Source organism: Gordionus sp. m RMFG-2023, chromosome 1 (assembly GCF_954871325.1).
Source record: "Gordionus sp. m RMFG-2023 chromosome 1, tfGorSpeb1-WG-v2, whole genome shotgun sequence".
Lineage (NCBI taxonomy): Eukaryota > Metazoa > Nematomorpha > Gordioida > Chordodea > Parachordodidae > Gordionus > Gordionus sp. m RMFG-2023.
In genome coordinates, this window is record NC_088775.1 from 7,853,940 (window position 1) to 7,921,120 (window position 67,181).

Consider the following 67,181-nt stretch of genomic DNA (forward strand, 5'->3'; position numbering starts at 1 on the left):
ACAGTAGATAGATAAAAAATAGGAAATACAAAACGAAATAAGTTAAGATTATATTTTTTATATAAATGTTACTAGATAGAAAATCATTACCAATTTTATGTAATATTTTTTAATTTGTAGGATGATTAACACTCATGTAGTGAAGAAGAAGGTTGTGAAATTTAATTTATGTAAATAATTTCCCGTGAATCAAATTCCAATCTTAACATTTTATATGGAAATTATTTAAAAATAAAAGTTAAAAAAGACAATGAACGTGCTAGATGTAAAACCTTTATATACAAATATACAAAAAATAATAAAGGTTTAAACACAAATTTTGTTGAACAAGTATATTATTTATATGTGGTTAAAAGGGGCTAGTTTATCTAATAAGTTCGAGTTTACAATATTATTCGACCTTTATTAAAAGCTGCCCAAGATAGTATGGGCAAAAAATTTTAAGAAAATATTTTCCTATGATTTAAATATAATGAGGCTTTTTTGACATTAATATCACATCCATATTTTAAGAACTTATCGGTTGAGTCAGATGATAAAAAAAAATCCTTTCAAAATATATTAATAAAAGAAGCGTACCAGGTATATAATCAAGCTTAAACAATAACACCAATAGATTTAACATCTAATAAAGAAAATGGTGAAACAAATGTTGCAGAGTTCAATAATACAAATAACAGTGAACTGGAGATTTAAATTAAATTAAAGTAAGTCGAAATACATTATAAATGCTAAATTATTATCTTTCCATTAAGGGATTTTTTTTATAAATATAATAATGCAATACCTATTCAGCAATTGAAAGGTCAGGCGCGTAACCAATGGGGGGGAAAGGGGGAAATTTAAAAATTTTACCCTCCACCCCCCCCCCTAATCAAAATTTTACAAATATTTGAATAACATTTTTCCAACATAAATCTTATTTTTTATAAATATATTTTATTAAAATTTCCTTTCCTTGTGAGTACATTAACATTATTCAAAAATATTAATATAATGGAAAAATTTTAAGTCAAAGAGATTGAAATCAAATGGTAATTTAGTTTATTATTATATATAATTATTTTATTAAATTCAAAATTATTAGTAAGTTAGAATTAATAAGTATTTTTAATATTAATTATTAATAAATATCTATAATTTTTTAAATATTTTATTTTTATTTCGATTTTCTAGAACAGAAGAAATAGAAATACAAAAGTTAAATAAGGCTGAGCATGAAAAAAAGTAATGTGTCGTCAGAAGCGATATCATATTGAATTCAATTGATCAATCAGAGTTTATCATTGCTGCTAGTTGCATCAATAAATTATTTTCCTATAGCTCACTACTTTGTAGAAATTTACAAAAACCAAATTTAGATTTGGTTCAGGTTATTGATTTGGGGGAAAATATATATGAACAGGTTGATACAATAAGAATGAATGTAGATGAATATTTTCATAATATTTATATAGACGTTGAATCGAAGGCTAAATTTTATGATATAACACTAATTAAACCTCGTCTAGCACCTGGGCAATTATTGAGATGTAAAATAAATATTGGCTCAACTGAAGAATATTAAAAAATATCTACTTTCATCCCATTCTTAGATACTTTTTGCAAATAAAAGTACGGTTTTTAGATAAAAAACAAGTCTTTAGCAATCTTCAAGTTTTAATACCCAAAGATCCATTTTGGTTTTCTAATGCCACTATTGGTAAAATTAAATATTTAGCAAAATTTTATTCCTATGATATTGATACTGAAATAAATTTAATTAGTGAATTCGAATTGTGGTATAAATATTTACTACGTTTAGCTATTTTACCTGAGCATGCTATAGAGGCGCTCAATCGGTGTAGAGAAACCTTGGCTCAAATTCCTAATATTTTGAAGTTGTTTTATATTCTACCATGTTTGCCTCTTATAACAGGTACGAATGTAAGGACTTTCCAACTTAAGAAGGTTGAAAACATATTTATGAAGTACTACTTCCGAGTCTCGGCTAAATTGGTTAGCTCTGTTAAATATCCACAGAGATTTGGTTCCAACGACAAACTCTTGATGAATTTTGGCAACATTCTCACGAAAATTAAAAATCACATTATAATTATAGTATTTAATAGAAAACTTTGTATAATACTGTATTTGATAAGAAGTTTAAAAAAACTTGTTTTTTAAATTATTTTCTAGTCAATATTTTATAGTTTTGTTAAACGCCTCGTTTTGAACCGATTTTTAAAAACGGCTAACTCAATTATTTATCCAGGAAAATATTATGCAAGCCTGAAAATTTTGCTCATAGAAGAAGCAAAGGTCTAGATATATAGTATCGAAATTTCGAGGCTTAGTTAATATTTTTCTGACGAAAATATTGAGTTAGCCGTTTTTAAAAATCGGCTCAAAACGAGCCGTTTAACAACATCAATATTTTATACACACTACTATTAATATTTTCAATAAAAAAATTATATTATACTAATATTGTATGAGAATTTAAGTTCAGGGTAGCTTTAAAGCAAATTTTATAAAAAAAATGACATTAAAATTTATTTCAACTTTACATTTAAAATACTTTATTAAATATAATATACCTAACTAAAAATAATAAAAAAATAGGCTTGTAATATCCATTAGCACGAATTAGTAAATAATAGTTACAAATATAAATATAATTATTATTAATTTATGAATAATTTAATGGAATAGCTAAAACATAAGACCCGGCCGAAGGCCGGGGGAAAGTTGGCCGAAGGCCAGATAAGGGGGGTTTGGGGGCGAAGCCCCCAAAAAAAATTTTCCCACCCCATAAGAAAATCCTGGATACGCCACTGTGAAAGGTTATTTAGTTTTGACACAATATTAAGTACGCCGAAACGGCAAAGGACTAATGATAAATTATTTAACTATTTTAAATACTCTTTTGCAAATTAATATTTCAACTCCCCTTAAAAATACTAGTCTCCCTCCCTTCCCTATCTATGCTAAGAGCTATTGTATTAAAATGTAATAATTAAATTATCATTAAATATCTTATTAATTATTGTAAATATTCATTCTTATTATATACGTATGTGTTCTTCACAAATAAATAATAAAACTGTATTTAAACTATTCTAATTTATTTGGTAATGATAATTTAAAAGTATTTTGTATTTAAGTACTCTAATTAGGCAAAAGATACAAGTATCTTTTTATCTTGTATCTTTTTGATATTTTGAAAAAGATTCTAGTATCTGTATCTAATATTCATTTTTTCACAAAGAATCTGTATCTAGATTCTATTTCCGGAGGACCATCCCAATTCTGGACATGGTTATAAATCTTTATTTTGAAGTTATAGACGGGCCTAAAATTCACCTCTGCATAACCCTGTTTTATGAATTATATTTCTAGTCAAATAAATTGCAAATAAATATCAGTTGACAATATAATATAAAGATTTATAATAATAACTAACAGTGATAATATGATTCGCGTAGAATATTTCAAAGGATGTATAATTTGCTAATACGACCTTTTAGCTTTGTCAAATTAATGTATATTATTAAAAGTATATAATGTTGTTTCTTTAAATTATTAGATGAATGCCTAATTTTAGAATATATAAATTTGATTAGACCTTTAGTATATGCGTTTATTTAAATTTGGAAGAAAAAAATATAATAAAAATATATACAATAGTTCACAATTGATGTGCGCTATTTATCGACGGGTTGGGGAAATTTTACTTCAATTCTTAAACATCTGATTGAACAATAATAAAATACCAACGTTAGATAAGATAAGATAATACATGCTTTAAAAATTAATAATGAACAACGTTAAATCAATTTTTAACGAAGCTTTAGCCAATCTAGATTTGCTTGATGAACATAATTTGCCAGATGATCAACCTCATATTGAAGGCAAAGATAGTTTATTATCATTTAATGTTTCCCTAGACAATGATTTTTGTGATATATTGATGTATTCAAATATCACTAATAAATATTGTGAAGAATGTTCATATATGAATGATCTCATTCAGATTATAAATGAAGGTAAGGAATTTTGTGTTATGCTGTATACCTGGAGATGCTGTTCTAGGGCTATACCACAGGTTCAAAAATAATAAATAAATTTATCATTTAAAATAAATCACTGTAGCCAAAATCAAATGAACAGCCCAACAGGGTAGAAATTTACGAAAAAACTGTTGAAGTATTAGCACCAGAGGTCAATAAGTTGCTAAAATTTATGTATTTTTGTGTAAGCTCTAAAAAATTAATATGACACATTATACTTAATACATTAACAGAGAAAAGCAATAGAAAGTTTTGTTAATGAAATTAGAAGAGTGTGTTCATGTGAAAAGCGTAGACCCTTCTTAAATGATTCCTACCTTTTAACATTAGGAAAAATACTTGAGATGTTTATGAATCTTGATGAATTAAAGAATATGAAATCCAGTATAAAAAATGACTATTCAGCATATCGAAGGTTAATTTAATTATTTTACATGTTTTATATATAATTTTTAAAAACATATGAAAACAGAGCTGCACAATTTTTAAAAGTAATGCATAACTCAGAGGCTTTACAAGAATCACAAAATTTATCCATGTTTTTAGCCAATCAAAATAAAATAAGGATGACTTTAAAAGCTAACTTAGAAAGTGTTGACTATTTTGAAGATATTTTTTATGAAATTATAAAATCATGCTTAAATGCTTATGAAAAAGGCTTCTTTGTCACCCCAGCTGAAAAGCATCTTTTGATCAAAGTAAACAATTTTGAATCTTTTACAATATTATAGCCCAGGAATCAGAGTTGTTAAGGTCCAATACATTTTTAATATTCGTGATGATAATTTTAATATTCATCTTGAATGTATGAGTATTGAAGAATTCAATAACTTTTTGTATCGGTATCTATCCACCCATTTTGAATTTATATTAGTATCTTCCAGAGACCATCATGGACCTTAATTGATCAAGCCCCACCCAGGCCTAGGCCCATAGTAAATAAATATTTAGGCCCAGGCTCAACCCAGCCCATATTTAATATTTATAAAAAATTCCAAGCCCATAATAAGTTTTAAAAAATTTTTCCCAAGCCCATAATAAGTTTTAAAAAATATTTCCCAAGTCCATATCTAAAAATTTAATTTATTGTATTTAATGAAAATAAACAATATTTAAGTGTTTTTAGGCCATCATTTTGTTTTCATACACACAGGCCTGCTAGATAATATAATATTAGGCCAATACCCAGCCTGGTCCATAAAAGCTTCTGGTATTGGCTTAAATGCACTCCCTTTATAAAATATGGTACAAATCCAAAAACGCAGATGACAAGACAAGATACAAAAAATTCAAGAGATTAGCTACAAAAGCGGTTGCTAGAGCCAAATCTATAGCATACGATGACATGTACGAAGATCTACATACCAAAGAAGTGCAAAATAAAATATACAGATTAGCCAAACAGCGAGAAAAGAACTCTAGGGATATAAACGGAGCTTCGAAAGTAATCAAAAATAAAGATGGGAAATTGATAATAAAGAAAAGAAATAATGAATAGATGGAAAGAATATTTTCAGGAGCTTCTCAACTTTAATCCTCACATACTGCATCTAGACGAACACTCCCCTTGTCAAAACCTTGTACAACCTATAACACAACAAGAAATAATCACATGCCTCAAGCATATGAAAAACAACAAAGCTAGGGGTCCAGACGATATTCCAATAGAAAGCCTTAAAGCACTAGGAGATGATGGAATACATCTCCTCACAAATCTATACAATAAGATACTTGGAAATGAAGAGGTTTCCCAAAAATGGAGGTAGAGCTATCTAGTTCCTATCTTCAAAAATAAAGTGGATCCACATAATTGTCAAAATTACAGGGGCATAAAACTAATGTCACACTGTCTAAAACTATACGAAAAAATAATAGAAAAAAGATTAAGAGATATAATCGAAATAGGAGAGACTCAATTTGGCTTTATGCCTGGAAGATCAACAACCGATGCTATCCACGCAATTAGGCAAATGAGTGAAAAATACAGGGAAAAGAACAAAAAGCTACACATGGTCTTTCTCGATCTAGAAAAGGCCTTTGATAGAATCCCAAGAAAACTTATCTGGTGGGCGCTACGCCACAAAATCCTGAAAAATATATAAGAATAATACAGGATATGTATATGGGCCATACAACAATGGTCCGTAGCACAACAGGTACTTCAGCAGGCTTCACAATAGCCGAAGGAGTTCATCAAGGGTCGGCTCTCAGCCCACTTCTCTTCATTACAGTAATAGATGTATTAGCACACTCTATACCTCAAACAGTCCCGTGGAATATGATATTTGCAGATGATATTGTGATACTTGCCGAACCTAAGGATGAAATGAAAGAAAGACTAGTGAGTTGGATAAATATCCTAGAAACGCACGGATTAAAAGTAAATAGAGAAAAGACGGAGTATATGGTGATAGGAGGAGATGAAACAGAGAGTATTGATATAAATGAATGGCAGATATCGGCAATTGAAAGCTGCAAATATTTGGGCTCCACTATACAAACAAACGATAGAAAAAGAGATAAAGAGTAAGATTAATCAAGGGTGGCTAAAGTGGAGATCCTTATCTGGAGTGCTATTTGATAAAAGAATCCCACACAAATTAAAGGGAAAAATTTACAGTTTCATAATACAACTAACTATTCTTTATAGTTCGGAAACATGGCCAACCAAAGAATCAGACGAGAGAAGTCTACAAACCATGGAGATGAGAATGCTGAGGATGATTGCTGGGGTAACAAGAAAGGATAAGGTGCGCAGTACAAGAATACTAAGTAGTTTAAAGGTAGTGCCCATTAAGACTAAGTTAATGGTAAACAGACTTAGGTGGTATGGGCACACAATGAGAAGGCCTATGAACTACATAGGAAATAAAGTTAAGAGTTTGGAAGTAATGGGCAAACGTAAAAGAGGAAGGCCAAAACTTCAATGGGGCCATAAAGTGAGCCAATATAAAGAAGTATAAATTAGATAAAAGAGATTGTATTAATAACATAAAGTGGAGAGAGATGTTGAAGGAGCTTACCACCAGAAAAGGTGAAAGCTAAAGAGAAAAAAAAAGTATCGTTAATAAGTCTACCAATGATAAACATTTTAGAGCATATTATTGGAATAATTAAAAACAAGAATCACCATATTTAACTTTAAAGAATTTTTGTTACAAGAATTTTAATCTTTGGTTTTAATTTGAATAATTCAAGAAATAAGGATTTTATTTTTTATGTATTTTTTGACTCCATTATTGATTAATAAATATTTAAGTTTTAAAATACAACCCTACCCTGGATTTAATATCCTCTAAAAATATAATCTATTTGATTTCATATCCCAACCCTATAACATATCAAATATCTTCTCATAATCTATTGAAATAAAATTCTTATATTTTTTTTACAAGGTTATATCATTTTCCATAAACCTGTTAGACAGTGATCGTCACAACATTTATAATCCCAAGCATTCGGCTCATTCCAATAATCGTTTGGGTCACCTGAATCTAAACTCCCTTGACCTCTCCATTTCGAGCACTCTAAAATCTTCGAAAATGTTGAGCGGATCGCAGGCGCATACCACCAAATCTCGTAATGGCTCATCAACCCTCAACAGTCTCAGCCTGATAGACACCAGGTCGGGACCTGGTAAAAAGAAGAATGGTTATTAATTAATTTATTAACAAAAAATTTTTTTATCCCGATTCTCATTCATTTATATTATTTTTAATCAACATCAAACAAGTATCCTCTAGGAATCTAACCGTTTCTCTAACAAAGAATTCGAATCGTCCCTGATTACCTCTTTTATAAACCCCCCTTCCCTCCCCCACTCAAAAATGGAAAAATATATATCATTCAATTTTTTTAATTTGTGCCAACCATGATAGATCTGAAATCTTACAACTCTTCTTTCAGCGGAGGCTCGGCCCCGGCTCACCTAGCCCCTTTACCCTTCACCAAACTCGATAAAATACTGGGTTACGGACCGAAGTTCATGCCTATATACATAGCTGGTCAAGATGTTGGTAGTTTGCTCGTATCTGCCAAGTATATAACGCTAATATTTATATTCCCTAAATTAAAATTTGATTAAGCACAAAATTGATTAATTTTACATCAATTATCATTCATATCATGTTCATATGGCGGGGGGTGAGCTCGATTAGCTTATTAATACATTTCTTCTTTTAGGCCTTTTTGATTTACGAAGATATTTATAGGATTAAGGTAATAAACTTTATTGTGGTTCTTTAAATAATACGCGCCAACTTACTAGGTCTAAACGGTTTTTAGCAAAAAAAAGATAAAATTTCACAGATTAGTATAGCACTCTTTACCTTGTATATGAACTATACCTATTTCCTCATTCAAAGATTATGATAGCGGTCATTTTAATTGGTATAAAAATTAATGAGACTTTCTTTAAAAAAAAAGCTTTGTTATTAAAATAGCGATAGCGCTCTATTTTTTTTTGTTGTATTTCTTTAGTGATAGCGCGCCAATTTACTTCGCCTTACTTTTTAAATTAAATATGATAAGTATTTTTAAATTGAATAATTATTTATAATTACACTAGCTGCTAAACCGTTAAGAATGACGGGTGAATCAGACATTTTTTTTCTTCGTTTGATGATGGATAAATCCGAAATTTAATATTTCGTTCAAAATTTAGCTCACAAAGTTAAATCAAGACCATTCCTTAGAAAAAAACATACTAATTTAAATTTAACTATTGTTCCTTTTAAGATCCAATTATGATTTTCATAAAAAATTTTATATTATTTTTTGTTTTTACATTTTTTATAGATATTATATATAATAGCTTTAATAAATAAATTTGACTCCTCTAAAAAAAAAAGAATAATATAAGACCACGTCACAAAATATGACAAAAAATGCCATAAAAAACACACCTTTTAATATATAAGAGATATATTATTTTATAATTACATTTGTTAAGAAAATTACGACATTTAAAATTATCCTCTTAAGGATTTTTCATATTTGCAGATAATGTAGATGTTTTCTTAGGGGAAATATGACCGGAATATGATAATACTGTAGTCTCACTAAGATGATGACTTCTATAAATGATTTCTTTAAGAGGGATCATAGGAATATGAAATGAAATGAATCAGGTGTTGTTTTTATTGCCTAAAATATAATGATGTGACCTTTTCCTATTTTATAAAATTGAAATAATCACTACCTATATTTAATTGATCACTGCTCAAGAGACGTATGGATAAAAATATAGAAATGATTTTGAACTATTATTTTAAGCAAGTCGCTATTCATAATGAAAGAAAAAAATTAAAATATTTTACATCACAATATATATTATTTTTAAAAAAAAGTTATATCCGTTTTGCCACCGACATGCAAATATGTCCATTCACTTCCTACATCACCAAAACGCCCAACTACGATAGTTCAAAATGGCCTGTATCATCTTGTCCTACTCCGCAAGGGCCCACCTCGAGGTCGCCCATAGGAAGTCAGCCTAAGAATGATGGGATTGGGAGAAATCAAGAGCTCTTAGGGACAGTAGATATCGATAAGTAAATTTAAATATTTCCTTATTTTATACTTAATGATTGTAGCAAGAGGGAAGGGGGAAAATCAGGACTAAAGATATGTTTATTGTTAATACTAGTGATTCAGCGTACATTATACTAAATGATTCGTATTCCACATAAACGATGAAAGTATTACTGTATTTTTTTTCTTCAAAAAAAATGAAATCGCTTATATCCAGCACTACAGAACCTTCTCATCAATGCGAAACTTCTATGGGCCTCGCAAACGTGCATTGCGACATGGGGACCTCGATGGATAACACCTTGATGGATGGCAACAAGAGGAGTCGCAAAATCTCGAGACATCCACTCCTTTCTCAAATTCCTCAAAATTTGGCTTTGTTTAAAACATTATTATTATATACTAAAGTCTTGGCACGAATATTGAGTTGCCGGAAGTCTGGTCCGTTTACCCCGGACTTGTTTTTTTAAATATAAATTTGCCTACTGAACCGAACGGACCTCTTCATGTTAATTTTCGGAGCGGGCCAGACTTTATATATTTTTTAAAACTATTTGAACATTTAAAATTTTACTATTTTTATTTTCGGATGTTATCTCCTTATTTGAAATACAAGAACCTTTTTGTTTTTTTTAAAAAATAGTTTCCTTAAAATTTTTAGGAAAAATATGTAAAACACTATAATACTCAGTCGACGAAATACATTTCACCACAAGGAAAATTAAAATTTTTCTTCACAATTTAAAATTGCCAAAACACCTTATTGATTATTAATAAGCATTAACATATATTATGATATTTTTTTTTAGTATATAAAGGTTTTGAAAATAAAAATCATGCTTTAATAACAGAAATAATGCCACGAACGAAGCCTTGTCGGGAAGTGGTAACATCAGCAAAAAATGCGAAAATATAAGCGTGGGAAGCTTATTCAACGCTCTCAACTCTTTTTTTGTCTCGTCCAATCACAGCACTCACCGACAATTCTGCAAAACGCTTTTGACCGAATTGACCCTGGCCAGGGAAATGTATACTTCCTACGCTTACCAATTGTCCATCCACATCAACGAGGTTTGTCATTAATTTTTTTTTGTAAAAAAATCAATTTTATTTGTTGTAAGTTGTTAACTTAGTCTAGTGAAAAAATCTTAGTTCGTCTTATCAATCTTAACTGCCTATACCATTTGTATTCATCTAGTGTTGTTAAACGGTTCGATTTTTAAAAACGGCTAGCTGAATATTTTAATCAAAAAATATTATGCAAGTCTCGAGATTTCGTTAATAGATGTTCAAACCTTTCTTCTATATATGAACAAAATCTTCATACTTGCATAATATTTTTGCCTAATATTGGGTTAGCCGTTTTTAAAAATCAAGCCGTTTAACACTACTATTCATATCACTCTTTAAGAAAGAAAGAAAGCTAGATAGAGAGAAAACGAAGTTAGTCTTAAAATGATATTTTTAATTTTTAAAAGGAAAAAATATAAATATGAAATTTTAATTAAATATAAATTAGGCTTCGCTTTGTCAAAATCAAAGAAATTTGACCGATGCTCAAAACAAGGAAATCAAGGATTTAGCTTTGAAGGGTTTGCTTCTTTTGGCTCATTGGAACTGCGTTATCAGCGAAACGGTAAGCTAAATGCCCGAGTTATTTTATTATGAGTTAATTTAACCAATCTCTTTTTATGATAATTATGTTGATTTTATTTTAAAAAAATATTAAATTTCCTAATCTCTATAATTTGAATATCATTTTATTAAAAGGTAAAATATGAACCGAAATATTATTTAAAAAGTTACTTAGATTATACTATCAATTTTTTAACTGTCACTCAGTGATCGTGTTAGATCTTGTCTATCTAGCACAATTGACTACTTTTTATATCATAATATCTACACTTAGTGCCTCCAATATCATCTCTAACTCTACATAAATATGGCTACAACTTGTTATTAACTGGGCAAATTAAACGTAACCCTTGTAATTATTTCTATTTAAAGAAAAGCGTCTTTGATTGATTTACTTATATATATATATATATAATTACGATTTGGGCTAAAATGATTTGGTATATGAAATCTAATATACTTTAGTAAACGTGCTTAGAAAAAATAGGAATACTTTTTTTTAAAAATAATTAATTTTGTACATTTAAAAAAAAAATTGTATTCTATTTTATGCATTCAAGGAGTTGCGCTTTGATATTTTCAGGCCCGGCCCGTATTTTAAAAAAAAATATATTAAATTTATTTTTAATTTTTATAGTTAATAATGGCGATTTGAAATTTTTGATTGGCCTGGCCCGGGTATAATTTAAAAAAATAATTAAAATACGACCCGTGTACCCGAACCGCTCTTGCTGGTCTCTGAATAATATATTTGATGATTAACTATATCATTTTTTTTAAAAAAATACCGTTTTGTTGTACGTAAATCAAATCATCAAGTATTTTCCTTATCTCATTTGTTTATAAATAAAAGCCTATTGCGAAAAGAAGATTGCAATTATAGTTAGACATTATTTTTAGGTAGATAGAATAATTTGATATCATATGGTTCATTTTTAGTATGCTTGATCATGTGACCTTTTTAGGATTGACCACCGCCCTCACATAAATTGACGTTTTTTAGTCGTCATCTTTAATTTAAATATAATATAATTTTGATCAGTATAAATATTTTCTACATTTGTGTGTATTTCTCCATCTTGGTCCAATTCCGATAATGTGTAACTTTTTTAAAAAAAAAAATGGGTAGGAATTGAATATAGTGAATTGTTAAACGGCTGGATTTCGCCTATTTATTTTAGCCAAAAATAATATTACGCGAGTTACGAGATCTCGAAACCTTTCTGTCATCTGCGAGCAAAATCTCCAGACTTTGCGTAATATCCTTTTTAGGGCTAAGATATTATTGTACCAGTATTTGTAAACTTTACATTATTTTTTGTTATACCCGTCAATCAATAAGATTGCTTATTGTTGATTGGTCGGAGGAAAAATAATATTAAAACAGAGGGAAAAATTGTTTTTAATAAATTATTCGATTTTGTGAGATTTTGATTTTTTTTAAAAAAATATATATATATTTAGGATTTTGATATTTATTTATTGTGTGATATTTTATTTAAAAATTAAAAGAAATGTTAGAATTTAGAATATTTTTTTTTTTTAAGAATTGGAGTAAAAAGTGAGGACTAATAAAATTGGTCTAGCCCTTTTTTTTAAAATCGAAGCCGTTTAACAACACTAAACAGGGCACACCATAATTACATAATGTTTATATACTTCATGTTATTATTATTTTATTTTTTTTTCCTCAAAGCATTCATCCAAGTTGATGAACCCTACCGATTCCAATAAGAATAAGGACTGCCCGCCCAATGCCGAAGATTACGAAAGAGCGATAAAGTTCAATTACAGTTCAGACGAGAAATCCGCTTTGATTGAGGCGCGTTTTTGTTTTTGTTTATTTTTTTCTCTTTTAATAAGAATCAATACCAGTTCAGGATCTTTGGTAAGTGGTAGAGTAAAGTAAATGGAAAAGGACACTATCAAAATGGCGGCTCTCATACTAATATAACCCTAGCCTTCTCGAGACTGGCCCTATTCTTACTCCCCCCCCCGCACCACCTCAACCCCTTACCGTATTATTACAAACCTTAGTCAACATCAGGCGCCTGATAAATATAATTATAATCACGGTCCCCTTTCATCTTGTAAATATTTTATAAAAAAAATTTGTGGAGTGATTTAAGAAAAAAAAAATCCTGTAGGAAAGTGGGAAGTGAAAACGAAAAAAAAAATATGTACTAGAAACTGATGAAGAAAAAAAAGGAGAATAATGTTGTAAAATAGGGATGAGTTTCAAATGAATTGTAGCACATTAACATTTTTTTAAATAGAGAGGTGGCAACTTTGAATTCTGGAATTGAACCGAAAGTGCCTGGCGTTTTGCTGAAAATTATTTGAAAACCGATTACGTAGAATTAGAGTAACAAAGAATAAAAAATGTATAAAGTCTAGAACGGTAAGAAACTTTTTTTTTGATTCTCCAATTGGGAAAGACTTTAAGTTCTTCATTGTTTTACTGATTAACAAGATTCAAAGTTTGTAAACGTTAATAGAGAAAATGTGGCAGTTTGAAAAGTGGGAACCTTTACCTTAGAAATAATTTTATTTTCCAAATTTAGAAAAAAAATTTAATAATGACCCTAAATTATGTAATTAGATGATCACATTGGTCAAAAGTTTGCAATCATTGCTCTCCAAGGCGAATCCCCTCTTCCGAGAGAGCATAATGAGGAACGTGTACGCCGAGTTGCAAGACCTGGTTCAGCTTAACGTGCGGGAAGCTCTGAGGAAAGCGATCAAAAACAAGAAAGAGTCCATAAAAAAGTTTGTTTAGAATAATTTTCCTTCTTTTACATTTCTAAACTGTCCTTATTATTTAAAATTAGGGCCTGTCTCCAATTAACAATCCGATATTGAAAATATTTCCGAAAAGAAAAACTTAATTATAAAATTGAGGTTGGGTCGAGTGGTATACTATTTTTAACAATATAGCCGGATAACGGAATTAATAGACAGAAAGCGCGGAAGATTTTATGTTGGAATCAGATGTTCCTAAGGATGGTATTGGCGCCAAATTATTTTTTATTGAGATCTATAGCAAATACAACGGGCACCAATTCCAAGATCAAATTCTTGCCTATTCCCTTTCTTCCCAATTTATTATCATCATTTTCATTAATTATTCTTTTTTTTTCGGGGCGAAAAAGTATATTGTTAGCCGTGAGGGAGACCTGTATGGAAGTTCCGCTGAATTATGATTTTTCCGATGATCCCATGTATAAAGGTAAGAAAGATAATCATCAGGACTCGAATTTTGAAGTGACCGTACCCAGAAAAGCAATACCACCATCCCATACCCAGGTTTTTTTTAAAAAAAAACTTAGAAAATATTAAAATTGTTAAGCGGTAAACATTTGTAATCTCTTTCTAACTAATTTCTTATTTATAAGGAGAGGGTTTTAGCAAGCAAATAGTAAGCATAGAAAGCAAGTATCAAGAAAAGAAGGAAGGAAAGAAAGAAATAAATAAGGATAAAGTATTAGGATTGAAACAATACCTCTAATACGCCCAAACAAGTTTTTCACTGTATATACTTTTTTTTTCTTCTTTTTACAAATTTTATTGCTTTTCTTTTAAAAAAAATTTATTGTATTTTTTCTTCTTCTTTGTATTGATTATTTATTTCGTACCTTCATTTTAAAAAAAAAATATTAAAATTTATAATTTAAAAAAAATAATAAATAATAGCTGTACATAGTTCGCGCTCTTTTCGAGATGTTAGTCTCCGATAATTATCCACCCGGTACGAAGAAGTCACTCAAAAAGGATTTGGATTCCAACACGGTTAGCGCCGTTGAAAACTTCCTCAAAAATTCTTACTTCTGGGGACACCTCTTGAATTTTAACGGTAAATACGTTTAGATTTACACTTTTTGACTTGAAACGAAAGAAAAGAAAGAAAGAACTAGAAATACAAAATACGATTTCTTTTTTTTTTATTATATCATTTCATAATTATTCCCTCCCTGCCTAAATCTTTGAAACATTTACGATTTTATCGACCTCCAGACGTAATGGCGCAATGCTCTGACCTGGCCTATTTTTGGTATCGCGAATTCTACTTAGAAATGACGATGGGAAAACGCGTCCAGTTTCCCATTGATATGTCTGGCCCTTGGATATTGATCAACTGCATCTTGCGTTCCAAAAAGCCAGCTTCAATAGAGTTTTGTTTTTTTTTTCAATTTTTTATTTATTTTGTTTTTTAAAATGCCGAAACATTTTTGAATTCATTAATTTATTTTATAACATCATATTTGACATTGATCACCTTTACCACTTCCCCATGAAAAGTATCGTCAAGTTAGTTGGGAACTTTTTTTTACATTATCATATTTTAAAGTGCCAATTTTAGCTGATTATCACCAAAAATTTAGAGCGAATCTTCATTTTTTAAATATTATAATCATATAAGTTTTTTAAAGTATATATTGACTCGATTTGAACTGTTTTTTAACGGCATAACCCTCCCCCCTCCCTTCCAGTAATGCCATTATCAAATTGGACTTCTATTTTATCCGGAAAAATTTTAAGCAACCTGAAGATTTTGCTCATAGATGGCAAAAAGTCTTAGACATCTATTAGTGAAATCTCAAGATTTTTCTGGCTAAGTTTTTAAAAAATTGACTCAAATCGAACCGTTACACTATCATATCTTACATTTCTCTTTTTTTTAAAATATGAAATTCGGGTGAAAAATTTTCTTACAAAAAATCATTATTTTATAAAAATTAAATCTGAAATCAGATCTCTCTTTTACGTATTGGACTTGTATAATGATAGCGCCCAATTTAGCTTGGAACATCTGAAAAAACGCCATTTGTACGACGAGATTGAGGCGGAGGTAAAATAAGCGTCATTAAATAATACGCCTCCTAGCATTATAGCGATTGTGCCCGCTGCTTAATCATATTTTCAAAATTATCTAATATATTATTTATAGATAGATAATAAGACTTTAGTAATATATTAGACCAGATTTAAGCCTTAAAAACTTTTAAAGATATTATAAAGAGGAGTACCACAAATCTTGCCCCCTCCCCTTCCAAAAAAATCCTGTAGATCCCGGCCCCATTTTACAAACCTTCTTAGCCTCCCATGGCATGGAATCTGCCTGAGTGTCTGTATGCTAAATATTATATAATAAGTATAAGTGATAATAAATATAGAGATTAGCATGGTGATATCTTTTACAGATCCATTAAAGAGTCTTACATAATTATTTTTGAAATTGATTCAATAACTTATACTATATTTCTTTTTTGAATATCATTTTATAAACCCAGGTTAATCTTTGTTTCGATCAATTGGTTTATCAACTAAGCGAGCAAATATTTTCTTACCACAAGCAATTGGCCTCATGGTACGTTATTTTTTATTTAAGATTTTTAGAAACGGATAAATTTTCGATCAGTTTTAATTTGTTTTTGAATTAGAATATGGATTTCTGGCACATTTAAATATAATTGAACGCATATTTTAAAGAACAGTTTTAAATAGTTTCATATGAAATCTAATAGTGCTAGAGGCTGTTGTAACGAGCTATTTACCATAGCGCAAAAGGCGCTAGAGGACGCAGAGGCCACGCCGGGCTATCTTACAAACTTTATTAAGTTCTAAAACATACATAACAATCATATATAATAATACTGCGCGGATTGATATAACACTACACAGGATATATAATCTAAATGTAGATATACATATAAAGCGCGATCGATACCCGGTTATCACCGATATTCAAATAGAATAAGCGGGGGGGGGCAATTATTATATATGATTACAATATTTGGTTATTACCAGGGTGTTTGGCCAGGTATCCCCTCGGTGCGCAAAAGGCGTTCCATGTAGCTTATGCGCTAAGGAGGGACTTTTGCCTAGTCATCTGTATCAACCTAACCCTATCGGTGTCAAGTGTTAACCTCTCTAAGCTGCTAGGTTATCACCTGCTACTCATATTGGGCTGAGCCGTTAATGGGAAAAAATTTACAATAGTCTAGGTTATTCATATACGATTTATAAACAAATTAATTTTCGAAAAGATAATTGTTTTACATTGTGTACGCCTATATATAGACAAAGGACCTTATTTCTAACCGTGCTATCACAAATTTTTCCCTTATTTATCCCACCCCCGGCTCAGGACTAGACAAGAAACATTTATTGCAGGAAGCGAATATAATGGTTTATTAATATAAAAAGGCGCTATACAATAATGTGTAAATATATGCTGAAATAATGAGATTGATATAATGTTTGTCTGAAGTTCATGGGGCAGAATGTTCCTCGGGGCCAGGCTCCATTTGTTGTTCCATTGGGGGAGCCACCGGTTCGTTTGCATCATCACCGTTAATTATGAGGTCAAACATCACGTCCTATCGAAAAGACTGGGGCCAAATTGCTCCTCCATTTTCTCGAGTCCCTCGGTGGTAAGGCTCTCCACTTAGTCAGCGAGGCGAATGGGGGTTGAGGCTCTTATCCAGGAGATTGCGTCCTCGATTCTCGGTAGCTCATTCATATCGATGTTATGCAGTACGTTGTGGGCGACTTCTTCCCCCATCCATAAATGGCTGGGGGCATCTGCTAAGTTCTCTTCAGATGCTATCCAGGTGATGATCCTTGCCAGATGTACTAAGTCATGGAACCCAATAGTGAGCATGATTCGTGTCACCAGATGTTTGCAGGCTGGCGATCGCGTTTTAATTATTGTGTGGGCTACATGACTGTCCGTCACTATAGCTGGGATAGATTTATACTTGTTCATCCCATATTTACAGCCGGTGCAACGTATTATTTTTACTCCGTATTAAAATTACTCATTTATTTAGTGATATTGACATTTACGATTGGCGTGCATAAATTTAATAATATATTTTTAGTGATATTGACATTTTTGACTGACTTGTAAAAATTAAATATAATAAATTTAGTGACATTTTTGACTGACATGTTTTACTCCTTATAAAAATTACTCATTTAGTTAAGGAAATTGACATTTTTAACTGACATATTTTTCTCCTTATAACAATTACTCACTTATTTAATGATATTGACATTTTAAACTGACATGTTTTACTCCTTATAAAAATTACTCACTTAGTTAAGGAAATTGACATTTTTGACTACTTGTAAAGATTAAATATAATAAATATAGTGATATTGACATCATTATGAAAATTTCTCACTTATTTGACATTTATGACAATTTTTTATTCTCCTTAAAAGGTCAAAACTTATTAAAAAAAATATCCTGATATAAATAAGATATGCGATATAAATAAGATACGGGATTTAAATAAGATACGCGATATAATTAAGATACGCGATATAATTAAGATATATGATGTAAATAAGATAAAGGATATAAATAAGATACGCGATATAATTAAGATATATGTTGTAAATAAGATACGCGATATGAATACATATATATGATGTGAATAAAATACGCGATATAAATAAGATTAAATAAAATTTATTATGCGGTCAAAATGCTCGCTATAATTTCTTAAATATATAGTTACATTAAATTTTTTGATATTATGTAATATTTTAATTGGGGTATAATAAGCCCATTTATAAATAGTATGAATAATAATATTTGTCTGAAGCATAGTTGCCATTGCAACTATCTCCACCTCTGTTCCATAATTTGCATTTAGGGCCATGCCCGTTCTCTCCAAATATACATCAATGGGTTCTCCCAAAAACTCCTCCATCTGTTCAACAATATCCTTGCTTCTCATAAAGAGACAGCATTGCTGTCTCAGAAAATCATAATGGCATTCGCCATCACAAACTTCTTTGCTTATACATCTATAATAATGATAAACAATAATTTATTGTAAATAAAAACCTGAAGAGACAATTTCCATCACCAATAATCCGTTCGGTATAAAAATCATTTCCAATCACCCTTTATCATATTTTGGATATCTTTTCTTGATCGCAAAATGGAAGCGTTCAGAATGATAAATTTTTTCATTTCTGTTGGTGGGAAGAAAAAGATTTGCATCATCTTTCTTGGAAATTACAGTCTCTAATATAATTTCACCATCTAAAAAATATGTATTAATCTACTAATTATACAAATTTTTACCTTTCTTATTTTGCATGCCCACTTCGCAATCTACAATCTTCAAATTGTGAGGCGGGGCAACTATTAAATTAAAAAATTAATTTTATCAATTCTTAAAAATGTTACTATAAGGTCGATGGTCATCTGGCTATGCTTAACTGATTGTTTTAACTCCATCAGTTAAAAAATATGTATATTAAATTTTTTTTTATTATACCTTTTTGGTTTTGACAATTATAATCCTCTCCAACTATCGTATTTAGTAAATTCAAAACTAGACATTTTAAAAAAGATTTAATATTAAATATATGAAAATATTACCCTTCATATGATTTTCTTCCGTATTAAGCTTTACATTTTTAATTGCTAGTTCTTGAAAATTTTCTTCATCATCTAAAAAAAGGAATATTATTTAATAATTAAATCAACTGTAGTATACCTTTAATGGTAGAAGAATGAAACTTTTTACTTGGTAACCTGGGAACTGTTTAAAAGTTATTTAATAAATTTTTAAAAGTTTTAACCTTTTTTCTGTCCTGCTTTAATTGTGTCATCTTGATAAATATACAAATAAAAAATTAATTTATTTTTAAATTATACCTTTTCTTGTAAAATTATGTTTTATGTTACAAATATTTGCTCGGGTTTTTATCTGTTTCCCACAGGCACTCATTAGCTCTACATTGTTTAAATATTATAAATATTTTGTTGTTAAAATCATTATTTATACTTTTGTCAAACTCTTGTAAAAGAACCCAGCCAAGGCCGTGTCATTTTTCCACCCTTCCTATCAGCTCGACGGCTGTTTCAGATAAGCACCTTATCATTGATCTTATAGGGAGTATTTTTCCCAGTATTGCGGGTTCTATAATCCCTCTGCTGCTTGAGCTGGGCAAAATTAATATTGCGCAATATTATGTATGTCATGCATCTTGCAAACAATACTTTGAAAATGTTTTTCCCTAACTTTCTCCTCAACATTGTCGGGATCTATATCATAATCATCATCATCCTTAAATATAATTAAGTATAAAATATATAGTATATGATTTATAATAGGTTTATTATATCCCATAAGCTTGTATTTCTTTTCTACCATACATCAGCTCAAAGGGCGTGAATTTCGAAGATTCATGATTAGATGTGTTATAGGAAAATAATATGGCAGGCAAGGCATCTCTCGAAGCCAATTGATCATCTTTAATACACTTTAGAAGTGCATTTTGGATTATTCTATTCACCCTTTCAACCATGCCATTTGCTTGAGGGTGATAAGCACTTGTCACCCTCTGCATGGTCCCCACGAGTTTGTGATAATTTGTGCTAACTTCATTCACAAACTCCCGTCCTTGATCATAATTTGAATCTTAAAACTAAAATTAATATTTTATTATCAAATAAATCATACTTTTGCCCTGCCATATGTGCATAGTAATGAATAAAGGAATTTCGATACTGATTTAGCTGTTTTATCCTTTAAAGGCATGGCTACAACATATTTGCTTAAGTAATCAACAGCTACTGCAATATATTTATAGCCATCCTCACTTTCTGACAAAGTACACAAATCAACTCCTATTTGTGACCATACCTGTTATAAAAAAAACTTATTGTTATACTGGTTCTCCTTGTCTACAGCTGCCGTTTTTGCTGCAAAGTCAATGTCTATCCTAAGTACATGATTTTGTCCGTTGGGATAATAACTGATTTTGTATCATGCTATCAAGCCCCACGCTGAGACCATGTCTAGAAAAGCGATGGTATCTTGAAATAAGATATTCCTATTGACATGAAAAATGGTATACGGAATAATTCGCTTTCTTAACGGATTTCGCGCATAGATCTAATACAATGTTCTGCAGGATGAGGGCTGCACCCATCGGTAAAATTTTGTATCTAAATTTTGCCGATGATGTTGCAAACCCAAAAAATCTCTTTCTACTCTATGCCAGGAAAATAGAATAAAACGCTGACTTTAAGTCGATTTTAGTAGCCTTCGAGGCTGTGGCTAGTAATGGCACTATTCAACCTAAAGGGCTAATAAATGAATTTCCTTGATTCGTTAGAAAAATCGGATATAACTCGGGAGGTACCATCTTGTTTGGGTATTAGGAACAGTGGCGAACAGAACGTCGTGTCCGTCCTCTCGATAACGCTTCCATCCACTAGCTGGAATATGATTGGCATATATTTGACTGCTACCCTCACAAACCGGTTACGAAAGAAATCTCCGTTGTCGTTGATAGCTTGGCTATCGAATTTCAGGCAGAAACTCCTCAGCGCTATCCTCCTGGTGAATGGCGACTGGTCCGAGTGGGGTTTCAGCATCGAAGCCGCTAATCCTAAGGTAACCCTTAAGTTGACCTGCACGCTATCCTTGTGTCCACTCCCATGAGCCTTAGCAATCTATGGAAACATTCGATCGAGTTGTTGTCCACCGTCGGCGCAGACGGAGGCAAAATAGCAGCTGCGTGAGGCGTGATCCGATCTGCGAATATATTGCTCATGATGATCGGTTCCCCATTAAGATCGAACTATTCCGTTACTGGGAGGTCCGGGATAGTGTCATCGCTGGCTACCTTCGCCAGCACTTTTGGCGCCTCACATCTTTAACCCAGTAGAGAATCTCTGCTTGGCCCAGGTTATCGATGCAATTGTCCGCCCAAGGTGCCAGCGCCTTAGCTATTCCCAGATCTATAGTCGACGGAGGGAGGGATCTGAGAAAATCATGGATTGTTTGTGGGTTTCCTCCCTCTCCTGAGGAAACCATGTTTGATGACTCCATCACTAGTGGAGGGTTGGCTATGGTCATCGTCTCTAGTAGGAGATCTATTGCAGGAGGCTGCGTTCCCTGCCTTCCTTCCCGCGTGGTAAACCGGGGGGGGGGGTCGAAAGGGCTCCTGTTGCATGGGTGGGGTCCTCCTAAAAACTTATACATCTTAGTTTGGGCTTCCCAACTTATCTGATCCTAACCCCATGCTACAGATTTTGCGGAGACTTAAATTTACAGTAAAATACACCATTCTTTGTGATCATATCCTTAGAGGAAGATAAATAAAAACAAAAAATTACTATTTTTTTGCACTATTATTAAACAAAGATAAAGGCTTATTTTATTTTTCTATAGGACAACAATTTAAGATTTATCTTCATTTTAAGCAAATTACTGAAATCGAAGAGGTAAAAGAAGGCGATGAAAATTTATGACTAATTCTTTCTAAATGAACCAAACATCATCCCCATCCCTTTATTTAGTGATATATGTAATTTTAATAATCTAAGAATAGTTGTATATCGTATCCTCTTATAAAATTATAGGCTATTACTTAAAAATCAACGAAACCGCCTCGTGCTCAGATCGCCAATTTATAGTTTTAGTTTTAACTGGTGCTCTTTAGCTTATTTTATTTAGTTTAAAACTGATTTTATTTTTAAAAAAGAATTGTCCTTTAAACTATATTTTCACTTCCGATCTATCGGGTAGCTGCATATATATGTAAAAGTATTTTAATTCAAGTCGTGCTATAAAATTATATTATAATATATAAGGTAAAATAAAATTGAATGATTAAATCATACAATTTGATCCTGACGAACAATTATTAGTATGGATTTTTTTAAATATGTTTTAGCAACACTCAAGCTAATTATCCTATTATATCCTTATTTAGTATAGTACATGGTTTATTATTGTAAATTATTATTATTAACATGGATTTCCTTACATCTTATTTCTCTTATTATTATGAATTTTTCTTTGTCCTAGTCTAATAATTTATATCAGAGACCTGCAGAGGTACCATTTGTACTGATCGGCCCAGATTTTTTTAGAATAAAATGTTTCAGCCCTGCTCGAATTATACTGCCGGGCAGCCCGGGCCTGCAGGTATCTGATTTATATTTAAATAATTTATTTTACTATTGATATATCAAATTATTCATTTATACTTTATATATATAATTAAATTTAATTATTATACAAACCAAGATTGATAAACAACATATTATTTAAATTAGATAAAATATACACCAAAACTAGATACGGGCCAAGCTTTGGAGATTTTGAATTTGGAATATAAATTGGGAAGAATTTTAGAAATATCTACGGGGGAAGGATGTACTCTATCATGGGGTACAAAATTTTCTAATCACCCCTCACCCCCCCCCCCCTGTTGTAAGAACCCATACAACTAATTATTCGCCACGCCTTTATAAGACGAAACATTACTACACACTATATTCAGATTAATGACATATGCTACCTACCTAGTCTGACAATTCATTCATTAAATTACATTTTCAGTTGTTGAACGTAAATCAAATGTTGACCATTTTGGATTTCCATATGTTAATTTTTAAAAAAATGACCGAAGTTTATAAGATTTTAATATAAATAATTTACACGGGAATCAAAAATGGCGTGTCACCAGTTGATTTGTATTAATAAACATTTAAATGAATCATCAGTCAAGTAACGTGTAAAGAGTTGATTATTGATAGACATTTAAATGAATTATCAGTCAAGTGAGGTGTCGAGAGTTGATTTGTATTGGACTATTCTGGAAAAATAGCAAAATTTTTATTTATTCATCTCTTTTGTGAAAAGGAGGGACAACAATTTCTTCTCGAAATTATTATTTATTATTTCAATCGATAAACTTTCAACCGACCGTTATTATTTTCTTTTTATAGTTCTTATTTTAATTTATTTGAACAAAACAAAAAAAATAAATAATATAAATAGCATATTATTGGATAAGCGATTCAACGAAGAATTTTCCGCTTACGGAAACAGAATCACCTTTCCGCCCTCTCATAGATACCACGTTTTATTGAAGCAAAGGCATATACAGGTAATTTTTTTTTATTTCTTGAAATTTACACAAATTGTCCCTGTTCCCGATCGCTAAAAACACAGAAAAAATTGGGAATATTTCGCTTATATCTCCTAGAAAAAGAAAGAAAGGAAAGATAGGATTAATTTGAAATTAATATTAATAAAGGGCACGGAAGTAAACACTTGTATTTAAATTGTTTTTATTTCCCATTGTCCCCGCGTGTAAATTTTTTTTGATTTCAGAAATTATAGAGCTGGTCTATTTCCTAGGAATTCCATTCTTATAATATTTCATATTTTTTTAAAAAATATATTTCCCTGTATAATGCTATATAAATATGACGAATATTTTTTAAGCTGCTGGGAAGATGGGTAGACTTGAACAGGCTTCTGAATCAGAGGATTTACTTGTGCTTCAAGAAATCCCTAAGAATCGCAATCTCGACTCTAGAATCGAACGACATAACCGGCATTATCGTAAAATAATAAATGAATTATATTAAAAAAAAGATATTATTCGAGTTGTAATTTGAGGCTGTTCCAATTTGAGCTATTTCTGATTTTCTAAGGGTAAAAAAAGAACCCCCCTCTACCTCCTTAATAAAAACTTGCACCAATTAAATTGGCTTTAAACCTTTTTTCCATTTTTCTTGCCTTGGGGCGCATTCACAGTAGAGAGCGACAGCGACACTACAAATACGACACGACATTAAACGACAGAGCAGCTGATGTGTCGTAAGCGACATAGCATTCATAGAAGTTGCGACAAGCATATTTTTATTTAAAAAAAAAACAAGATATCTATACAACTTAAAATTATTCCTATTATATCCTTATATGAATAGGAGAAAAAATTATCTGAATGTTAAAAAGAGAGGAAGGAGAGTTCTCAGTACTATTCCCAAAACTTATAAACAATCCTGAAAAATTTTACAATTATATGAGATTAACCAAATAATATATTTCATTGTAAAATATAAATTGAAATTTTGTATTTAGAAAACCTTTTATTATATTTTAACTCATATTAAATCAAAACTAATGGTAAATAAAACAAATTTTATTAAAAATTCAACATCAGTAGAAGAAAACTTGATGATCACACTAAGTTTTATATATATTTTATTTTATATAATCAAAATTGCTTAGATATTTGGGAACATGATGTAACTATCCAAGTTTAGCCTATTCATATAAAATGGGAATATCGACAATTCAAAAAATAATTATAACAACATGTACTGGCAAGTACATTGAGATTAAAAATCCTTCTAAATCTGCGAGCATATATTACAATTATAAACAATTTTTCTCCATGATATTACAAGCATTAGTAGATGGTAAAGGTAGATTTATGGTAATTACTGTAGGCAGTTATGACAGTGAATCAGATGGAGGTGTGTACTCAAATTCTTTATTATCAAAAATGATTGAGAATGGAGACTTAGATATTCCACCACCTAAAAACTTACCAAATAGAAATAAATTATCATGGACATTATAACATAATTTAGTAAATTTTAAAAATATTATTCTATTTTTTTATATTGATTTGTAATTATTTAATAAAAAGAAAGTTTATAAAAGCCCTCCAATGAAATAATAACAATGCAAAATAATATTTTTTATTATTCTTGATCACTGTCAAAATTGAAGAGTATATCAAAAATATTTTTAATAAGATTTTTCTTTCCCCTTTCTGATCTTTTTGCAAGGGTTTGCTCAAGCATGACATTGATCCAAGAATTTGTATATAATCTTCTTTCTTTCATTTTTTCTATTTCAAGTATTTGCTCAAATAGATCTAGTTTAAAATAATAAAATTATTTACAAATGCAAATTACCTTGATCAATATCCTTCTTTTTAATTAATTTTTTGCAAGATAAATTTGATCCTATACTAGTTGATGGTGATGCTAAATATATATAATATTATTTATATAAAATATGAATACAATCATTCCTTAAAATTGTAGCTTCACTACTTGTCTCTATGCAGGGAATTTCAATGGCTATGTATTAATAAAATCTTAACAAAAATTAGTATATTTACCATCTTCATATTGATAATCTTCATCATCTGCTCAAACATTGCTCTAGCAATATTTGCTTATCAATTTTAGATATAACAGGATTTGTTTTTTTCAAATTGATATATTGAATCCCTAGCTCTATAGTTTATATGTTCCCTCATAAAGCAATCTCTTAGATTTTTTCATTCGGATTTGGCCATCTCTACTGTAAAAGAAAAATATTTCAAATTAATATACTCCTTAATTACCTGTCTCAATATTGTTTTCAACTGATGGTATCTGATGAAGTTGATCAAATCTTTTTTATTGATTTTCTATAAAAATTATTAACATAATATTTATTTATATTCTAATATATATATATATAACATTTATTATTTTAATAACATTTCAAAAATTTACTTGCAAATTTTCTTTTTCGCCCATATTGTAGTTATGTCACTTTGAAAATAAACAAAATGTTTTGTAAGGGTGCATTCACAGTAGAGAGCGACAGCGACACGACAAAATACAAATATATGTAATTACCAATGACTATTCATATGCGACGCGACACGACATTCCCGCCACATTTGTCGTATTAAACATAGAAATCAAGTTACAAAACATTTTGTTTTTTTTCAAAGCGACATAACTATAATATGGCTGAAAAAGAAAATTTGCAAGTAAATTTTTGAAATGCTATTAAATTAATAAATGTTATATATATATATATTAGTATTAGAATATAAATAAATATTATGTTAATAATTTTTTATAGAAGATCAATTAAGAAGATTTGATCAACTTCATCAGATACCATCAGCTGAAAACAATATTGAGACAGGTAATTAAAGAGTATATTAATTTGAAATATTTTTCTTTTGCAGTAGAGATGGCCAAATCAGCATGGAAAAATCTAAGAGATTGCTTTATAAGGGAACATAAAAACTATAGAGCCAAGATTCAGTATATCAATTTGAAAAACAAATCCTGTTATATCTAAAATTGATGAAGCAGATATTGCTAGAGCAATGTATGAGCAAATGATGAAAATTATCAATATGAAGATGGTAAATATACTAATTTTTGTTAAGATTTTATTAATACATGGCCATTGAAATTCCCTGCATAGAGACAAGTAGTGAAGCTACAATTTTAAGGAATGATTGTAATCTTCTTCTTCTTCTCCGTTTTATGGCGATTTCCAGGTTTACCCGGGTAGGCCAGTTTTCCCTCTGATTTTTCTTTTCCATTTTTGACGGTCCTGAGCATCAATACTTGTAAGATTCAAGCTTCTCATATCCGCCGCTATCACATTTGTCCACGTCATCTTGGGTCTTCCTCTAGGTCTTGATCCTCCTACTTCCATCATTGTGCATCTCTTTACCCAGTCATCTCTTGTCATACGTTCCACATGCCCAAACCATCTTAGTCTATTTCGTCGCATTACCATACCAATCATTTCTATACCTAATCTTGCTCGCAATTCCTTGCTAGTTTTTCTCTCTCTCAGAGATACCCCACACATCATCTAACCATCCTCATCTCTGTTCTTTCTAATTTGGCTTCGTGAATTGCTTTCATTGCCCATGTTTCACCGCCATAAACTAAACAACTCCTCACGCAGCTTACGTAAACTTTCCTCTTTAACTTCAGAGAAACTTTTTTATTTGTAAGAATAGATGACATCTCTCTGATCTTCTTCCAAGCTTGTCTGATCCTTGCAACAACAGCAGAATCTACACCACCATCTGCGTTTAGCATATCACCTAAATAACAAAACTTATCCACTTTTTCTAGGGTTAACCCATTGCCAATATCCAGACCACCATTTTTTAGGTTATCATTATTATGTATCCCTTTCATGCATGTTTTACAAATAAAGGTCATTCTTTCTAACATCAAACTGCCTTTTTTCCCACTACATCTTTTATGTACCCATTTCTGGCATCTGGTGCATTGGATAGTATTTCTAGCAACTCCTTTCCCACATACACCACAAGGCCACTTACCTGATTCTTCTATCTTTAGATTTTCCCCACCAATCATCACCTTTGTTTTTGATGCATTCATTTTCAGGCCCTTTGCTTCCATAGTCATCTTCCATTTACTAACTTTATCCCTCAATTCTCCCTCACTGTTTGCCATTAATACAAGGTCATCTGCATATAATATCTCCCAGGGAAGTTCTTCACGCATTTCTCTAGCCACCACATCCATTACTAAGATAAATAATAATGGACTCAGCACGGATCCTTGATGAAGTCCTACCTTCACCTCAAAGCTGTCACTATCACCATGATCCGTCCGTACTGCTGTTTGTGCTCCAACATACATTGCCATCACTGCGGTAACTAACCATTCCTCCACACCGGATTTTCTCAAGGCCCATCTTGTAATCTCACGCGGCACCCTATCAAATGCTTTCTCCAAATCAACAAACGCATAATAGAGTTTCTTTTCCTTCGCAAGATACTTCTCCTGAATTTGTCTCACCATAAAAATTGCATCTGTCGTGCCTTTTCCCGATGTAAAACCAAACTGCATTTCATCAATTTTGATTTGTTCCCTTATCCGCTTTTCTAACACTCTCTCAAATACTTTCATTGCATGTTCCAAGAGTTTAATAGCTCTGTAAGACCCACAATCTAAAGGATCACCTTTCCCCTTGTATACTGGGATAATTATACTTCTTCGCCAGTCCTCGGGAATAGTACCTTCTGTGACAATCTGATTTGCTAAATTCATTAACCATTCAATCCCTAAATCATCAGAACCTTTAAACATCTCTGATACCACCATCGTTAAACCCGATGCCTTCCCTTTCTTCATCTTTTTCACTGCTCTCCTTATCTCGTCCTTGCCAAATTTACACCCTGGACCTTCTACCTTTGCACAACTAATATTATTATTCCATTCATTTTCTTCATTCAAAAGTCCTTTCATGTAAATCTTCCAGGTGTTCTTAATACCACTACTATCAATCGTCATTTTTCCTTCCATATTTTTCAAACACTTTACACCTATCACATCCTGCCTCTTTTTTGACATCTGTATTCCATCAGCGCATTTCATTTCTTTAGCAAACTCGTGTCTTTTTTCTTCTTGAGCCTTCGCTATTAATTTCTTAGCATTTCTTTTAGCCATCTTGTAAATATCATTATCACTATTTTCTTTGCTATTATACCATACTTTGAAACACCTCCGTTTCTCATCCACGGCTTTCGCTACCTCTGGGCTCCACCACCAAGTCTCCTTATGTCTAGGCGGCCCTTTTGTCCATCCACATACCTCCTCAGTTGTCATTACCCAAGCTTTCTTCATGGCTTCCCACTTGTCATTCACCCCAGATGCTTGTGCCACCTCCGCCTCCCTAATCGCCAATGCCATATTGAATTGACGTCTAGCATTCTCCTCCTTCAATTTCCAAACCTTCAGCCTTGGGACAAACTTTCTTTTAGTGACCCTGGCACCTTTAAGAGTGAGATCTCCTACAATTAGTCGATGCTGATTTATACATTCCTCTCCCGGTATCACTTTCACATTTTTTATTATACATCGATCACATCTCCTTAATAACAAGTAATCCACAACACTTTTGGTACTACCCGACTTATAAGTCACCAGCTTCTCTGATTCTTTCTTAAACATTGTATTACAAACAATCATATCCATAGCATCACTAAATTCTAAAATCCTCTCTCCTTCCAAATTTCTCATGCCGTAACTGAACCCTCCATGTACTCCTTCATAACCCTCACTACTCGCTCCCACATGTCCATTCAGATCGCCAGCCAGGATAATCCCCTCTTCATTTGCCAGTCTCAATGTCACCCCCAATAGACTGTCCCAAAATACATCTTTCTCTTCTTCACTTCTTCCAACCTGAGGAACATATGCCGAGATCATATTATATAGCTTTCTACCAATAATCATCTTGATAACCATTATCTGGTTGTCTAGCCTTCTCACTTCGACTACTTTGTCTACCAATTTCTCCGCAACCAATACCCCAACTCCAGCCTTACCATCATTACCTCCTTGCTAAAAGAATTTATACTTTTCGCTAGTCTTGCCAATCATTCTGGTCCCATTTCCTTTCCATCTAGTCTCCTGTATGCAGCACACATCTATATGTCTTCTGTGCAATACATCGACGACTTCTCCCGCTCTTCCCGTCATACTCCCAACATTCCATGTCGCGACCCTAACTCGATCACCCGTAAACTGGTTTCTCCACTTTTTATTAGGTCGTTTATGGCCGTCATAGGTTTCATTTTCATGAATAGTGGTTCCACCAGGTTTCCCATCCTTCTTTTTGTCGTAGGCGGATGAGGAGGCCCACGGGGTACTTTGGGCTGTACCCCGCCCATGCTTTGTTGTAACCATAGGGAAATTTTTGTAGCATGGTTTTTACAATCGGATGCCCTTCCTGACATCAACCTCTTTAAGTGGTTTTTACACCCCGTCGAGGAGACGGTGATCCTATTCTAGACCCAGATCACAGGGAACCTTTTAGACCTCCATTTGCCGCCAAAAGACGTTGCCACTCCCCCGCCACGATGAGGCTGAAGGTAGGATTTTGGGAGAGTAAGGAATGATTGTAATCATATTTTATATATTTAGCATCACCATCAACTAGTATAGGATCAAATATATCTTGCAAAAAATTAAATAAAAAGAGGGATATTGATCAAGGTAATTTGCATTTGTAAATATTTTTATTATTTTAAACTAGATCTATTTGAGCAAATACTTGAAATAGAAAAAATGAAAGAAAGAAGATTATATACAAATTCTTGGATCAATGTCATGCTTGAACATACCCTTGCAAAAAGATCAGAAAGGGAAAAGAAAAAGCTTATTAAAATTATTTTTGATATACTCTTCAATTTTTACAGTGATCAAGAATAATAAAAAATATTATACTGCATTGTTATTATTTCATTATAGGGCTTTTATATTATTTTATTCATATTTTAGACACATATAATAAATAAATTTTCTTTTTATTAAATAATTACAAATCAATATAAAAAATAGAGTAATATTTTTAAAATTTACTAAATTATAGTTATAATGGTCATGATAATTTATTTCTATTTGGTAAGTTTTTTAGGTGGTGGAATATCTAAATCTCCATTCTCAATCATTTTTGATAACAAAGAATTTTAGTACACATCTCCATCTGATTCATTGCTATAACTGCCTACAGTAGTTACCATAAATCTACCTTTACCATCTACTAATGCTTGTAATATCATGGAGAAAAATTGTTTATAATTGTAATATATGCTCGCAGATTTAGAAGGATTTTTAATCTCAATATACTTGCCAGTACATGTTGTTATAATTATTTTTTGAATTGTCGATATTCCCATTTTATATGAATAGGCTAAACTTGGATAGTTACATCATGTTCCCAAATATCTAAGCAATTTTGATTATATAAAATAAAATATATATAAAACTTAGTGTGATCATCAAGTTTTCTTCTACTGATGTTGGATTTTTAATAAAATTTGTTTTATTTACCATTAATTTTGATTTAATATGAGTTAAAATATAATAAAAGGTTTTCTAAATACAAAATTTCAATTTATATTATACAATGAAATATATTATTTGGTTAATCTCATATAATTGTAAAACTTTTCAGGATTGTTTATAAGTTTTGGGAATAGTATTAAGAACTCTCCTTCCTCTCTTTTCTAACATTCAGATAATTTTTTCTCCTTTTCATATAAGGATATAATAGGAATAATTTTAAAGTTGTATAGATATGTTGTTTTTTAAAAAATAAAAATATGCTTTTCGCAACTACTATGAATGCTATGTCGACGACACATCAGCTGCTCTGTCGTTTAATGTCGTGTGGTATTTGTAGTGTCGCTGTCACTCTTTACTGTGAATGCACCCTAACTTGATTTTAATGTTTAATGAGACAAATCTGGCGGGAATGTCGTGTAGCGTCGCAAAAGCTCACTATGAATAGTCATTGGTAATTACATATATTTGTATATTGTCGTGTCGCTGTCGCTCTTTACTGTGAATGAACCCTTACACTAGCCTGGCTCATTGTGTAAATAAATTCTTCTGTATAATATAAATTTAGTTAAAATACAATGGTTAAAATCGTAAATGATCTCTTGGACAATATAAAATTGAAACCCAATTCATTTAGGAATTTTTTGGAAATTATGCAGCGTAAAATTTTTAATCCAAAAAATGATTTAATAGTGCGAACAAATTGAGCTTTTAAACTAATGCCTTTCAAATGTCCTCGTTGCTAAGGGGTAAAATTATCGTTTGGCGTTAGCAACCATTTAAAAAATCGCAAACATGTTTGCTTTTTCAATACTTTTTTTATTTATCGTTAATATTATATAAAATGTAATAAATAACTTACTTATATCCTAAAAGGAATATTTAGAAATTAAAGAAATAAGAACGCAGACGATAATATAATTTTTAAAGACAAATCCTTTTTTTTAGAACTTATTCAAATTTGAATCGACGGATATTAATAAAAAGACAACCTCAATTTAAACAAGGACGCGTTACTTTTTTTTTAATTTAAAAATTACGGCAAAACGTAAACGCTCAATTTGTGAGCACTATAAGTGTAAACATTTAGCATCAATAATGGCGAATCAAAAAAAAATTAGCCTTATCACGTGAGAAATTAGAAAAATACAAATGACCAAAACCAAAACATTTATTTTCCATTCATTTACTTTCCAAAACAAAAAAGGAATTCGATACTTTGATCGAGATAAACAAGTTGGCCTACAATTCCCTTTCTCGTTACCTGATTTTGCCCGATTTCGATGACATCCTTTCGGAAGTCAACCGACAAAATACCGATACAAATTATACTAACTTCGAGGGCATCGAAGCTGACATCGTAACGAATCACGTGCTTTGTGAGCTCTTCAACGATTTCTTGGTCAATTATTGTTACAACTCCACTACCAATAGGTGCTTCTTCCCCGCTTAAACCTTTTAAAAAATATATATTTCCCTTCCCCAAATATGAAAAAACCGTTAAAACGCGACTGGTAAAAAGGGGTTTATTTAGCTCCCATTTTTTAAACTAGGTTTTTGACCCCCCCCCCCCATTTTAAACTGAACTGTTGACTCCCTTTTTCATGCCACAATGGTTAATATTAGAGATGTGCCGATATATAAGTCCCACACTCGCAGTAACGGTATCCGCAGATACTTTCAATTATACAAACGACACTTAGAAGCCTCGCTTTATGGTAAGCGCGAAATATTGCTCAAACTTTGGCATAGTTTATATAATTTAAAATTGCCTTATTTTGTAAAATCGCTGTACTTCACACTTATTATAAAATGAATGAGGACTAACTGTTATAAAAAAACAATATTTAATAAAAATAATAAATAAGTCTTGATCTGACAAATTCTCTAAACCTAGAGAAAAAGGGAAAATTTTCTTTGAATGCGAATCAGCTAGGAACTGCTGATTGGTATTGATGCACGTTTAAATGAATCACCAGTTTAAGTATTTATTATTATATATCATTGGGATTTAATTCACCAAAAATGATAGGACCTAATGTAACTGTTATAAAAGATAATTTTTATATAATTTTAAGTTATAAATTTCGAACGACATTGAAAGAACAAATAATAATAATATAAAAAAAATATATGAGTGAAAAGGATTACCATGGCGGATAAGATGAAAGTTTCACTGACGTGAAGAAGAAAAAATTCGTATAAAAAGGAAAGGAGTGAAAGGAAGAATCGAATTTCTACATTCGCTAAATAAAAAAATTTTTTAAATATATTTTTCCAAACTTCGACATTTTATACCTTATATCTTTGTTTTTTATTAAAAATTTTTAAAGATTCGTGAAAACGAAAGAAATCAATTTTTCGCCTTGTAATTTCGCCAGGAAAAAGCCTAGCCAGATACCCTCCCAAGCTTATCTTTGGGGATCGAAGGTTGATTATCCTTTTCTTCTTTTTTTAAAAAAGAAAAAAATTATTAATGGTAAGCGCGAAATATCGCAATAAGTAAGGGCGCATTAATAGTCGGGTCCGATCTGACACGATTTAACAGCTGATTGATTTTTAAAATCTGTTTATGTGATCATTTTATTTTTTTTATTAATATTAATTTTATCCTTAATTCTATTCATGATTAATTATATAAGAAATATTGATTTTGATAAAGGAAAAATTGGTCCCATAAAAATTTTTAAAAAAATCAATCAGCTGTTAAATCGTGTCGGATCAGGTGCCACTATGAATGCGGCCTAATTCATCGCTAAACGATATCATAGTTGTATAGCTGAACATTATGTAATTTGTAAATCATGGCATTGCTTTAGTGACACTGCGGTATTTCGCGCTTACTAAAAACATAAACGAGGCTTTTTTGGAATAATAAAAACTTGGAAGAAATGTTTTTTTAAATGATGTAACGTAGAAAAAAAATGGACGACTAAGTTTTTATTTTGCTTTTTACATAAAATCTTGCCTATATATTGTTTGGAATTTTTAAATCCCCTATCTCATTTAACAAACGTTATAAAAGCAATTATTTATCGTACCTTTTATTTTTAATCGTGGAGTTAAACGACAATGAAAAACCTTTCAAAGGTGATCATCCATCGCTATGCCCCTTCTCTTCTTGTATTGGTCTATTGACTATCACGATTCAACTTATGATTTGACCTTGCTTATGAGAATTGTAGAATAACATGAATATGTGCCGGTGAATAATAAATATGTTATATTAACTTTATTAAATAAAAAATATATTTTATTAACTAACTTCTTTTTCTCCACCGGTTTTAATAAGTCCCATTTAATTCTAATATCTCGATTAAACATTCTCTGTGATGGTGTAACTCCTGTAGTATCATTACGCGTATTTCTGTAATTAAGTAAAAATTTGCTAAGTGCGATATCTGGGTCTATTTTAATATTCCTTTTCATGTGTGTTTTGAACGTTCTAACCATGCGTTCAACCTGGCCATTGGATTGCTGGTGATAAGCAGATGTAAGCACATGTTTAATACCAAAATTGTTGCAAAATTTTTCAAAATCATTACTCGTAAAGTTAGTACCGTTATCAGTAACTATAGTTTCAGGTATTCCGTATAGCGAAATAGTTTTAAAGATTTCTTTTAAAGTAACATTAGTCGTAATATTTTTAACAGGAATAATAATTGGAAATTTGCTGTAGGCATCGACTATTATCAACCAATTTTTTGTGAAAAACGGACCCGCATAATCTATATGAATCCTTTCAAACGGTTTAGTTGCCGAAACCCATGGTTTTTGTATCTTTATAGGATTATCGTGATATATATTACAATCATCACAACTTTTCACTTCCATAACAATATCATTATTTATGCCAGGCCACCACATGTAATCTTTGGCTAAGGATTTGATTTTTCCTGCTCCCAAGTGACCTTCATGTAATGACTGTAGTATAGTTTTTCTAATATTAGACGGAATTATGATTTTATTGCTTTTGTAAAGACAATCTTTAATTATACTTAATTCCAATTCAATGTTTTTATAAATATTATTCATTATAGGTCTGTTGTTATTAATATCATTTATGACTTGTTTTAATTCCGTATCTTTCAAAGTTTCATCACGAATTTGATCAAAGTTAATAGGTAAATCCTCATATTCATTTATAATGGTTACATTTTCAATAGTTTCATCACGACATTCTTGTGGTAATCTTGAAAGGCAATCAGGAACAACATATATTTACCGGCTTTATACTTTATATTAAAATCATATCCTCCTAATGTAATATTCCACTTCTGGAGTCTTAACGACATGGTGCTATTATCCTTAAGACCCTTGGTGAAGATGTGAACTAGAGGCTTATGGTCAGTAATAATTGTAAATTTTGTGCCGATTAAATATTCCTGAAATCTCTTTATGGCGAACATTATAGCGAGAGCCTCACGCTCAATATTGGTATAGTTCATTTCAGATTTTAATAAAGTTCTCGACGCGAAAGCTATAGGTTTTTCTTTACCATCTTTTTCAATATGAAATAGTACAGCTCCTCACATTTTGATGCGTCAGTGGCTATCCCTATAGGTAATTCAGGGTTAAAATATGTCAAAGCAGGTGGAAGACTAATTAACTTCTTTAGATCATTAAAACTTTTAGAGTGTTCTAGGTTCCAAGCCCATTTTTCTTTGTTGACAATCTTATAAAGAGGATCGGCAATTTCCGCAAAATTGTTCAAAAATTTTCTATAGTAGCCAGCCATTCCCAGAAATGTTGATAATTCAGCAGCTGATTTTGGTTCTGGCATATTAATTATTGCTTCAATTTTGTCGTGATTAGCATGAATCCCCTTAGCGTCAATATCATGACCCAGGAACCTCACTTTGTTTTTAAAGAACACACTTTTATTAAAGTTAGGTATTAGCCCATACGATGATATCCTATCAAATACTTTTTTTATGTTGTTTAGGTGGGCTTCATCGTTTTTTCCAGTTATAAGTAAATCATCAATATAAAATATAACGTCATCCATGTCACCGAAGATTTGATCCATGATCTGTTGAAAAATTGCAGATGAGGTCTTAAGCCCAAAAGGAAGTCTAGTAAATTGGTAATATCCCTTATGCGTAGATATGGTTAAAATATTTCTGCAACTTTTATCAATTGGAATCTGTAAGAAAGCATTTTTAAAGTCAATTTTCGTAAATTTCTTTCCTTCCGAAAGTTTAGCAATTAGATCATTAATTCGTGGTAGAGGGTATCTAAAGTCTTCTAGAGCTGGGTTTACAGTATCCTTAAAATCAGCGCAAAGCCTAATGCTCCCATCATCTTTGTAGACAGCGGTAACAGGACTTGCCCATCGGACATCATTCACCGGCTCAATAATTTTATCATGTATCCATTTTTTAAGTTCATTACTAACAAGATTAATTTTTGAATAAGGAATACGTCTAGGCGGTATAATTTTAGGTTGGGCATCACTTCTTAAATGTAACTTGACACTTGCTTTGTTGATTGGCCCATTAGTTAATTTCGATTCACACTCTTTAATCAATTTTTTTATTTCATCTTCGTAATTAGTGTCAATATTTGCTATAAATTTATTTAAAATATTTTTGAAAGCATTGATCCACATACGTCCCAACAAAGCATTTTTACTTGATTCAACCACTACCGCTTGTAAATATTTGGAAATACCATCATAAGTCACTTTAACTTGAGTAGTTCCTATGATTTTGATTAAATTCCCGTCATAAGCAGTGAGTTGTAGCTCAGATTTCTTAAGATCTCTAATACCAATTTTTTTAGCCAGACCATGAGGTATAATAGTGTATTTGGATCCAGTGTCCACTTGCATACAAGTAACAACGTCGTTCACTTTTAAAGTAGTCATAAATGCGTTATCTTTGTCATTAATCACTTCACCAGATAAATTGTTGACATTAAAATCATTATCATCTTTGTTCTTTGTAGAATCAACTTTCTCTTCAATAATTTCTTCAATATTCATGTTGTAATCATTATTGTATTGTATTTGCTTTCTGTTATTTTCGTCGCCACTTCTATAATTATTTGAGTTGTTGTTATATTGTATTTGCTTTCTCTGATTATTATCATTACCTCTATAATTATTTGAGTTGTTGTTATATTGTATTTGCTTTCTCTGATACTTATCATTACCTCTATAATTATCTGAGTTATTGTAATAAGATTGGTAATTGTTACGATTTCCGTCACCGTATTGGATTTGTTTTCTTTGATAATTATCATACCATGTATTATTTCTACCATAATTCGATTGATTATTATTATTATAGCGACAATTGTTATAGTTATAATTGTTATAATTATCGTGGTATCGCGAATTATTATTACCATAATTGTATCTAAAATTATTATTGTAATTCCCATTTCTATATCTATTATCATAATTATTTCTAAAATTATTTCGAAAATTATTATCATTTCTACTGCAAAAATTTTTATCTTTATCGGATTTTTTATCATTATTTATATAACTTATATCATTATCCTCAGACTTAATATTACTAGAGTCCAGTTTCACCCCTAATTCCACCATCTGATTCAATGTAAGGTCCAAATTTTTGGAGAATTTGTATTTAATTTTATCGTTTAAAGTAGATGTCCGTAATTTCTCTTTTAATCTACTATCGTCTAAAAAATTACATTTCTTATGAAGTTTCGATACTCTAATGTACCACAGCATAAAACTCTCTGATGAGTTTTGTTGAAGAAGATTAAATTTATTAATTAAAGTATTTAAATTTAGCGCTGGTAAAAGATAGGTTAACTTTTTAATCACAATTTTAAGATCTAAAATATCGGTATCAGAACAAATTGCCTTAATGTCGTCAAAAACTTCGTCTGATAAATTATTAAGCAAAGTATTAATTTTAATAGAGTCCGATAATGTACTGGTCGAAAAGTAATTTAATATTCTGTCTAAATAAATTTCAGTAAGAGGACCCACTAACTTAGGGATCTTATGTGTAAATTCTTGTTTAATTTCCATATTTAATTAATAAGACACATAAATAAGCAATTATAACATTTATTATTTTATCAATTCAAATTTTTGGTATAGCTATTCATGTTTTGGTAAATATACAGATTAATTCAATGAAATCATTGTCACCATAAATGTAATGTTTCCCATTTAACAATTCGAAACAATTAATCATATCTCTTAAGTTCATAAATTCAAACAACACGTCCTCCGTACCGTCTATCCTATAAAAGTTGACATCGGAATTATAGGTTAACTCAAACAAAATATCGTAGATGGAGATTTGATGGGGTACATTTAGTAGTTTGAAGGCGAACATAATTGATGAAAATAATTTTGAAATGACTTACCCTTTTTTTATCCATCTTATATAGAATTGTTTGTACCATTTTATAATTTTTTTTATTAACCATATTTACAAAGGGAAAAAAAAAATTTCCATAAGGCGAGTTTCTTTTGCCAAAACTGGAGGCACCATGTAGACTTGCGTTATTCCTTTATCTTATTTTTTGTTTTTTGCATTTGAACTTTTATTATTTTTGTTATAATCTAATTTTATTTTATAAACGGCGTAACCTTACTTTTTTAATATTATTTTACTTTTTTGTATTTCGTTTTATATTCTAATTTATATTTTAGAAAAGGTATTTATACCTTAAGAAAAGAAAAATGAAGTTAGTTAATAAAATATATTTTTTATTTAATAAAGTTAATAAAACATATTTATTATTCACCGGCACATATTCATGTTATTCTACATGGTGCCTCCAGTTTTGGCAAAAGAAACTCGCCTTATGGAAAATTTTTTTAAAAATAAAATTTTTTTCCCTTTGTAAATATGGTTAATAAAAAAAATTATAAAATGGTACAAACAATTCTATATAAGATGGATAAAAAAAAGGGTAAGTCATTTCAAAATTATTTTTATCAATTATGTTCGCCTTCAAACTAATTAATGTACCCCATCAAATCTCCATATACGATATTTTGTTTGAGTTAACCTATAATTCCGATGTCACCTTTTATAGGATAGACGGTACGGAGGACGTGTTGTTTGAATTTATGAACTTAAGAGATATGATTAATTGTTTCGAATTGTTAAATGGGAAACATTACATTTATGGTGACAATGATTTCATTGAATTAATCTGTATATTTACCAAAACATGAATAGCTATACCAAAAATTTGAATTGATAAAATAATAAATGTTATAATTGCTTATTTATGTGTCTTATTAATTAAATATGGAAATTAAACAAGAATTTACACATAAGATCCCTAAGTTAGTGGGTCCTCTTACTGAAATTTATTTAGACAGAATATTAAATTACTTTTCGACCAATTAATACTTTGCTTAATAATTTATCAGACGAAGTTTTTGACGACATTAAGGCAATTTGTTCTGATACCGATATTTTAGATCTTAAAATTGTGATTAAAAAGTTAACCTATCTTTTACCAGCGCTAAATTTAAATACTTTAATTAATAAATTTAATCTTCTTCAACAAAACTCATCAGAGAGTTTTATGCTGTGGTACATTAGAGTATCGAAACTTCATAAGAAATGTAATTTTTTGGACGATAGTAGATTAAAAGAGAAATTACGGACATCTACTTTAAACGATAAAATTAAATACAAATTTTCCAAAAATTTTGACCTTACATTGAATCAGATGGTGGAATTAGGGGTGAAACTGGACTCTAGTAATATTAAGTCTGAGGATAATGATATAAGTTATATAAATAATGATAAAAAATCCGATAAAGATAAAAATTTTTGCAGTAGAAATGATAATAATTTTCGAAATAATTTTAGAAATAATTATGATAATAGATATAGAAATGGGAATTACAATAATAATTTTAGATACATTTATGGTAATAATAATTCGCGATACCACGATAATTATAACAATTATAACTATAACAATTGTCGCTATAATAATAATAATCAATCGAATTATGGTAGAAATAATACATGGTATGATAATTATCAAAGAAAACAAATCCAATACGGTGACGGAAATCGTAACAATTACCAATCTTATTACAACAACTCAGATAATTATAGAGGTAATGATAAGTATCAGAGAAAGCAAATACAATATAACAACAACTCAAATAATTATAGAGGTAATGATAATATTCAGAGAAAGCAAATACAATATAATAACAACTCAAATAATTATAGAAGTGGCGACGAAAATAATAAAAAGCAAATACAATACAATAATGATTACAACATGAATATTGAAGAAATTATTGAAGAGAAAGTTGATTCTACAAAGAACAAAGATGATAATGATTTTAATGTCAACAATTTATCTGGTGACGTGATTAATGACAATGATAACGCATTTATGACTACTGTAAAAGTGAACGATGTTGTTACTTGTATGCAAGTGGACACTGGATCCAAATACACTATCATACCTCATGGTCTGGCTAAAAAACTTGGTATTAGAGATCTTAAGAAATCCGAGCTACAACTCACTGCTTATGACGGGAATTTAATCAAAATCATAGGAACTACTCAAGTTAAAGTGACTTATGATGGTATGTCCAAATATTTACAAGCGGTAGTGGTTGAATCAAGTAAAAATGCTTTGTTGGGACGTATGTGGATCAATGCTTTCAAAAATATTTTAAATAAATTTATAGCAAATATTGACACTAATTACGAAGATGAAATAAAAAAATTGATTAAAGAGTGTGAATCGAAATTAACTAATGGGCCAATCAACAAAGCAAGTGTCAAGTTACATTTAAGAAATGATGCCCAACCTAAAATTATACCGCCTAGACGTATTCCTTATTCAAAAATTAATCTTGTTAGTAATGAACTTAAAAAATGGATACATGATAAAATTATTGAGCCGGTGAATGATGTCCGATGGGCAAGTCCTGTTACCGCTGTCTACAAAGAAGATGGGAGCATTAGGCTTTGCGCTGATTTTAAGGATACTGTAAACCCAGCTCTAGAAGACTTTAGATACCCTCTACCACGAATTAATGATCTAATTGCTAAACTTTCGGAAGGAAAGAAATTTACGAAGATTGACTTTAAAAATGCTTTCTTACAGATTCCAATTGATAAAAGTTGCAGAAATATTTTAACCATATCTACGCATAAGGGATATTACCAATTTACTAGACTTCCTTTTGGGCTTAAGACCTCATCTGCAATTTTTCAACAGATTATGGATCAAATCTTAGGGGACATGGATGACGTTATATTTTATATTGATGATTTACATATAACTGGAAAAAACGATGAAGCCCACCTAAACAACATAAAAAAAGTGTTTGATAGAATATCATCGTTTGGGCTAATACCTAACTTTAATAAAAGTGTGTTCTTTAAAAACAAAGTGAGGTTCCTGGGTCATGATATTGACGCTAAGGGGATTCATGCTAATCACGACAAAATTGAAGCAATAATTAATATGCCAGAACCAAAATCAGCTGCTGAATTATCAACATTTCTGGGAATGGCTGGCTACTATAGAAAATTTTTGAACAATTTTGCGGAAATTGCCGATTCTCTTTATAAGATTGTCAATAAAGAAAAATGGGCTTGGAATCTAGAACACTCTAAAAGTTTTAATGATCTAAAGAAGTTAATTAGTCTTCCACCTGCTTTGACATATTTTAACCCTGAATTACCTATAGGGATAGCCACTGACGCATCAAAATGTGGTTTAGGAGCTGTACTATTTCATATTGAAAAAGATGGTAAAGAAAAACCTATAGCTTTCGCGTCGAGAACTTTATTAAAATATGAAATGAATTATACCAATATTGAGCGTGAGGCTCTCGCTATAATGTTTGCCATAAAGAGATTTCAGGAATATTTAATCGGCACAAAATTTACAATTATTACTGACCATAAGCCTCTAGTTCACATCTTCACCAAGGGTCTTAAGGATAATAGCACTATGTCGTTAAGACTCCAGAAGTGGAATATTACATTAGGAGGATATGATTTTAATATAAAGTATAAAGCCGGTAAATATAATGTTGTTCCTGATTGCCTTTCAAGATTACCACAAGAATGTCGTGATGAAACTATTGAAAATGTAACCATTATAAATGAATATGAGGATTTACCTATTAACTTTGATCAAATCCGTGATGAAACTTTGAAAGATACGGAATTAAAACAAGTCATAAATGATATTAATAACAACAGACCTATAATGAATAATATTTATAAAAACATTGAATTGGAATTAAGTATAATTAAAGAATGTCTTTACAAAAGCAATAAAATTATAATTCCGTCTTCTATGAGAAAAACTATACTACAGTCATTACATGAAGGTCACTTGGGAGCAGGAAAAATCAAATCCTTAGCCAAAGATTACATGTGGTGGCCTGGCATAAATAATGATATTGTTATGGAAGTGAAAAGTTGTGATGATTGTAATATATATCACGATAATCCTATAAAGATACAAAAACCATGGGTTTCGGCAACTAAACCGTTTGAAAGGATTCATATAGATTATGCGGGTCCGTTTTTCACAAAAAATTGGTTGATAATAGTCGATGCCTACAGCAAATTTCCAATTATTATTCCTGTTAAAAATATTACGACTAATGTTACTTTAAAAGAAATCTTTAAAACTATTTCGCTATACGGAATACCTGAAACTATAGTTACTGATAACGGTACTAACTTTACGAGTAATGATTTTGAAAAATTTTGCAACAATTTTGGTATTAAACATGTGCTTACATCTGCTTATCACCAGCAATCCAATGGCCAGGTTGAACGCATGGTTAGAACGTTCAAAACACACATGAAAAGGAATATTAAAATAGACCCAGATATCGCACTTAGCAAATTTTTACTTAATTACAGAAATACGCGTAATGATACTACAGGAGTTACACCATCACAGAGAATGTTTAATCGAGATATTAGAATTAAATGGGACTTATTAAAACCGATGGAGGAAAAGAAGAATAAAATAAACGTTACTTTACCACGAAATAGAACTTTTAACGTAGGAGATTTTGTTTGGTATAAAATACAAGGTGATGATAAATGGTGCAAAGGTATAATCACACATAAGGAAAGTGATATGTTGTTCCAAATTAAGACTGAGAAAGGTATTTTGAGGAGACATTTAGATCAAATAAGAATTAGAAACTGTTTTAACACAATTATTAACTATGACTCTAAGGATTCTTTTAAGGAGGGAAGTATGGACAAAAATATAAAAATTACTGATAATAACGATATAACACCTATCTCTAGACCTGTGCGAATAAAGAAAAAACCTGTTTATTTAAAAGATTATGTAACTTAAAATATAAAATAAATATTAAATTGCATAAACTAAATTAAATATTAAAACGCTAAAAATATAACAATCTTATTGATTTATCATTCTTCATTTATTCTTATGACGAACTATTATTTCTTATTCGCAACTTATTTATGATAATAACAATTTTGGAAAAATGATAATTAACAATTGAGTACTATCAAACAAGCTATGATTAATGGAGACAATTTACGATATGGATATCAAGCTTGCGATTTAAACAAACCACCGTGCAAAATCGATTTATACAAACCAACGATTGGACAAGCCAACGTTATGATGATTTGTGATACAACTTGATTACCAAAATTATAAACCACTTGAACAACAAACTCTCTATGACTTCTCCGATGAAATTATCAGAAGAGGGAGAATGTTGCGTTATTCCTTTATCTTATTTTTTGTTTTTTGCATTTGAACTTTTATTATTTTTGTTATAATCTAATTTTATTTTATAAACGGCGTAACCTTACTTTTTTAATATTATTTTACTTTTTTGTATTTCGTTTTATATTCTAATTTATATTTTAGAAAAGGTATTTATACCTTAAGAAAAGAAAAAGGAAGTTAGTTAATAAAATATATTTTTTATTTAATAAAGTTAATAAAACATATTTATTATTCACCGGCACATATTCATGTTATTCTACAGAATCACATTAACCCGCATTCACATGTTAGCGCGAATTCGGGGTAAAGTATACAAAAATGTGATATAAATATAATAATTTTACAATCATTTTTGTAACATTGCCGCTAATTCTCGCTAACTGTGAATGTAGGGCAAGACCCATCCTTATAAAAAATAATATTAATTTTTACATCTTATATCCTTTTCTTAGGCCCTGAATTCGGCGTACAACTACATATTTTATCCGTACAAAAGTTTTTTGGGAACTATTCACGTCAAATTGCTCTGCACTTACTTGGGTTACAGGGGCCTGGCTTTGGTGTTCCAGGAGTTGCTTAAACGGATCAAAGACTTGGTAAAGTTCCCCAGTTCGATTATAATATTTATTTATTGTGTTAGATAATTTATATTAAAAAAAAAATTCGAGCAGTCAATTTCATTATTTTTTTATTATTTAAAATTGTGGCATTGGGTATAGTTACTTATAAATCCTTCAAACACATAAGGTAGAAATAGAAAGCCTTCATAGAGCTGGTGTTAGTTTATACGAGATGACTTTGGTGTTTTGTAAAATCTTGTATCCCAAATAATATAAGTCGTGAACAACAACTAACATTTATTCATTCACTTTAAAACAATTGATCTTGTACAAGGCTAAATAAAACTAAATTTATAGACAAACAATTTATATTTGTAACAAAACTAAATTGATATTTTTAAGCACAACTTCAATCCTCTTTGATACCTCTCTGTGGGGGGGGGGGGATCTTATTCGAGAAGGGTATAACTTTTTCAGCTGTTCTGTCTCCACTAGAAGTGTCGCATCGTTCAAGTGTTCTGCGGCCTATTATGGTGTGCTTTCTTTTGAATTGTATTTTCTATAATAATCGAGTTTTTTTAAAAAAAAGAAGGATTTTCATAACGTAATTAATAATAACGATCAGCTGACATCAATTAATCACCGTTTTCATATTTTTCGTTTTTTACGATCATCAATTTAGCGTTATTTAAAATAATATAAGAGTTGCTATTTTTTGATAATAAATTTAAACAAAGTCGCTTATTTCTTCATTTAGGCCGAGGCCACTTATAACCACAAATTACTTTATAATTTCCCTAAATTTTTCTAAAAAGGGTTTGTTCGCCTCAAAACCTTTTATTTTTTTTTATATAAAACTAAATATATGAAACAGGGATTTGTAAGGCGTTAAGATTTTTTTTTGGACATGTTGCAAGGGCCCGCCCTTTAATTTTTTTGTACGAATTGCTCTGATCCGGCGCGTTAAATTTTTTGCCCAACCGGTTATGACGGCTTAAATATTTGCGGCTTTCGGACGGGGCGAGGAGGTTTTTCTGATTCTCTAATATAAAATGATCCTTAAATATTATCCTAATTCCTCAAATTCAAAATCTTTCCAAAAAAAAGTTATTATATAAATTGGAAGAGAGCTTTTTTAGTTAAATCACAAAAAATATTTTAGGAAAAATGGAGGGGAGGGGAGCGGATCCTAATAACGAGATTAGATCAAAAAAAATCTAAATATTTAATTTTTTGTTTGGTAATTTATATCAAAATGGCATTTAAGATGACGGGCGAATTACTGGAACACGTGACGGCGTTGATGAGGCTGATGCCTAAGCAATCTAAGCTTTTGCGTTACGATTACGGATCGGCTGGTTAGAGGCTATCCCATAAATTTATTTATTTCATACCAATCATTTTCTTAATTATTTTTACTGGTAAAGATTGAGGACAGTTGAATAAAAAATGAGAGCTGATCACTAAATATGTGAATGGCAATCTTTATATTTAAAGCAATATTCGAATATTATTTATTTAGGTATTTTGGCTTACTACCAAGCCCAGCTGAAAGAAATCCTAAAGTACCCCAACCTGAAAACCGGAACTTTTCAATTATTTAGGGAGATCGGTAACTGTCTCCTCTTCGCTTTGTGTTTGGAAAAGAATTTGGTTTTTTTTCTCTCCTTTATATATATATATATTTGATAACTCTAATTGTTTGCCTTTTAAAGGGTCTATATAGACTCATCTTTCACTGTGCTATTCAACCAAGGGGTTAAAAATTTTAATGATTTATCTGCTAAGCTATTGGACAAATGTTGGAAATTATTCGCTCTTATTTAGCGTTGCACTGGATATTGGAATCTTATTAATTTAACTGCCTTCCGGTTTTTAAACATTAAATTAGCTCTAATTTAGCAATGAATCGATTATCAAAATCTTATTAACTTAACTGCCTTATGGATATTAGACATTAATATATGACCGGTTCCGCTAAAATAATTTGTTCTCTTAGTTGGCATCTAATTACTTAACCAAGACGCGAACCATTTTAATTTAAAAAAATACCAACCTAATTAATATTGTTTTTATTTATCCATAATTTGTATACCTCTTTATACCTTTCGTTCATTTATTTTTCTTTGGCACATAAGTTCGAAGAGGAAACGATAGATTTGTTACAAGCCTCCATCTTTCAAAACGTTATACCTAGACCTTATTGCCCCGGTTTGTTTAGTCATTTTATTATTTATTTATAGTTATATTAACTTTGACTGCAGTTTTCTTAGTTTAAATTTTCTTTGTTGATTTAATTGTTTGTCCTGTAAAAGGTTTACTAGGCCTCGCCGACTGCGAGGCTTAACTCTGCATTTATAGTAAGCGCGATTTGCACAGTCGATGCCAAATTAATCGTTGCGATTAATATAACTTGCACAGCCCTAATAATTTTTCACCGATCCGATATTATTAAAAAACCGTCCGTATTACCATATATCTGTGTAATAATGCCATTAATATATCAATTAACTTTCACGAATGATTAAGTGTATTTTATTTTTTTATTTTTTTCATAAGTTAATATTCTCATTTTAAATATTTGCGATGTTTATGGGTGAATGTAGTGTTGTTAAACAGTTCCTTTTAGCCAATTCTTAAAAAGGGTCAAATCAAAATTTTAAAATATTATTTACTTATGCCTCGAAATTTCGCCAATAGATGTCCAAACCTTTCTGATATCTGTGGGAAAGATTCATAGAAATTGGTAATTTACTCTTGGCCAGAATTTTGAGTTAATCGTTTTTAAAGTTGGTTAAAATCGAGCCGTTCAGCAACACTAACTGATCGTGACTCGTTAGATATTTTTTAAAAACCTTTCTTTTTTTGCAGATAATATAACACAAAAATAGTGTAAAATTTTAAAACTATTTTTTTAAACATTACAAACAGATAAATTGTATATTAGTTCCTTTCATTAATTTATTATGAAATTATTTATTAAATAAAATAAAAAATTATATGATTATATATACAATTATAAATATAACCAAAAACAGTAAAAAAAATATCGGATCGGTTTTAAAAAAGATCTACCCTATCCGATATCATATCGGATTCGGTTTTTAAAAAAGATCGGTGTGATCCGATATTTTTGAAAGCTTTAAATATCGGTGCCGATCAGATCCTATATTGAATATCGGCACAACCCTAACTATGATGCAGATCTAGCATGGCAAAATAACAATTCAAAAAAAATAGATATTATTAACATCGATAATTTTATTTATCGGTAAGAATGTTTTGTGTGAGTATTGAGTACATGTTTTTTCTCTTTCTTTCGATAATCTAGAGGGTGAAAAGATTGAACAAAAATTGAAGCTTCTGGAATCAAAATGCAATGCCCTAAATATCGCGATAAACGTGGAGAATTTTGGATCCGCTAAAGTTATCATCTTGAACTTATATTTTTACGATTACCTATCTTGCACGTTAAATTTAATAGTTTTAGATTAAAATCTTAAATCAATTAATGACTTGATTTATAAAAAATTTTTTTTAGCAAACTCATATAGCCAAGGAGAGCGATTTACTCACCAAGGAACGTCTATGTTGTGGTCTTTCCTTGTTTCAAACGATGTTGCTCAAGATATGCCGTTTCTTCCAAGATGCAAAAACAGATGACGGTATTAACGTTTGGACTGGTTCTGAGCCCCTTAACACGAGGTTCGATACCTGCACTGAATTTCACAGACTATGGAGCGCGTTGCAGTTTGTGTATTGTCTACCCCTGGGGGAAAACGAATTTACTATTGAGTAAAATGGAGTCATTTTTTATTAATTATAAAGGAGATTTTTTTTAAGGTATCTGGTTTACATTATAAGAACTCTTAGTAAGGTATTTAAAAATTATATATATATTTTATTGAGTTCTAATGTTAACAGGAATAGGAATATGAAGAATTTGTTCGTATATATATTCCAGAGAAGTAGGTTCTAAAAGGGTATGGGCGTAAAAAAATAAATTTGAGGGTTGGGGATAGAGAACTGCACGGGCTGTCCGTAGCCCGTCCCGACCCGAACCTCGGGCTCGGGTCGGGTTCGGACATTTAAAAAAAAATTTCTCGGGCTCGGGTCGGGTTGTAAAAGCTGTCCGACCCGAAAACCCGACCGGACCCGAAAATAAATAATAATATTAATATCTTAAATAGTCAGTATAATTTATAATATTATTTATAAAATCATACTATTTAATATTTATCACATTTTAGGATTAAAATGTCAATCATATTAACATGTCATGTCATGACATTATTAATTATTATTTTTTAAACCTAACAACCGGATACCAAACTATTTTATCACTAAATTGTGTGTTTCCCGTGAATTATAAAATAAGACATATTATATGTACTAAAGATAAGTTTTATTCATTATTTATTATTTATCTAGCCTATACATTGTCTTTTTTAGCATTTGTTTTAAAAAATTTCCATATAAAATTTAAGATTGGGATTTGATTCAGGGGAACTTACTTCTATAATTTAAATTTCACTAGCATAAATGTTAATCATCCTAGAAATTAAAAAATATTATATAAAATTGGTAATGATATTCTAAGTTACATTTATATATAAAATATAATCTTTACTTCGTTTTGGTATTATTATTTTTTTATCTAGCTACCTTAATATGAGTTGTAAATTTTCTAGCTAATTTTGGTTGTCAATATTTTAAAATATGGCAGAAAAAAATTAGGAAATAAATACAAGATTCTCAAAGAAAATAAGATGTATACTGTGATATGTAAAATTTAAAACATGAATATTAAAATGAATCTGTATCTGTATCTTTTGTCAAGAAAATGAAAAAGATACAAGATTCTTTTCAGAATTAAGGATCTTAGATACAGATATTATGTATGTTATTAAAAATGTCAAAATATACTGAGTACAAGATATAAAGGGATCTTGTATCATGTATCTTAGATACAAGTATTCGCAGTACTGCCCAACTCTGTTTATTTCAATCTAATTGATTAAAGTCATTTTAAATATTTTTTTTAGATTTTAGACACAGCCATATTAAAAAAATTATCTCAAGGGATGCAAAATTAAAAAGAATTGGTGAAAAGATTAAGACAAAAGAGTATGAAGTAAGGGAGAATCTTAATGGAAAATCCGATGTATGGAAGAAATTTTCATTTATATATGATGAAAATAAAGAAAAGCTTAATTATGTCATTTGTATTAAATGCAAATTTATTTATGTATATAATTCAATAACAACAGGTTAGATATTTATATATAAAATATGATCTTATTAAATTATTTTAGGCACAAATCAACTTAAAAGACATAAATGTGTATATACAAATACAAGTACAACAGCAGAGAGTAAAAAGACACAATTAACAATTGATAGTCTTTTTGGTACTGATCCGAAAAAACTCAAAAGTTGTACAAAATTGAAAAAAGAGTGCACAAAGGTGCTTGTGGACGTGATTTGAGATCATTTGATACAATTCATGGGGAAGGCTTTGTTGCCAATATTTTGCCAAAAGTATTTTAGCTCTTAAATTCCTGGCTATCCCTGCTTCGTCGGCTAGCAGTGAAAGGGCGTTTTCAGCTGCTGGTAGGGCCTTTGAGGAGAGAAGGACTCGTTTAAAGCCAGATAAACTGGACGCCTCTTTATTTATATATCATAATTATTCACTTTGTGATAATTTTGATAATGATATTGATGAGGTCAATATAATATAATATGTTCATTATATTTTTTATATATTTATTAACTTTTATATCATATCTATATTTGCATAAATGATGCTTATTGTATTATATAATCGTTATAATTTTTAAATTCGCTTGTATATTAATCGTTTTATAATATTTTTTACAAATTTAATAAAATGCAACTTAATATATATCTTGAATAGATTATGGCCGTCAAATAAACTTTTATTTAAGGTGGCTGAATTGAATAAATACACATAAATTTTTTTTTGGTTATTATAATATTAAAACTTAAATTGCAAAATTTTATTCGGGTCGGGTTGGACTAAAAAATGTGTGCTCGGGTCGGGCTCGGACAAAAAAATTTTTTAAATTCGGGCTCGGGTTGCGAAAAAATTACTTTGCAGTTCTCTAGTTGGGGATAAAAGATTTACTTATTTTCTCTCATGTCTGGTAGGTACAGCTAAGGATGGGATTTATCATTTTTATTCAAATATAATAGTAAAGAATTTGTAATCTCCCCCCCCCCCCCATTCTCTCTAAAAAAAATTAGACAATTGTATGGAGAAAGTATTAATTTGGCCGGGTGCGCGTTCATCTACCTTTTGAATCAACAAAACCGGTTCGAAACGCTTGATTTTTCTTATCATCTGCTCAAAGTGCAACGAGTCGATAACCGCGAGGACAAGAAGAACGGCGTTGTAATGAAAAAGATTTTTTTTTTTTTAAAAAACATTTTTTTAAATTTTATATTGCAAGACTTACTTAACTCGGTCGTAGGCCTATTCAAAAACGAATACGAACCTAATGGCGCATTATTTTTATTCTATTTGAATTGTTCGAATTATATTGACAGAATTTAGTTTAGAATTCGAATCATTAAAATGGGCCGTTAGTCTTAAAAAGGGGAACCTTAGTTGAGCTGGTCTAAATGTGAGATGAAAAATGTGACTCTTATTTTTTGGATATTTGTATTTTCTTTGTCAACTGTTCTTTTGTGCAAATGTATTATCTATATATATATATATATATATATATATGTATGATTTAAGAGTTATGGAGTATATTGATCATGGAAATTATATGAAAATGTTATCCGTTGTTCTTCCTCATAGCCTCGTTTTTAGGCATTTGATATTGAAGATCATCTTCATTCTCCATGAATATTTTACAATCATAAATGAGATTGGCTTATAGTCTATTGTTATGGTGTACGATTGTGATGTGTTTTTATGTATATCATTCTAATAATTTAACTAAAAGATTATTTAAATTTTCTGCAGTAATCAGTTCAAAGGTTTTTTTTTATTGCTAGTGTTTCTAGCAATTTTTGCTCTGACTCCTATCTAGATAATTAACACGATAGTTTTTTAGGGATACTAATTTATATTTCATTTGTTATATTTGACGAATAGTTAGCAGGGCTAATTATGCTATATTTGATTGAATTTTATTGAGAAGGAATTGTGATATTTTTTCTCCATGCTTTCTAAAATAGGATGAAACATCTCTCTAAATCCGCTATCACCCGGAGCATATTATAATATACACTCGTGATACAAGTAAGCCCATCCCTTAGACTGTCGATTTTGAACCTCTCGGGACTCCCGACATTTAAGTTACCAGCAATATATTAGAAGTCCTAGCTCTTTAATTAAATTATTTTGAAAATAATTATATTTTAAATAAGTTAATGCTAACTCCTATTATGTATTTATATTTTTTGACATTAATTATAATCCGATTGACATAAGCAAGAATATGCAATATAGAATTTTTTTGTAATAAGAGTTATTGCATCGTTAAGCTTAGACTTTTTTCCACACGAGTTATCTGTAAAAACAGTTGAAACATTTTTATACCTAAGGAATTTCATCTTTCTTTTTTTTTACTTTGCCTTTTTGTATGACCGATCACCTAGGTTGGGATCATGAGAAGACACGCTACAGACTTATTTATAGATATATAAAAAATACTATGGATTCCCCCCCCCCGTCATCGTTATATTTCTTTTTTTGTTTTATAGCTATTTATATAGTTGTACACATTAATATGGTTCAGGAATTTTAAACTCCATTTTATCAAAAATCAATTTTCTATAAGAGGTCCGAATCCTCCTCAGGTCCATATTACCCCGGGTTTGATGGGTTGCCAGTATATCGGTCCGTGTTAGTTCTATGATCTCAATAAGACTCTCCAGTATCCTGTATTATATATCATTCACTAAATCGGTCCTCGAACCCGCAAAATGAAGCTTGGGAATTCCTATAAACATGTTCCCTAGGTCTGGTAATCGGTCCCTTACTATCATCGATTAATTTATAAAGATAATTGGAAGGGAAAAAAATCGAACATCCGGGCTATCTTAAAATTATTATTTTATAAAAAAAATGATCTTAAAACATTAAATACTATTTTTATTTATAATGATAATTATTGTGTGGTATTCATATTTATGTTGTTAGCAAATATTATATTATGAGTAGTGTTTATAAACGGCTCGTTTTGTGCCAAATTTTTTAAACAGCTAACTCAATATTTTAGCCAGAAGGAATATTTTCTAAGCCTCGATATTTCGATAATATATGTCTTGACCTTTGTTCCTTCTATGAACAAAATCTTAGGATTTGCGTAATTTTTTTCTTTATGAAATATTGAGAGTTAGCCGTTTTTAAAAATCTACTCAAAGCAATAATTATGAGATTGAACAAATAAAAAATATTCCTTGTTTATTTGCGTTGTTGTAATTGATAATACAATGTAAATTTTAAGAAAAATTATATTTATAAAAAATTAATGTATCACGCTATCTAGCGGCGATATTTATATGAAATTATTTTACAATTAAAGGTAAAGGTTTTTTTAAAATGATTAAAAATAAATATTTGTAATATTTTAAAAATATCTTGATATGCTAACACAAATTGAAATGTCATTATAAAATATTTTAGTGTATTTTATTTTTATTATCATAATTAAATTGTTTAGAATAGAATATATATAAAAAAAAATATTTTCTTATAATAATAACAATCCTAAATTTTAACGTATGTTATAGATGTTGAAAAATAATATTTTAAATATTACTTAAAATAAAATTATTATAAATTCAATTTTTAATTATTTGTTATCGGCTTTATAAAATAATCAATTTGTAAAAGAGTACCATTTGCACAGCGCGGATTAAAAAAAAATTCAGGTTTGGTATTTAAAATATTCAGCCCGGGTATTTTAAATTTTTTAGGCCCGGCCCGAGTATATTTTAAAAAAAATACGACTCGGGTACCCGGATTTAGGGCCGGACCTGCAGATTTTGTCCCTGATCTATATCGATTCCCTAACCTGATGAATTTCATAACGAAAAAAAACTCTTTTATGTTTTGGAAAAAAATCTTTTCAAGTAAATTTATTAGTAATTTTCATGCATAAAAAAGTCTTTCAAAAATGAAATTATTATTTATTTTTTTTCAAACTCTAATCTTGTGAAGACATATTTTCATTGGTAAATACAAATTAATCAACTCAAATTAAAACTTATGGCAGGATAGTAATTTTAATGACAAATAATTGTAAAAAGTAAAAGATCTTGGGCATAGGGAAAAACATAATTAATAAATTTATGGTAACTCGCATGCGCAATAATAATACACAAAAACTCTGGTTGCTTAATCTATGTCCTATCTGGGGATGTTGACGCGATGCATATATTGTTTATTTATAAGTAGTATAGTTATCTCTGTAATATATTAGTGTCTCGCCGTCGTTTATTTATATAGGAATAGTTATTATTTTTTTTATAATATTATTTTGCAATGTTATTTTTTTTAGAAAAAATAATGTTTATTTTTTTTTAATATAATATAAATAGTGTAGAAAAAAAATAATAGAGGATGATCTTTGATTCATTTTTTTTTTGAAAAAAGAGAAATAAATATTATTGAATATTATTGAGGTTTATTTTTTTTGTTTAATTGATTTTTCTTTAGTAAAAAATTGTTTTAAAAAAAAAATTAATTACTTAATAAAGTTTGTTTTTCTCCTTGTGATAAAAGTATATTTAAAAAAGAAAAAGATTCGATTAATCTTGTTAGGTACAAAAGAAAAAGAAATTGAAAATTTAAATTGATAATATAAAGCTTATCGTTTTCGTTCCGAACCCCTGTCCCCTATAAACTTTCCGTTTGTCAGTCTTTCTGATAAATTATAAATCTAATACTTCAACTCTTTCCCCCAATTTTGCTATTATCTCCACCCTACCCATAGCCGCCATCAGTGTCCCATCAAACTGTCTTATCCTTAACCCCTCATTCTCTATCATTTCCCCCGGCCAAATACTTTGATATCTATTATATCCAATTACTGAAATAGCTGCCCCCGTATCAAATAACATGGGAATAATCTTCCCCCCCCCCTAAATTAATCATTACTCTCGGGCAAGGATCATTAATTATCCCATCTTGCAACATATTAAAACCCCCTCCCTATTAGTTATCTTCCGAAAAAATCCCTCCTCTGTTCTTCCTAACCGCCATGCCCCGATCCGTAATGTCGATTTTTTGCCATCATATAGTCACACATTCTCACAGTCCCTCGCCATATGTCCCGCCCTTCGACACCTAAAACACTCCATATCCATCTCCCCCGTTTCCTTGACATTGATCGCAGGAACCCCTTCCACTTTCTCTCGCTTAATAGTCCTTACATTTGAAGCATTTGGACCCATCCCCCTCTCCGGAAAACCATTCTTATTACTGTAACTGCTTACATTACAATCCTCTTTATTATGTCCAAAGCGTCCACAACCCCACATCTCAACCTTTCCTGTTTGCCAGGACAGTAAGGGGCTATATGACCAAATTTCCCACAACCAAAACACTTTGTATCACAACAATCTCTAAGCATATGACCTGGTTTACCACAATTATAACAATTCATTCCCCCCTTTCCTTTGCGGCTCAAAACTCTGTCTTATTTCCATTCTCCTTCCCCTAGAGTACTCTTTTGGTTCTCTATAAGGTCTCAATGCCCGATTATCATTACAATCCTGCTTGTCAGCTACATATAAACTTCTGCTTATATCGCTATCCGTCCACCCCCTAATTAACTCCTGAACCGGCAACCATGTTACTCTGCCCATCATATCTTCCTCTCCATTATGCCCCTCAATGTTTAAAGTTTGTCCTTTGATTTTTACACTGCGACTTCTCTTCATTCTCCTGCCCCAAATTAAACTACAAATCCATATAATTAATATCACCAACGTCCCAAAAATATTATACTGGACCTCCCAATACTTAACAAATTTTAAGCTTTTCATCCGAACGTTATAAAAAATTTATTATTAATTTTGAAATGAAAATCTTGGTTATTTGTAAAGTTAATAGATAAGATATTATTAATAACGTAAACAATCCAATAATGCACATATACATGCAATGCAACAATCTCAAACAAATTAATCAATATACCTATTATTGATAGGATGTTGTCTAAATTGCTCTCCGCGAATTTACCGTGTATTTTGATTTCTTTAATCTAAACTGGTAGTACCTCTGTGTAATTTATTTTTTCGAAAAATTTGGACAGCACTACCGTACAATTATGGTTTAAGAAAAATTTGGGCAGCACTTCCGTATATTTAAGCTTCGCGAATAATTTGGGCAGCACTTCCGTGTATTTAAGCTTCGCTAAAAATTTGGGATTTTCTATTCTTAAACTTCCGCCGCACGGGTAACCTAAATTCTCACCAAAGGAATTTCTATTCTTAAACTTCCGCCGCACGGGTAACCTAAATTCTCACCAAAGGATTTTCTATTCTTAAACTTCCGCCGCACGGGTAACCTAAATTCTCACCAAAGGATTTTCTATTCTTAAACTTCCGCCGCACGGGTAACCTAAATTCTCACCAAAGGATTTTTTATTCTTAAACTTCCGCCGCACGGGTAACCTAAATTCTCACCAAAGGATTTTCTATTCTTAAAATTCCTTTTTTTTACGATATGCTCGTCTTGGCCACCAATTTATCAGAAAGACTGACAAACGGAAAGTTTATAGGGGACAGGGGTTCGGAACGAAAACGATAAGCTTTATATTATCAATTTAAATTTTCAATTTCTTTTTCTTTTGTACCTAACAAGATTAATCGAATCTTTTTCTTTTTTAAATATACTTTTATCACAAGGAGAAAAACAAACTTTATTAAGTAATTAATTTTTTTTTTAAAACAAATTTGTTTTTTTTTACTAAAGAAAAATCAATTAAACAAAAAAAATAAACCTCAATAATATTCAATAATATTTATTTCTCTTTTTTCAAAAAAAAAATGAATCAAAGATCATCCTCTATTATTTTTTTTCTACACTATTTATATTATATTAAAAAAAAATAAACATTATTTTTTCTAAAAAAAATAACATTGCAAAATAATATTATAAAAAAAATAATAACTATTCCTATATAAATAAACGACGGCGAGACACTAATATATTACAGAGATAACTATACTACTTATAAATAAACAATATATGCATCGCGTCAACATCCCCAGATAGGACAATCTATATGGGTTTATTTAAATCCACCCCTATTTTTTAAAAAAAATAATCAATGTGGATCAAAATTTTAAATAGTCAAAGTTCAGGAAGGACTTAGGTAAGCAAAATATAAGTTAAATAACAAATTGCAATATTAATCACCACTTGTTTGACAAAAGAAGTTTATTTTTTATTTCAATTTTTGACATAGTAAAAAAATAACTGCTAATCTTCTTAATCGCAATAGTGAAAAATTATTTAATATTTTAAATATGAAGCGAAATTAATATAAAAAATCTACACATATTTAAAAAAAAATTTATATTTCTTTATAATAAAAAAATCAATTAGTTTGTAAAATTAAGAAATAACATATATTAAAAATCACAAGTAATATCTATATCGCCGACATTAATATTAGAATTTAATTGTTTAAATAAAAAAAAGTAATTTTCCTGCCTTTTCTGTTCCTAACCGATTCCTAAGCTTCTAGGAAGAACTCCAAACGAAGAGAATAATCTCTCAACTGCGGATGATGAAGATGCAGTAAATAGTTGTTTTATTATTTTTAGATCCTTAATCAACTTTCATTAGGCCACTCACCATTTAATTGTGTATACTATATTATCCGAAAATATAATTATAGTAAATAGCACTGATCTTGCTTGAAGCTTTACCAAGATATATAAAATCTCAGTGTTTGAATAAAGAAGCCCTGCGTATTCTATTGCCGTTTCCATTTCATTGTTTGTTAAATTTGAACGATGAACGATATTTCGGGTTTAAAAGATAGGATCAGAAATGTGCAGGCGTTAAAGCCTGATTGTATCGTTTAGTAAAGGATGAATTTTATTATTAGCATGTAATTTGGTGAAAAACTTTTGCAAATTTTGAAACATTTCGCAATTGGTTTTTATGATTTCAATGATATCTTCAGCATCTCTTTTGAATTGTAATATTTTCAATCCTTTTTTTCTAATTTGCAATGTCGGTTTTATTTTGATTGCTTTCACATATCTTAAATAATTTTGTTCATTCCGGTATATAGGCATTTAAACTACAACTGAGTTCAAACGAATATCTTGTGGAGTGACAAGAAATTCGCCCTCCTTCTTGTTTCAGTTTAAAATTTGTATAAAACTGATCATTTTTGAAATACTTTACCACACTATTTGTTTCCTGCTACTTTTATTTTCCCAAATTTTTTGATAGTAGATTTAAAAAATGACCACTACACCCATAGGTCATTTTATGATCTTTATTATTTCTTTTTAAATTATTTACTTTTATCATATTAGCCGCATTGATTGGCTCTTTTGAAATAAATAGATCAATTTACACAATATTTAATTTTTAACAATTTCCTGACTTGTTCCCTTGAGAATTAGTTATTTACTTGCATATTTTACAATTTTAGCCCATAATTTTTTTTATTTTATTTGGTTTAAATCGTGATTTAAATCAAAAAAATCTAACCAACTCTAATTCAAACCGAACCCAATTTAATATTTATTATGACCCTTACATTAAACCTCAATTTTTTAATCTAAGCCGAACTTACTATGTTCGTTACGGTTCAGAATTTGACGTCTAAAAAAATATATTCCGGCCGGGTCGGGCTAAAGCATTATAGGACTGAATTGTCGATGAATTCTGATGTTTGATAGAGTGATATTCCATAAAGTGATTATCCTTAAAATCACTCCCTGATATGTTAAATAGTTGTTTAATAGAGTGATTATCCTTAAAACCACTCCCTGATATGATAAATAGTTGTTTATTTTGGTGTTCAACTTCTTATATTCGGGTTAGGTCTTGCATTTAAAAAAACCGGGTCGGGCAACTTTGGTAAAAAAATGGAAATGGTCCGAGCCTGGTATATAGCCGAGCCGGTCAAACCATAAATTTTAACCGGGCCGGACCTGAAAATTTTGCCATTTCAAGATAAAAATTTTCCTATCTTCTTTTCAAGCGTAAATTCTATTATTCTCTATAACAAATTTCTTTAAAAAAATTAATATAAAAATCGCATAGAATTTGAAGAGGATGGCAGACAGAATACGAAAATTTCAGGTGCTGAATAGCCAAATTTTTTCTACACTCGGCAGGTATAAACGTTTTATTTTTACATACTTCTATTGTTTAAATAAATAATTAAAACTTATTTTATTTTTTATATTTTGAACGAATTATTTTAAAAAAAATAGGTATTTGGATCAGCCTACTCTACGCAACGCTTACGAAGAAGGGCGGAACGATAGCGAATCTAACGTGGACGGCCAGGACAAACCTCCTTCGCGAGATAACGATCCATTATGGGATAACGGCGACCACGCCTCTTCCACCATGATTGAGCATATAAAATTCTTTTCACCTCCTATACACGAACTAGCTCTACAAAATATGATCTGAAAAACGATTTTTATATTTTATCTTCATAAATTTGAATTTTATAAAGATTTGGCCGCCTACTTGCTCTTCTTGTTTCATTTTTTTCTGGAAAAATCTAAGTAGCTGAATGCGGTGCTTAGTATTTTAAAGAAAAAATTAATACATATATTTAGAGCTTATTTTAAAGTTATTATATCACTTAACGTCGAATCTTTAATTAAAAAGAAATAAAGAACCAAAAAATTAAGGGAATGGTATCCCTAGTAGAAACAAAAATTTAGACGAATCAGAAGTGAAGCTAAAATTGACTCATATTTTTCGTTTAGACTTGATATGTAAATCGTTGCTTTTATACATTGTAACTAAATTTTTAAAATATATCTCCGAATCTTTTAAAATAAAAATATCCAAGTTTTTTTCGAATCTGATTTACTTCGACGACATAATTACCACACTCAGTACATATATTTTTATTCGTATAATTTTATATAAGCTTATTTATCTTGTAATAAAAAAATAATTTAATTCGTAATTTTATACCTATTTTTTTTGTATACGATATTTATTTTTAAATGTTATCAACAATTTTTAATAAATCCTTGTTTTCAAGAACAAGTTCTTGAAAATTTTTAATATATTATCTTTCAGACCGTGTTCCTGGTTTTATTCTGTTTTAGCCGTCTAATTTAGCTCCACTCTAGTAAGCCTTAAAAGTAAGAGGCTAATCTAGATTTAAGTAGGTTAGAGTTGTCATTGTGACTCTTTCCAAATAAAACGTTTATTAATGTCCAAAATAGGGTGTCCTTAATTTTTTCAAGTTTTTATGATTTCCTTCAAAAAGAAAATTATAGGGATATATTATCCGATAAAGTAGTTTTAAAAAAACGCGCATGTTAACATAATTAAAGAATTCTCGTTTGCCATATAAAATGAGACCTTAATAAAATTAACTCAAAAATATTTTTAAAAATTCAGAAATTAATATTATATTATAATATTATATTACTTAGATATAATTTTTATTTTCTAAACTATAATAATAATATTGAATTTGATGCAATAACTATAATAAATCGCTAAATATTTGAATATTTCAATTTCCCAAACCCCATCTTATTTTAATCTTAAAAATATATTCATTTATACTAGTAATATCAGATGTTTTTAACAAGAAAATCTAAATATTGCTAAAAAAAGTAAAGAAAAGGCTTCTTAGATTATTTCAGAAAGCTGTGGCAAATGCCAAAAATATTTTCCAAGTCATCTTTAATAAAGTTTGGGTGATAAACCAAAAATTAAAATTGATAAACATAGGCTTATTCAGCGATGACACGTTGGCTTTAGAATCAGTGTTTGATTATAAAGGATTTTTTTTACCGTTATTAAAAACATTTAGGATGTGTTCTTCTTGGTCGGCTTAATATCCGGTTATTTAGTGGTCTTATGACTTTGAGTAAGTATCGCCTAAATAAAGGCAAAAGAGAAAATTTAAAAAAATAATGATAATAAAAAAATACGAAATATAATGCCAACAAATACTTAAAATAAACCAAAATAGGTTCTTTTATATAAATTTTGTATTTACAAGGTAAAATAACAAAAAATTAAACTTTTTATTACTAACTCCTTGTTAAGAGTTAATTAACACCAAATGTGTTGCACAATATAAAAGTGGTTCCATATGAAATACGGCGAACCTATCTTCATTATATATATACTATTTTTTATTCCTTAAATCTTTTTGCATTATAGATTATATGAGAGAAAGAAACTTAAATAGATATCCTAACTTATGAATTGATTTCTAAACTAAAGATAAATATTAATTAATTTTAAATATCTAAAATAACAATTGCAATTATGCTGGCAATTTTTTTTATATAAGAATAAAGCCCTTTCAAAAACTAATACCATCTATCATACATTTATTTATCGATGTACCAAAATTAATTAACTAGGAATATATGTAAAAATAGCTTAGATAACAAAGAAAAACTTGATGAATTTTGAAATAATTTTGATTTTTTTCTATTCTTTTAAATTTTTAAATATCTTTTGCTTAAATCTTCATTTGTTTAATTTTAATATCATATAAATTGTCTAATAAAGATTTCTAAACTTTATAATTAATTAGTGATATTTCAGGAATATCGAATATTAGATATTTCTACTTATGTAATTAAATGCAATATTTTAAATAAATATATTTAATTTTAATTGCTTTTCTAGGTTTCTTAAAGGTTTTCTTTGCTCTATATATTTGTGCCTAATATTATTGATATTTTCCTTTATTTATAATTGTCACATAATTAAGATTTATAAACTTAAGAATAGTAATAGTTATTCATAAGAGTTTTAATTTAGAGATATTAATAACTATTATTAAAAGTTTAAATTGAGGAATATTTATAATTATTTAAAACTGAAGAATTTTAATAATTATTGAGACTTTAGACAAGGATCATGAACATTTTTTGATTTTTTCTACAATTTGTAATTTTAAAAATTAACGTATTATTTATAATATTTAATTACATGGTATAAGTATTGGCATTTAATATGTGGAAACCTATCTTCAATATATACTATTTTTTAGTCCTTGAATCTTTTGCATTTAAGATTTTACGAGAGCATAAAACTTACATTAGATATTTTAACTTATGGGAGCCAATCGGACACTGCTTTTCGGAATAAAAATATTATTTTCGGTCCAATATTTGTACTTCGGACAGATCATAAGCCTTTGGAACGGTTGTTCGGGAAAAGAGGGATTTTCCCATGATGTCAAACAATTGTCTGACTTGTTGGGCCTGTAAGATGGCCGCGTACGATTTTAAGGTGAAATACAGATCGGGTAGTGAGAATCTTATAGCTGACGCCTTATCTATATTATACCGAATCGAAATACAAAACAAGCATTGGAATCAGCATTGCCAGGTCAAAATTTTCAAATTGCAGGAGAAATTTGGTATTATGCGGGAGAAATCGGAAAATTGCGGTAGAAATATAAATGCTAAAAAAAAATTTTTGCGGGTCTATCCGCCTATTATTTTTTATAATTAGTTTATATAAATACAAAGTCCGTAACTATTTTTCAAAATAAAATAAAATCTTGTTTTATTAAAATATATATTTATAAGAAAAAACCAACGATCTTTTTTAAATATAAAAGAATGTAAACAAGATAAAATTTTATAAAAAAAAACGATTTTAATTTTACAATTAAAAATTTATTATTTGCGAATGTCCTGCAAAACTACCGCAATTGGAAATCTACCGTGTGTGTGTATAAGATAATAGGGATAGGCGCTTAATTAACACTTATCACGTTTAAATACATAAGGTACTTCAAAAATAAGAAATAATACAGATGCAACTACAGTTGCGGTAATTGTAATCACTTACAGTGTTGTGATGATTTAATGAAACATTGATAATTAAATTAAAACCCATCCATATAAAATTATAATCTTTCCTAAAATAATTAAAACTAGTAGAAAGCCCGTCAAAAATGACGGGGAATGAGATTCATTTTTTTACGATAGATGTCATGCCAGGTCCAAGCTCACAATATTAGGAAGAAAAATTATTAAAGTTTATCAAGCCCAGCTCAACCCTTAATAATTTGTAAAAGATATTCCCATGTCAGGTGCAAGCTAATATTAATTTTGAGGTTCCAAGCCCAGTCGTATCCAATATAATTTTGAAAATTTTTTCCCACCTCAGAGATAGTTAAATTTTTAATTGATTTATCATCACATGAAGGGGAAATATCTGATTTACCAATTAGTTTAAGATGTAAAAAAAACATGTGAATTCCGTATTAAGGGAAACTAGGAAGGCCTGGGCAAACCACTTATTAGAGAATCATGACAAATAAAATAAAATAACCGATTTGGTAATATGATCAATTAAAATTATATATAAAAAATAAATTGTTGTTTATTATAAACTTTTCGGATAAATTTAATGTATGTCTTGCATTTCCCAAATTATTTATATTTTATGTTAAGTAAAAAAAAAATGCTATCTACTTAAATTACAAAAATGCCATTAAACACTAATGAAACTTATATGCAAATTATATATATATTTTTTTTAAGAAAATATTTTTTATTGACATATAAATTTAGGCTAATTTTTTTTAAAAATAATGAGGAATAATTATTATGTTGTGTATTTGAAAAAATTAAAAGCAAATCCTTGTTGACATTTTATTTTTGATGGAAAAAGCGACAAAATAAATCTGGAAGGTCGTCTGGAGAGGAAATAATTAATGTACAATTTCATATCATTTAGGGTTGTAGATGAAGTAATGACGGATTACCAAAGCAGTGTACAAATCCTGATAAAGATGAGCCATATGCCTATGCCTTGGGATACTGGTAAAAGAAGAACGCAAAATGATATTTCTGTCAATGTCAGCATTGGTAGCCCTCTCTAAAATAGAATCATGAACGACAATGTTAACTCAACCATAAAAAGATAGTAAGAATTGTTATAAAGGCCACGACAGAACTACTGCTTATTTTCCCATTAATAAAGTTGATGAAAATTGCTGTACTACACATTCAAGTTAGAACATTCCTCTAAATAATCATTAAAGTTTTTCAGATAATCGGATAAAGTAATATTTATAATAACTCCTAGTGAAGTGAATGATAGTATGGAATTGAATGCTTATATTTGTTAAAAAATAGTGAGAGGTGGCATAAGGATTGTGGTAGTGGTGATATTTGGAGGCAACTGGGTGAAAATAAAATAAACATATAAATATAAAACATAAGATAAAAAAAAACAAATTAAACCTCCAGAGGAGTTAATTTCAAGCGTAGTTCTTTTTATTTTGGCTACCAGTAACTCTAGAATGGGCAAGGCGTTAGTTTATTCGTCATTATTTTCTTTGCATAATTTTAATAGATTCATCATGTTTTGTAGCAATGTGAGGGATTAAGGTTAGGTTAGCCTAGACAAATAAAGAAATCAGGCAAAAATATAAATAAACATTATTATTGAAGTAAAACGAACATTAAAACCTGTAAACCAGTAGATGGGTCAATAAAAGATGCATATATCTAGTAGTTGCAGGGATATCATCAAAAAAAATTTTGGGGGAGGGGGAACTTATCGAGCCTATTATGATATTCTAAAGGTTTATTTTGCATTCTTTCATTATTAATGGCTGATATATCAATATTTGAACAATTATAAAGAGGAAATAAAATGGGGATAGTTTTCTAAAGTAAAAAAAAATAATTCTCAACTTAATTTTATAAGGTAGTAATAAAATAAAATACCATTCGGAGAGATCAATTGGCAAGCTTAAAAAAATAGGAATCTTGTGAATAAGTATAGAATAATTTAAATAATATATAAATACTGTATTATGTATTTTTTTTGGAATAAATATAAAATCAATTAAAATAGAAAACCCCGTTTAGTATTTTTTATTAAAAGAATAAAAAGGAGAATTGTTAAAAAAGGTAGGAACCAAGAATAAATATATAATTTTAATTGAATAAAAATAAATATTGTAATATATAATGTATTTAGAATAAATATAAAATCATATATAAAAATAATAATAACAAAAATAATGTACTATGTATATTTTTTGAGCATTATACAAAATAATCAGCAGGAATAATAGAGCAATGGTGGATCCGACAAAATGGTAAGCTTTTAAAAAAGTAGGATCCTTAAAAATTGTTATATAAATTTAGTTAAATTTTAAAAATGTACTTTGTATAATTTTCAGTTAGACAAAATATTCATCAGAGATAAAAGCGCTTTATGTGCGGCCCGACAAAATGGATAGCCTTAAAAATACTAAAAAATTTCCAAGCATCCAAGATTTTAATAATTTAAAAAGATTTTCTCAAGCCCATTTCAATCCCTAATAATTTTGAAAACCAAGCTAATATTAATTTTCAGAAATATTTTTTAAGCCCAGTCCAACCCATAATAATTTTGAAAAAATTTTCCCAAGCCTAGAGATATTAAATTTATAATTAATGAAGGGGAAATCTCTGATTTACCAATTAGTCTACAGGAAAAATATATTTCTTTATAAAAATATAAACATAAGACTAACATTTAACATTAAAAAATCCCAATATAGGTTCAAGCCCACAATATTTGGAAAAAATTTCCAAGTATCCAAGATCTTTAATAATTTTAAAAAAATTTCTCAAGTCCAGCTCAATTCCTAATAATTTTGAAAACCAAGCCAATATAAATATGAGATATATTTTTTAAGCCCAGTCCAACGCATAATAATTTTGAAAAAATTTTCCCAAGCCCAAAGATATTTCTTTATAAAAATATTAACATAAGACTAACATTTAACATTAAAAAATCCCAATATAAGTTCAAGCCTACAATTGTAAAAAATTTCTAAGCATCTTAATAATTTAAAAAGATTTTCTAAAGCACATTTCAATCCCTAATAATTTTTGAAAACCAAGGCAATATTAATTTTGAGAAATATTTTTCAAGCCCAGTCCAACCCATAATAATTTTGAAAAAATTTTCCCAAGCCTGAGATATTAAATTTATAATTAATGAATGAGAAATCTCTGATTTACCAATTAATCAATAAGTTAACTCAGTTTTGATTTCTATATAAAATATTAATAATTTGTAATATTTATTAAATAATGTATTACTTTGACAATAGGTTTTAATATGGCCTCCTACAGTTGCATTAATTTTGAATAAAATTTCCCAAGCCTAGAGATATTAAATTTATAATTAATGAATGAGAAATCTCTGATTTACCAATTAATCTATGAATTAACTCCTAGTTATATATGCAAAAAAAACATGTTAATTGGTAATAAGGGAAACTGATAAAGCCTGGACAAAGCACTTATTAGAGAATCATGACAAATAAGGTCTGTCCTAATATTATTAAAAGAAATAAAAAATATTACCTCGTATTATTGGAGATAACTCCAAAAAAATTTTTTTTACATCTTAAACTAATTGGTAAATCAGATATTTCCCCTTCAGGTAATGATAAATCAATTAAAAATTTAACTATCTCCAAGGTGGGAAAAAATTTTCAAAATTATTTTGATGGTCTTTGAACCTCAAAAATAATATTAGCTTGCTCCTGACATGGGAATTAGAGATCTGCAAAATTAGGCACTGCCCGTACCCGGCCCGAGTCCGCTAATATTTTTAAAAAAATTTAGGACCGGGTCTGGTCGGACCTTAATAATTTTATTAAATATATCTAAATTTATCAATTTTATAATGAATTTTTTATGTAAAATTAAAATTTTTGATTTAATTTATTGAAACTAAACGCAATACAACATTTGTCTTTTATTTTAAGTAATTATAAAAATTAATTTCTATATTTAAATAAATTCGGGGCCGGCCGGGCTGGTATATTTTTTTAAAATAAATTTCGGGTTCGGGCCAGGCTTGAAAAATTAGGCCCGATGCAGATCACTAATGGGAATATCTTTAACAAATTATTAAGGGTTGAGCTGGGCTTGATAAACTTTTTTATAATTATATGCTTCCTAATAATGTGAGCT

At 29.8% G+C, this 67,181-nt stretch overlaps 1 protein-coding gene across 1 annotated transcript; it reads left to right on the plus strand.

Annotated features, from left to right (window-relative positions):
* Window positions 1-3,743: 3,743 nt before the first annotated feature.
* LOC135931793 (cytoplasmic FMR1-interacting protein-like) lies at window positions 3,744-60,145 on the plus strand. Its single transcript, XM_065469084.1, has 30 exons — window positions 3,744-4,087; window positions 4,135-4,236; window positions 4,286-4,467; window positions 4,525-4,750; window positions 7,448-7,703; window positions 7,931-8,090; window positions 9,401-9,604; window positions 9,802-9,963; window positions 10,436-10,655; window positions 11,104-11,220; window positions 12,916-13,041; window positions 13,822-13,988; window positions 14,372-14,525; window positions 14,913-15,072; window positions 15,234-15,390; window positions 15,972-16,068; window positions 16,511-16,587; window positions 24,047-24,155; window positions 24,497-24,616; window positions 32,909-33,135; window positions 34,035-34,131; window positions 44,886-45,029; window positions 46,261-46,351; window positions 46,516-46,646; window positions 47,132-47,204; window positions 48,325-48,419; window positions 48,535-48,788; window positions 51,261-51,408; window positions 59,275-59,348; window positions 59,448-60,145. Exons 1-30 carry the CDS (start codon window positions 3,800-3,802, stop codon window positions 59,650-59,652), a joined length of 4,623 nt encoding a protein of 1,540 aa, XP_065325156.1. The 5' UTR covers window positions 3,744-3,799; the 3' UTR covers window positions 59,653-60,145.
* Window positions 60,146-67,181: the final 7,036 nt, after the last annotated feature.

What these genes read in the sequence shown, in the direction of transcription:
- LOC135931793 (XM_065469084.1), top strand. Translation starts at nt 3,800, where the DNA reads ATGAACAACGTTAAATCAATTTTTAACGAAGCTTTAGCCAATCTAGAT. An exon ending in CACAAGCAATTGGCCTCATG is followed by an intron (nt 16,588 to 24,046) that starts GTACGTTATTTT and finishes TAATATAAATAG; the next exon opens with CATATTATTGGATAAGCGAT. An exon ending in AGAATTTTGGATCCGCTAAA is followed by an intron (nt 48,420 to 48,534) that starts GTTATCATCTTG and finishes AATTTTTTTTAG; the next exon opens with CAAACTCATATAGCCAAGGA.